Source organism: Trematomus bernacchii, unplaced genomic scaffold, assembly GCF_902827165.1.
Source record: "Trematomus bernacchii unplaced genomic scaffold, fTreBer1.1, whole genome shotgun sequence".
Taxonomy (NCBI): domain Eukaryota; kingdom Metazoa; phylum Chordata; class Actinopteri; order Perciformes; family Nototheniidae; genus Trematomus; species Trematomus bernacchii.
In genome coordinates this window covers 983074-1043141 of record NW_022987513.1, presented here as the reverse complement: position 1 = coordinate 1043141, position 60068 = coordinate 983074, and the positions used below count along the sequence as shown (strand labels likewise).

The following is a 60068-nucleotide window of genomic DNA, read 5'->3' as shown; positions in this document are numbered from 1 at the left end:
TTTTAGATGAGACTTTAATTGTGATTTGGAACCGTCATACAGCTGGCTAACCCTAACGATAACCCTATTTAAAAAAGTGAAATTTATAATATTTGTTTCCTTTTTTGTCATATATCAATTTATTTGTTTACATAATTGTGTCAAGTGCTGTTTTAATTGCTGTGAGATGTAGCTAATTCCTTCTAAATGTCAGATGCAGCTTCAGGTTTTTTCTGCCCAAGTTCAAACTGAGTGGAACATCAGAGCGCAGAGGAGTTCAATTTGGCGTGTTCGTTGTAAATAGCCTTCGGCCCCGCAGCAGAGTTCACATCCCAAACTGGTCTCAGCCAGACTGGTTGACACAGAACTGCCCTTCCTCGCTCTACCGGGGATTTCAGAACTGTTTACGTGGAAAGTTCATGACCCTGCACATCAACCAGTCTCGGTTTGTGATGCAACACACAGGAAATGAGAGTTAATGTATTTCCTCATGAGATTAGATTGTTTTGGATACTTTGTTTTGGTGAAATCTTTGCTTTCTCTAGGTCTAAATAAGGTGTCATCAGAGCAAAACCACAGACCTCTGAACGGAGTGGCTTCTATCTTCAGGAATCAAAAGATGTGATGTGATGCAGTGGTGAAAGTAACTAAGTGCATTTACTTAAGTACTGTATCATTTTGAGAGACTTGTACCTAAATATAATCAACCCTTAAATAAGATGGGCCGAGTATCTTTACTTTTGGTACTCAGAGGTGGAAGAAGTACTCAGATCTTGTACTTGAGTAAAAGTAGAAGTACCAGAGTGTAGGAATACTCTGTTACAAGTAAACGTCCTGCATTCAAAATGTTACTCAAGTAAAAATAGAAAAGTATTATCATCAAAATATAGTTAAAGGTAGGGTAGGTAAGTTTGAGAAACCAGCTCGAGTGCGCTAGAATTTGAAAATACACAACCGGAGAAAATCTGCCACTTCCTTATAGAGCCCCTCCTCCAACACACACGAACGCGCACATGACCAATGAGGGCACGAGATAAGTTTGTGCACAGATGGAAGGCTGACAGGCAGGTAGGCCATCCAGTTATTTTAGCCGGGCCGGCTAAAATGATTGGTCGTACTTTTTACAGTACTACGGCTTCCACAGATGACATTTCTTTATGGATTTTTTGTCAAAGCACTTAAGATATTCATTGCTATCGGGATGTTAAGAGCATTCCATGGAATATAACAAAAAGTGTATCTCGAGCCGGTTTCTCAAACTTACCTACCCTACCTTTAAAGTATAGCAAAAGTAAAAGTAGTCTGATTTGTCCATTTCAGAATAATATATATGATATGTTTTATAATGATTGATCATTAAAGTGTTCTCAAAGCTGGTAAAGGTGCAGCTAGTTTGAATGACTTTGTATACTGCAGGGTAGCTTGTGAATTTACTCCAGGTGGAACTAAAGTCTGATTTAACACTTGATTATATTTCACATCATTATTCAAATCTGTAAAGTAACTAAAGGTATTCAATACATGTAGTGGAGTCAAAGTACACGATTTACCTCTGAATTGTAGTGGAGTAAAAGTACAACGTAGCATAAAATGTAGTATCTCAAAGTTATACTAAGTTACAGTACTTGACTAAATTAGTTACTTCTCACCTCTGTTGGTAATTTAATTTAATTTTGATGCCAATACTTATATACTTTTTAAGTAACATTTGTATTGAAGTACTTTCACTTATAACAGAGTATTCCTGCTCTCTGGTACTTTAGTACAAGATGTGAGTATTTTCCACCTCTGGTAGGATGTCATTGAAAAGGCTCAACAAGAGCGAGCTTCCTCTGAAGAGGAGGCAGAAGAAGACATTGGCAGGTGGGGACTGACATTGCTAGTTCTCCCCAGCCAGTTTGTAAAACATTTACCCTTGTGCTTATCTGACAAGGCAATATCATCCATGTTCTTCCAGTGTCAGCCAACATCCCTCCAGCTGACAGGCTGCGTGGGGCACAGCGCTCCCACTCTTCATGAATATTACATTGGCTCTGTTTGCCGCACATGGCCACCAATAAGCTTTACAAAACAGCTATCAATAATCAGATCACAACCTACACTGAACAAAGTGAAACTTTAATTCAATGTATTATGTCAACAGATTTCACATCACTGTATTATGTTAGTTGAACGCAATGATACAAATAATAACAAAACATTAGGTTCAACTTAATATTATTGCTTTCAACTAACCTAATACAGTTATGTGACATGTTGAAATAATTAATTTAATTTAATTCATCATTTCAGTTTTCAGTGAATGATTTCTTGCATTCTACTCTTTTGTCTTAATTCCAACAGGCACTTGTGAAGCAGTCTTTTCACTTCTCCCCCCCCCTTCTGTAGACTCCCTGCACATCAGGCTTTTTAGCATGACTAATCTCTGCTTCATGTATGTGGATAAGGAGGCCATGGGAAGCAGTGTGTGGGGGGGGGGGGGGGCTAGAAGATATCAGGCAGGCATTAAGGGAAAGAAAGGACTTGCTGCCACTTGTCATATTTACACAAAATGTCAGAAGAATGGGCTGGAGAGGGGGGGTTGTATGCTGTGGTGTGTGGTGGAGGAGGAGGAGGAGGAGGAGGAGGAGGAGGAAGGGGAGGAGGGGGGGGGGTGGTGGGGTGGGGGGGTGCCACAGCTGCAGGCCAACAGTTGATCCTGCCCCGGGAAACAGGATCATCCAGGTCAGGGCGGAGAGGGAGGCAAAAGGTTGCGACCCCTGGGGGTTAAGGAACCGACTTCACAAAGAGGTACATCTTCAAACGCAAAGGCCCCACTGGGGGAACCAGGAGAAGGTTAGGAAAATAAACCAACGTGACCCCCCCTCTCAGAGCACCAGCTTCACAAGGTGTTCTTCACTGACTCTGCTCTCATGAAGGAGCAGGAGTGTTACTTCAAGTCAAAGCACAGAAGGACTTTTACTAGTATCTTTATTGGAGGAAACGTATGTTATTTTACAATTTGTATTACTATATTCTGCCTTCAAGGTACTCCAAATCGGGTCATGAGACTCATAAAATGCTAATTTACATTGTGTGTTTGTGTGTGTGAGTGTGTGTTTACATAAGTGAGGTCAAACCATGTGCTCAGAGTTCACTGACTTGTATGAGGTGATTGAACATCTGTCAGCATATTTATCACACCAATCACCATGACAACTAGTGACAAGTGTGAGCTCTGTATGGCCTCCATGTGAATAAACAAAGCACCTAACAAGAAAGTGTCTCATTACCACTCACATGTCTGCACAATAGTAGTTCATGTGTTCCCATGTAGATAAGCCCCTTGATGTCAAAGCAATTAAATTGTTAGTCAGAAATCGAGTTTCTGTAAATAGTTTTTTGGGGCTAATTCTATGAAGTGCCTGTTGTGGGACTGGCCGGTCCTCGGGTGCCTGATGTGCCGCGCTCACTTCCTGTCAGCCTCATGCTGAGGTCAGGAAATCAAAGCGAGCAGCCTCAGACAAACAGCCGATTGTCAAGTCTTACACCTTGACCTCAGTTTAAACTTGTGACTCCCTCCTTTATGTTCGCCGCTGCTTTGGCAATCGGAGGAAATCAAGGGGTTACTGGCGGTTCAGCCTTGATAAGGATCTTGAAACGGAGAAGTTCACGGAGGGGAAAGGTTACTTGGAGTTTAAAGAGAGTGCAGCCAGTCATGGGGAGTATTAAATAAAAGGGAAGTCAGTGCCGAGGAACTGCGCTGCGTTTTTTAAAAGTGCACTGCAGACAAAAAGCCGTCTGTTCCCTCACTGGACTTCATATTCAAACACAGGGCAGGGGAAGTTTAGCCTGAACTCATCTTCACCTTTGGGGAGTCTCACGCTACAGGCTGCCTCGCTCAACTCAAGGAGAAATGGACAACTTTCTACAGAGAAAACAAGAAATAAGGTTTGTGTTTATACCATGGGGTTCTAAATAGAAGATACACTGTTCCACTCTGTAAGGCACATTCTTGGGCATTCAGTGCCCATGTGGTGACCTCTATGAGTCCCCCCCCCCCCTTTCAAGGTCTTTCCTGCCTTTGTTGCACTGTAGTGAACAGCAGCCCTCTCAGAAGCAGTGGTTTTAGGCCAGATGCAGGACATCCTCTCACTCAGACCAGCCTTTGATTATACAAAGTGCAGTTTGGCTTTGATGTCAATTTCAAATATTCTTTACTGAAGGCAAATCAGATATCTACTGTAGATATATGGGGCCAAAATGTCCTTACAAGTGACTTTATAATAGGGTTCCTGAAGCCCTTCTCCACATGACACCAAAAGTCCTTACAGCATGGCTAGACACCTTGAAAGATGATGTCACAATAGAGTTTAATCACTAAACAAGCTTCACATTTCTTACCCTTAGTCGTAATAAGTGACTACTCACAGGAATACAACTAGGCTGCATATGACCCTTTTACAAGAGAATATGAGAAAACACATGTACTGTTTGAGATAATATACACACATGTATTCCCTGAAAGACTATTGCTGTCCCCAGATAACATGTCATAATGTATAATAAACTTGCCCACATCCTCAATTTGTCCGTAGAAAAACACACTTCTAAATGGCAAACTAGAAAAAGAGGAACACGTTGATACTAGGTCATGCATTTTAGTACTTTATTTTTGAGATATCAGTGCAAATGAACACCAAAAATGAAAACATAAAAAAATGAAATAATGTTTCAAGTCTTCACATGAAAAAAATGAAACATCTTTTTTTTATATTCGCTGCTACAAATGTATTTCTCAGATGCACAATGCAGATCTATGATTGTACGTCAATCCCCCGCTATAGCCCCGAGCTCTCTCCCAGAGCTTTGTTAACCAGTAACAGAAAAAGAAAATCACAAAAATATTCAATGCACGTTTATTTTTCACACAATTTAATCATCTTGCTCAACAGTCTGTGGTTATTTAGGGACTGTTCATATTCTAAACGAACCTCTCTGTGATAAAAAAGACCTATTTTAAGACTTGACATTTTCCCCCTTCACCAGTAGGGATACACAGGTAGTTCCCATGCGTCTGCATGCAACAGGCAGCAGTGAGGAGAGTCAGACATTATTACACAACACAGCGCAGGATAGATTATCATAACCACATAGAGACACATGCAAAGAACAAACCAACCAAAAAAGATGGGCATAGCATCCTCTGCCTTTGTATGTACACTTGTACGCATATAATTCATATTTACATATCAGGGCATTAAAAACTAGGGTATTATCTTTTCTTAAACATTACAAAATAGTCATCTTTCATACTGAAAGTACTATTTACACAAATATATTTAACCATTGTGAAAATGTATTGATAATTGAAGAGGCGTACTTCATAGGTATATGTAATAAAAGGATCACAAGACTAAATGAATCAAGCCGTGTCTGACGTTAACTGAAAAGAATACAGTACAAGATACCAGATATCCCTCCAGACAGCCAAATGCTGCAGTGATGATCGGGGCCAGGTACACATATCCAGCTGTTTAGAAAACAAAGATGTACCTGTGGTCTTCTCTTAGTTATCATGCAATTCTTTTGTGAGTTGAGAGACTGCCACGAAAAGAAAAAAGAAAACCACAACAGTTAAAAAATGATGAAAAAAAATCACAAACTGTCAAATTCTCAACAGATCACAATACTGACTTTTTTTTTTAATTACATGCCATTAAATTATTCTTAAAGAACACGGGGACTTCGATAGTGCAAACTTGAGGTGGTGCTTTGTATGAAGAGAAAAGAAAAAGCCATGTGCTTTACACTTGTTGTGTGCATGAAGGAAACTGGTGTAGGTTTACCCAGGAAGGTGAGATGTGTTTCTCAGACACTGCAGCCTGTTAACTGTTGCTCTAGAAACCTATTTTACACAGTTGCTCAACCGTAAGCACTACACACACTTCAACCCATCTGCTCAAATCTGCAAACACAATCTTCACACCCTGAGTTTGCACTGTCGAATATTGCCCTTAAAAGTTCCATTCAAATGAAAGCATAACTCACTGAATTGTGACTATCAAACCTCCATTAACATATTCCCCCTTTATTGGTAATCATGCCACACTGAATCTTGAGAAAAACCAAGACAAAGCATCCATCATGGTAGGATCCTCACTACTGCAGTGTGTTTCAAGGTCCTCCTCTGGATGAATTGATCATGTACATTGTTGTAATAGACCGCTGTGTCTGCCCTAGAATGACTTTATTTGGAATCTTATCTAAAATGGATGGGTCTCTGTCTATCTGAAAATGTTCTGATGGAGTAAATAAATACATGTCCACTGTGCTGAGCGCTAACATTTCCGGTGTCATCAATAATAAATGTTGCTTGAAATGTTCTTTCTAAATGTGTTGCAGTGTATGTCAGGCAACAAAGGGGACATGGAACATTGATATGTTTACAATTCAGATACAAATGAAAAGTCAAACAGGGCCAAATTGTAAAGGAGTACTTGTTCATTGACTAAATGAAATATGTGGTGCATGATAATCACTGATGGGAAAGGTTGTGAGTTAGACAGTAGTTTTGGTTGAATCAATTCTACATGTTGCTAAGATAGACCTGTTTTGTACCATTCCATGACCTCAGTATTTAAAATTGAGAAACCAATGCAAGTATATGAATTCAAACTTGTTCTGTTACACCTTATAAAAAAACAGTTTTTGTATTCTTCGTTATTTGTTCCATCAAACTAATTTGGCAAGTCATTCAAAAGAAAAAAAAGGGAGGGGGGGGGGAGTAAAGTCAGTGAATTTGATTCCGCTTTGTATTTTTTTGTAGTTGATACAACTTCTACTCATATGATTGGCTCAGCCCCTGGCTCTCATGGCTGTGCTTGTCATTGTGGTTGGCTGATTGCGGAATAGAGCTCATACTGTGTTCATATGCATGCAAGTCACTGATTGGCTCTTCTTTGACTCGGACCACAGACGGGGTTCCCTCCGCCTGATCCTGCAGCTCCTTCCTCAGCTGGATGCTGCCCTTCTGCAGCATGTAGTACAGGATGGGGTTAGACCGTGAGAGCCGGGGAGAGTCCAGGTTTGAGTCACATCTCTCCTCCTCCTCCTCCTCCTCATTCTCCTGACTGCTCCATCGTGCAAGGCTCTCGGGCTCCTGCTTGACTAGAGTAGGGTGGTCCCGCATTTGAGTGACTGGCCATGGAGCTGGGTGGTGGCTCCAGGGGGTGTGGACAGGGCTGTCGCCTGCAGGGGGGGTGGGCAGTGGTCTCAGATTACTCGGAAGCCCTGAGTTGAGGGAACCATGGGGGGGCCAGCCGGGCAGGTGGAGGAAGCTGTGATTGTGGGCAGGCTGACTGAGAATGCCGCCGTTAGCCTTGCTGTTGCCCTGCAGGACAGAAGGGCTGGGGGTCCCCCGGGGCTGCTGGGACAGCTCCTTCAGGCAGTTGTCTGAGAGCAGCAGCTGTTTGAGCACGTTGAAGCCCCGACTCTCCCTGGTGAAGGTTTCGCTCGGTGGAGCCTCCTCTTCCTTCACACTCCTCTGATGGTCAAGCTCTTCCTGAACAGCATAAGATGCAAACATGTTTCTGTCGCCACTGTCCACTGCTCTTGGAGAGATGGTATTATTCAAACTGTCAGTCCGGTCAGAGCAGAGGCGTCTCTTCTTAGGACTGGGGCTCGGGTACTCCCTCTGTTCCTCTTTGACCTGCCTGGGCTCGGCCTGCACAGCAGAGCTGGTGTAGTAGGTAGCAGTCTGTTGTTTTAGCAGCTGGCTGAGCAGGCCGTACTTTGCAATGACCTCTGCAGGCCGTGGTTCTATTTTTAAGTCCTGCTGAGAATTTGAGAGGGGGCTATTCTTCTCAGAGCCGCTATGTCTCTTTCGGCCACTTGAGTCCTCAGACCTGGCCGAGGACGGTCTCACATCCTCCATGAACTCAGTCTTGACCTTTACGTCCAAAGGGGTTCCATTGGAGCTGTCGTAGGTGAGGGGGGCTCCAGGGCTCTTCTCGTAGCACCCCCCTGAAACCTCGACACTCCTCCGGCCACTGCCACCAGACCTATCTTTGCGGCTGACTGTAGCAGTACTGGAGCCTGTTCCCAGAAGGAGCTGCAGCACAGTGCGCCTCTCTAGAAGGTTCTCGATCTGTGACGAAGGAGGAGAGGCTTCCTTCTGACTGTAAGGTGTGCCGCTGCCTGAGGGTCCGTCAGAGAATGGAGTGGTGGCGGTCCTGTTGATTGGAGCATTGAGCCTTTCTAATAAGGCGAGGGGTCTGCTGGCATCATGCTCCTGAACCAGCCCTTTGCTGGAGGGGATGGGTGGGGAGGAAGACGCTGTGCCACACTGAGCCAGATTTTGTAACAGTTTACTGGCACTGAAGGCAGGCTCTGAAGTCTTCTCAGCAGGGAAGGGTTTAGACTTACACAAATCCAATGGGCTAGACTGGACATGGGGGGAGGGGTAAGAGTAAGGGGACAGTGCACCACTAGGGTCACGGTTAAGTGAGTAGAGGGGCTGGGCTGGGGCTTCAGATCTATCTAGGGGGCTCTTTGTCCTGGTCTCCTCCCAGGCCACGAGCCCCGTTGGTTGGCCTCGAGACATGGTGGCCATAGTGATATCAAGTGGCAACTCCGGGTGACCTTTGTTTATTTTCCCCATCTCATTGTTTCTGCGCTCAAGAAGAAGCTGCATGAGTGTGACCTTAGAGTGTGACTTTAGGTCTGGGCTCATCTCAGGCTCCTTGTTCTTGCACACATTTGGGCCTGATGGGTCTGGCTTCCACTTGTTTAATAAAGATTCTGTTAGTTTGTCTAGGGAGGAGGTAGAGATACAGGAGGAGGAAGAGGAAGAATTAGCCATGGAAACAGAGGACACAGCAGTAGAGGATGGTGAGAAGGTGGCGGAAGGTTGAGCGGAAGTTTGAGGAGAAAATGCCACTGGGGGGGAGGAGAATACTGTCCTGGAAGAAGAGAGGGCAGAGGAGAAAGAGGAAAGGGAGGAAGAGGGGACAGAGGTGTTGGGCCCTGGGTAATGTGTTTTGGCCCGGCTTCTCATGGAGAGGTCAATGGGAGAGCAGCTGGAGTAGGAACTCTCTGCATCGCTGCTATCTTTCGTCAGACTCCTCTCCTGGATGGAGCACTCGCTGTCCGATGTGACTGAAGAGGAGCCGCTCGCTGGCAGCATGCCGCAGCTGTCCTCAAGGTGACCGTTCTTGGTCAGCTGTTTCTGGTTGTTGTGGTTGTTGAGCAGCAGCAGGAGCAAGCTGCTGCATGTCTGGGGGGGGCGACTTGGACGGGAGTCAAAGCCACGCTTCTCCCTAGGTGTTTGGCTGTGAGTTGGGGTTGGAGCCTTTGGGGGAGTGGGTGGGGAGCTTTGGCCACGCAGCAAAGAGGGGCCCTGAGGACTGGACAGGGCCGTCCGTGGGAGTGTTGTTGTCATTGTGGTTGTTGCCGTCATTCCATTTTGCGTTGTAATGGGTTTTAGTGTATCTGGGGTACTGGGCAGACTTCCCCCCACACTAGGTGGTCTGTTGTCTGGGCCTAGCTGCTGGTTTGCCATGGCAGCTAGTCTCTCGCTGGCAGATCTCCCTGAGAGCTGGGCTTTAAGTGCGTGCTCTCTGGAGTACTGCTGCAGATGGGCCTCACTGGACAGCAGCAGGGCCAGCTGACTACAGGCCACACTGGGCTTGGGTGAAGGTGCTGGACTAGAACGGATTTTCACCATGTTGGCTACCGCCTTCAGACGGTCGGCACAGGACACTGACTCTGCAGTTGTAGGAGCAGAGGGGGGCGTGGCACTGTGCACTGACCGAGGGGATTCTGGTGGGCGGTCCTGGCTGTGTCCCCGGCGACTGTAGGGTGTGATGCTGTGGTTTTGAAGTTTACTCTTCCGCATTAGGCCCTTTAAGCGGCTCGAGGCAGTCCCATACACAGGACGGGGCTCTTTGTCTGCAGGTGGGGCCTTGGAGGGAGAGGAACACTCACTGGGGGGTTTAGTGGAGTGCTGAGACATTGCCACACTCTGAAGCCGTGAGCTGAACGACTGAAGCAGTGAAGCCAACAGGGTGCTCTCCCCAGCATGAGGAGATCCCTCTAGCCCTCCATTCTGCAAGACTCCCCCTTGGCCATTCAGCTCCATTGGGGGTGAGCTCATCCGCTGGGTCCCTGGATCATTCCAGGCTGCAGAGCGCAGTAGGCGGGCCTTTTTCAGGTTCTGCGAAGAACCTAGCGTAGGCCCATTGGTTCCAGCCTTAGGGGCGGTGGGGCCATGGTTGGGCAGTTGGAAAGGCCCGCCTACCTTGTCGCCCTGCTCCTGGTTGCTGTGGGCAGCCTCCGATCTCCCGCTCGCCGTGGCCCCAGGCCCGGCTACCACTGGATGCATCAGTAAACCTTCCAGATAAGTTAGAACAGCTGAATCCTTGTGTGTCTCAGGGCCAGGCTCCTCCCCATGAGTCATGTTCAATACTATGATCCACTCGTATGGTTCAGCACTGCTACTGGGAAACTAGTGTCCACTAGGTCATCTGGCTGACGGTGTAATGGACTTCCTAAGTACCAAAAAGAAGGCAATGGAAAGTGAGTCTGCAGGGAAGGGGGGGGGGGGGGATGCACTGACCAGATGTGACCCCTTTCTGTAGTGGGCAAAGTCAGCACTGTGGTGTAACAGCATCCATGTTTGCAGGCAATCTGGGGCAGGTGGGCCCCCCAGGCATTGTTGTATGCCTTTAAACACTGTAGGATCCCAGAAGGCCGAGCTCCCGGCTTATATGAGGAGCAAGCGAGGAGTCAGCGGGATTTCACCGCAAATATGTTGACACATTCTGTGGCTGTGGATGTTTGGGATGTCTGTCCTAAGGCCTGGCTGAGGTTCCGTCAGTGGCGCCTCGCAGCTTGGCAGATCTCACATGGGGGACCTATGGGAGAGAGAGAGAGAGAGAGAGAGAGAGAGAGAGAAAAGGGGGGAAACTGTGTGAGAAGCAGGGATTTACACGGCACTATATCACATTCATTTCACCACCTTGTCTGCCATCGATGTTACTTTTCAGATTGACTGCACACGGCTCCTTCTCTCTGCACTCTCCCCTCGCAGCCACAGAACAGACGACAAATGTAGATTAGGCCTGAGAATTCTAGCCCACTACCTTGAAAACATTTAGGTCTTGAGCTGTAAGCCCCTCACAGCAATGTCTTTCAAAAGTGAAGGGCCTTGTAAGAGCTGTGAATAATTTCATATACAGCTTGTCATTTCAGTGGATTATCCTCCCCTGCCACCTCCTGCTCCTTATGCACTTGAGCAGCATCTCACATGAAGCATCCCCCGGTCCACACAAAGCCGCAGCCACCCACCTATATGCCCACAAGAGTAAACACAAGCATGAATATGCACATGAAGACCTGCTTACATGTGCATGCATACTCTTACACAGATTAAGTGAAAGCCGCTGTGGTGGCAGCTTACTCTCACCCCACCATTGTGTTTATTAACACCTGGCCACCTGTGAATTGTTGAATAGCTCAGTGCTTTTGAGCCTGAACTGTTTTCAAATGAGAAACAAGATAAAAGCAGTACACTGAAAAAGCTAAAACGTTGACTTTAATTCAATGTATTATATCAACATAACTGTATTAGATTTCACATAACTGTATAAGCAATACTATTACGTTTAAATAAGAAATAATAGGTTCAATTTAATATTATTGCTTCCAACTATCCCAATACAGTTATGTGAAATGTGTTTATATTAAACACTCAATTAAAGTCAATGTTTCATTTAGTTCTGTGTAACTGACTTGATGTGATGTGACTCGTGGTTACGGCTACAGTACAAAGGCGGTGGAGAATCAAAGCAAGGATATAGCTTGTGTGTGTGTGTGTGTGTGTGTGTGTGTGTGTGTGTGTGTGTGTGTGTGTGTGTGTGTGTGTGTGTGTGTGTGTGTGTGTGTGTGTGTATTGAGGGCTCGGGGGTGGTTTAAGGATCAGGTGCACCTGTCACACCACACCACTGTCAGTAGGGCAAGCCAGTGACACTGGGGTGAGCTCTCTGCCAGTTGCCATGACAGTGTCAGCGGCGCTGCCCTGGGAGACCTCTGCTCTGAACCCTGTCAAAGTGGTTTCCGTGGATACAGGACACCTCCGACAGTCCTGGCCGCATCCCATAAAGGTTAATTAATACAGAGTTTCCACCTCGCCTCAGCTGCTGTCTGTGTCCTTCCCCGATGCCGCCCTCACCTTTAGTGTCCGCTGAGTGGACCGACACAGAGGGTCACACACCAGGACAGACACTGATTATGACGAAAGGCCACGGCAACCCAAACGGCCACTAGCCTAAATACTTCACAGAGTTCAGCAGCGAGGGCCAAAAACAACAAGGTAGCAGGCTTCTAATCAGGCTGAAATCCATCTATGAGGCCAAGGTCCACAGGTTGTCATGACAGTGAGGGCGACAAGGTGGCTCTTTAAATGCCACCTTGAAAATTAGCTGGGATTAGACGATGGATTTAGGTGGATCAGTGCGCAATTAAGTCTGAGTAGCAGTAGGAAAACAATCAGGTTGGAAACTTTAAGACCATAAAGCATTGTATCAAATAAAACAATTTTACCGAAATTGGCCCTTAAGCGTCAATTACAGTCCAAGGCCATTTCTAAGCGCATGACCTAAATCTGACAACAACAAAAGCCGACCTGGTCATACTGGGCCATCTGACGTCTGATGTCATGCTAATGTTAGATTGTCAGGATTAGAGCTATTTTCCCGCCAGTAAGCTTAGCGCAATTATAATAGAATGCCCTGTAACACTGCGTTTGATCAGCACAGTAAACAGTACACATGTTTACCTTCAATACAGCTTGGCAAAGTAACTAATATGCCGGTAAACAGCCCCACCCCCCCAGTTATTGAGAGGAAAAATGTAAATGAAAATGAAAAACTGACACGGTTTCAACATGGGAAATGACATTAATCTCTCTGCTGCTGGCAGTGAACCTTTGGAATTACAGTTGACCTTGTCTATGTTTTTGCCCAGAGAAACTTCAGAGCAGAGCAGACATTATGACACTGCACTATGTATAATAATAATAATAACTTACATCTATATTGCACCTTTCAAAACCCACGGATGCTTATTGTATGTATGACAGTGTCCAAAATGTTAAGAGTGTGTTGAAAAACGTTTTAATAAAGTATATAGTAAGAGCTTGTTTAAGATTACCCTACAGTATGTTTGTCCTCCTAAGTCCTACGTTTTATGGTATTTTATATTTTTTTGTTTTATTTTATCTAGTTTTATTTGTATCTATTTGATTTATCATATCTTTTGTAATGTTCTTGTAATTTGAATTATCTATTGTTAATCTGTAAATCCACTGAGACAAACATGTTTTATGATAATAGGCTGTATAAATAAACTTTGATTTGATTATATACAGAGCTGCTGCATTCACTATCTACTGTAAAGAACAAATAACTCTTTAAACAAAGTGCTCTTGAGAGACACATGATGACTGAGTCGGTGTCACACAGCAAGGGCAAGAAGAAATCAGTTGTCCTCAGTGACGGAGCTCTGCGAACAGATAAATGACCTTAATATAGGGAAAGCTGTCCTCTGCGCTGAGCCCTAAAGCACACTCCTCCCTGCTCTCCTCACAATGTGTGATGTGTGCATTACTATTGCATTATCACCCCTGGTCTATACATTGAAAATGACCTTACACATCTGTTAACATGTCATCTCATTCATGGTGGCACCCAAAAAGCCTGACCTCCACCGCCCCACCCCCCTCCTCCACCGTGGGACACCAGAGCACCAATGAGCCGTTTCTGTGGTGATTATCCATTATCCTTGACAATGTCAGCCAATGACAGAGCAAGCACCATTCTAAAGTGATTTTTACCCCTACAGTTGGCCACGTACATGTGGGAGGGAGGGCAATTGATGGGGGGGGGGGGTCCACTCTGCGTCTATTCCTCTCTGTGTTCCGCTCCTCTTGTAGTTAAAAGACACCAGAAACAGTAAAGGTCACTACACTCAGCCGCTGTCTAAGTTACATAGAATTGCCAGAAGGCCAACGTAAAAATGTGCGGATGCAGGTGTCGGGAATTTAATCTCAATGTGACCTTCATTTCATTCCTTCATTGACCTCCAGATTACACCCACTCCACAGTCCACACACACACACAGGAAGGAACACACTTGCTTGTAATACAGCCTCCTTTTTTTTTATCTTAAAAATAAGTGGCTTTCTGAATGACCTTCGTTGCCTGGAATGGTAATCCACTTAGGCCATTTAAAATGTATGAGACCAAACAAAAGAATTAAAAAGGGGAAGAGCCAAAGGAGCGGCAGTTAAAGTCAAGGTCATTCATTCCGCCAAGGCTTTTTCCACTTGACGCAACAGCTGGTGTCCATGCAAAGCTCTGGGCGTTAATAAAAAGTGACAATGCTGCCCAAGCGGTGTGTATTACTAATGTCTGACACCAGCCTGGCAGATGTGTTCTCCCTACATTTAAGGGGAGTCAAGGTTAAAGGAATTTAAAAGGAGAGGCGATGCCTAAACAATATTATTTCATGTAATCTGCAGCCCAGCCCTGCTGCACACTCTCATCGGGGTAGCTCACTTACACATGCTGCGTGACCGCTATTTGTAAATTCAATATGGCCTGACATGATTAAATAAGACAAAACATAAGCTACCTGACCAAACGTGGTTGTCCCGAGCCTCCACAAGTGACCGAGGAGGAAAGTTGAATTAAAAGCTCTTGTTCACCTTGAGAGGGGTAAACAAGAGAATAACACGGTTCTGAACAGCGGGAGAGCTACAGCAAAGGAAATGTTTTTGCAGATAAGTCAATCAGGACAAAATACACAGACCTATGCACACCCACACAATGAGAACTAGGGCACTGTGACCCACTTCTAAGAATGCATTGAGCAAACAAGCCATGCATAGCAGACATGCCTCCGCGTGGGTGTACCACACATAAAGGAAATGTGATACATGAATGCTGAAGACTGCGACCTGTTGTGTTAAGTAGCACAGGCCATCCATTGGGAGGAATCATCCCATTCTTGAATGTGAGGAACAGTGTGTGAATGCTAATATCTCAGACAAAATGGGATAGAGTGCTCAAGGCTCGGCCTGCGAATGGCCTTGGATGAGGGGGCGGATTTTAACTCGATCTGTACTCATCAGTACAAAGAGTTCTTGGGGTTAGGAGAGAGCATGCATGAATGCATGCACACTGATGAGTCATCTAGCCAGTTCATAGCCCAGCTGATGGGGGGGGGAACCCAGCCAAAGTAGCCAGTGGAAGTGATATCATGGCGCGGATCAGAGCCCAGGACAGTCGCTCCCCTCTCCTTACATGTCCAGGCTCGCATGGAAATGTTTGTGTCCATAGTAAATATTTGTGTGCCATTTGGAAGACCCACCCAAGGGCCATTTCCTGAGCGGCTGAGAATTAGTGCATCAATTAAACACACACACACATCCCTTCTTAATGAGCCGTGGCCACTATTAATCTATACCTCATTCATTTCTATTGGGCTCCGAGGTAATCTTCTGCTTACATCGTCCGTCCAAAATGGGGCTCATTTCCCTCTCGAAACAACACACATTTTCCATTTGTAAACACTGGTGCTGGAAATAGGAACAGATGATTGCCCCACGGCCGGCACGCCAGCAGGCAGAGCGGGGCTCTTGAAGCAGACTGCAGTGGTGATGTCTGAGGGAAATGGGCCACTTTGCAATTGAGATCAAATGCTCCACTGTCAGGCTGCCCTGAAAGCTGGAGAGGAAAGCAGCTTTTCCATAATATCCTTGGCATCCGCCCTAAGAAGGCTTTTGCCGTGAGTCAGCAAGATGTCTATCTTTATTGGGTTAAAAGAGTACTGCTTTTTTCTTTTCACTGCGAGTAATTCGGGATGCGTTGGAGATATATGGCGTGTGACAGAGGTCTGAGGGACAGACAAATACAAGGGAACATCTCTGCTTTCATTATGCCTTTCATAACGCTCCCATTGACCTACTTTCTGTTTTTTTAAATCATCCTAATGCTTGAGGGACTTGGAAAAGGATATTAAAGAGCAGGATGGGCTGTGAGGGGGACATTCCATTAGAATCATTAATAACGTGGTTTGTATTTTATTTAGAATATAATCATATTTAATTCGGTAAGAATCCAGTCCTATTCAATGAAGCAGTGTGGTGACACAGATATGTCTATATATATGTAAGCCTAACTGGTAAACTACCTTAATGTTCCCCTGCACCTGAACACATCCCCCAATCTCAGTGCTATAAAAAGACAGAGTAAACCCCCCGTCGGTATAAATAAGTAGGCAGGTTTTGTTATTTTTTGATCTAGCTTAGTAAAAATAACCTCTTTTATGCCTCCTCCCCAGTCAACACGTGTTGCCCCAGTCCAGAGTGCTTCTGACAGGTAGTTTCCCTAATTACCGGTCTGATTTCACTAGCCGGGTGAAGTTTCTGTCATTATTTAGTGAGTTGTAAGCTATTGACTGAGTTACCTCCTAATGAAATGCTCTCTGGTAGGAAGTGATGCAGTGTTTATGTCTAGGGCTCTCATTATGAAAATGAAATAGGGAATTTAGTCAAATTACGCTTTTGCATGCTCAGTGCGTCCGGCCATCACGTGCAGCGCACAGTCCTCTGAGCACAAGGATAACATGCTTTTTAAGGCTTTGATTACATAAGTGGAGTGAATATATCTGATCGTTTTTTTATGATATTTCAATGAACCAGCAGACAGTAGCCAAAAGCAACGTTTATAACTTGTTATCACCATCTGTTGGTTTTTGTTAGCTTCCTGTTGCCATGTTGAATGTAGCTTGATGTTGCATGCTAATTTAGTCGTTTTTTTTCCCATATACTTTTCATTGTAAAACATATCTTTTTTAAATTAGGATGAGTTTGCACATACCCCACTTTGTCGGCTTATTACTCAAAGCACCTTTCCCAATTATTTATATTGCTCGCTCCTAACACACTTAGCTATTTTATCTACCTCTGGAACAAGCTAAACTAGTTATAAATATATTTATTCTTCACTGTCGGCCTCACACATTACTGGATCAGTGAGCTGCATGAGATACTGACAGGCTGTCAGGAGGGAGAGAGAGAGAGAGAGAGAGAGAGAGAGAGAGATTGAGAGTAGCAGACCGAGACGAGAGGAGAGAGAGCATGGATGAGGAGACGAGGAGAGAGGATAGGAGAGATGGAGAGAGACGAGGAGAGACGGAGAGAGAGAGACGGGGGAGGTTGGGAGAGAGGAAAAGAGAGCGCTTCCCCGCTCATTTCTCCCGTGTGTATTATCCAAAGTTAATGTAAACTTGAATAAGTACACTCATTTGAATGTAATAATTAAGTTGGTTGTTGTTTGTGGAAGCTCCAGTGAATGAGCCCCATTAACTGAGTTTTAAACATCACTTTAAATGGAAGATTTAAAGTGATGTTTAAATCTTCCATTTAGGCCCCGCCCGCTCGATCGGATTGGCGATCGGTATCGGCCGATACTGATTCCGGCGATCGGCCCCAAAATTGGCGATCGGAGCATCCCTAAATAACATGCATTAAACACTGAAAAAGTCTCAGCCGAATCCAAACAATAAAGTTGGTTACAAAGAGTCTGAAACAGAGCAGAAAAGCATCTGTTGCTAAGTTTGCCGTTCCCACTAATGGGCATTTTGGACTGCAGGCTGTCCATGGTAATGAGCCAGGCTTTGTCTTCCTTACTTTAAACACAACACAGAAAGGCCTAAACCCACTGTTTGGTTTGTCTATATAATTGTACTACTTTTGCTCTGATTTACAGCATTAGCAACTAGTCCCTTTATATCTTTTTTAGTCCTGTTTTCCAACTTGAATATTCCTGGGCATTTTTGCAACCATAGTTCTAGACAACTTGAAATGCTCCTTGGGGAAAAAACCTTCTTTAACCCTTAGATGCATAAGTGGGTATTTTCTGACCCGGTGAGGTGGTTTTCTTAGAGTATCTTTGTAATTACATTTTTTTATCATTTCATATTCCAGCTATTCCTCAAAAAACATGTTTTGGATATCATGCCATTCACATTTTTAATTTACATTTTAAGACATTGTAGTTTTTGTATTTCTACCCCAAGCTTCCATAAGTGGGTCAAAAATGACCCGCATGCATTTTCTATGGAATTTCGTTTTTTTTTTTCAAAATGTAAAAGAAATGTCTAAAATTATAAATAGTGAAAAATTAATATAAAATATTTCTAGTGTGAACCAAAATATAATACTAAATATTATACAAGTGATTTTTCTTAACCAAAATGGAAAGAATGGCATAAAAACACATATTATTCTAATACGGGTCCTTTTTGACCCACTTATGGAAGAGTGTAGGGTCCAGTCACTCGGGCATCTAAGGGTTAAGTTGTGAATATTTTATATTCTGAAAAAATACCTATTTTGGAATGGGGATAAGAAATGACAAAAAAAGCTTTGGCCGGTGTTACACAAGCGTGGTGACGCTACGTTGTAATTCAGTTTCAAACCTGGGCCAACACTTGACTAAAGCAGCTAGTAAAGTGGACTAATACAATGGAAACCAGGGGAGGGTCCCTGTTACACTAGTTCATGAATCAACTCTACTTCTGACTAATGAATTGAATTAAAAAAGTGATTCTAAATGAAAACAGATTGCAATACAGAACTCTATAATTTGACATTTGAAAAACTCAATTCAAATCGACATCACAAGAAACTCTTTGGAAGTTTCCAACTCTACAAGATAAAAGGATGACTGACCCCAATGACTTGTTGGGGATCTAAAGAGGATTTAAAATAATATCTTTGTATCAAAAGAAAGATTGTATGCAAACACACTTGACAAAATAAAAATACAGTTTTCTCTGAGGATTAAATAGAGCAGGAAGTAAGGCCAGTAACCATAACCTCTAAAAAACTCTCTTTTTGACTTAAAGTCCTTTTCCTGATGATCCCCAATTGAGTTGGAAATAAATCCATATCTTATAGACATGAGGGCAGAACCCTCTCGATCTAGCTTGACCTCCTCCTTATATTTAAGCCTTCCCTTCACAAGTGTATTTCAAGCTAACACACACTCTCCTTTACTTGTGCTGCTCTGTCTTTCCAGTATTTGTGGACGGGCTCTGGCCAGGAACTCTAATACTTAGAACTGCATCCTTTTAAAACAGGTGGACTAGATAAGACTGGGCATAATCTACTTTCAATAGTCACATTCTTTCAGATAATAGAGGGGTCATGATTCTGTTCAAGCAGTGAATACAAATCCAACAGTCAAGTTGAAGTGATCAGGGCTCTGAATACAGATATCACAGTGAGACAGAGAATAGAATCATTTAGAAGTACAGTAACTAAGAGAAAAACGTCTTTCTTTACAAATTGGTCCAGTGAACAAGTAGAGGGACAGAATGAAGTGAACAGAAGCACTGTATCTCAGTCTGTGGGTGTCAGTGTGCTGTCATTACTCAAACTACTGCTGGTGATCTATCCAAGCAGAGGTTCATTCACCTGTGAGACCAGGTGTCATTAGTCCCTGTTTGAGTATCTACAAAAAACAGCATTGCTAAAAAGCCTAACAACTCAAAGTGAACCAAAATAAGGAATAGGTTGTCGTTGCAACGTTTAATCGACAAAAGTCATGTATTGCATTTTGCAATATTTGTGCTTCGTTAGAATTGATCAGGTTCTCTTTACTGTAATCAAGAGATACACACTAGCTGTCAGCCTGGTGCACTCCAGAGATTGTATTCAGAAGTATTCAGGTCTTTGACTAAAGGAAAAGCAGCAAAACTACATTTTAAAAAGACTCTATTACAAGTAAAGTTCTGCATTCAAAAGTATCGGCATCAAAATGTAAAACAACAAAGGTAAAAGTACTAGCTGAGCCTTAGGCCCATGTCAGAATTATACATATTAATGACTGGATTATGATTATTGAGATATTAATGTGTTCATCAAAGCTGGTCAAAGTGGTGCCAACTTGGTATTTGATAACATGTATAAACTGCTGCTGGATATTTGAACCTATAATAATATGTCTATTATATGTATTTTTTATTAGCTAATAATCCGAGCATGTACAGTAACTATTGCTGTCAGATAAATGTATTGCTTTAGAATGTACAATATCTGCTAGAGGTTTAAAGTAGCACATTAACAACATACTGGGATAAAATACATGTTACTACTTGAAATGATACTTTGTGGTACAGTACTTTGTGGTACAGTACTTTGTGGTACAGTACTTTGTGGTACAGTACTTGAGTAAATGTACTTGCAGCTAACTGAAGCAGGTCCCTTTGGTGAAGGAGATGGAGAGGACACAGAGAACGAGCCGGTAGTAAATGGAATAAAAAAGTTCCCAACAAAAAATCCACTACAAGCCGAACGCTAACAGGGTAGGGGGGGCAGACACACATCACGCTCCGTAGCTTGTCATCCTTAGCTGTGGAGGCTGATACAGGTAAAGTGCAGTAATCAATTTGCTCTCCTGGCAGGAGCGCTCCGTTGGAATACTAATCAGCCTCCCCCCCCCCCCCCCCCCCCCCCCCCCTCTTTCTCTCCATCCCTCCTCCACCGCCCCCTCTGCTTTTCTCCTTCCTTGTTCACCTTTCTCATGACTTGACACCCCCCCAGTGCCCCAGACCTGACCAAATGCTAAAGGGGGGAGAAGGTGGGGGCGCTCTTCTGCACAGATAACTGCTGCCACTAATCAAGCCTACGTGCACCGGGGCGTGGGATTAAAAGAGCTTGCACAGCTTGACTCAGGCACTGAATGGTGTTAGCGTGCGCGGGCAAACACACACCGGGTCAAAATAAAAACCTTTAGGGGAAGCTGCTCGTCCCACAAACACACGCGCCTCCACAAGAGCAAACAACACAACAAGGTCAACTTAAAAGCTGATGTTAGGTGAACATTCTCGGGCTGTAAAAGAACACTCACAAGAAGATTAGATCTAAATTTACTCCGCAGTCAAAACGGGACAGTGGTGAGCTATCTCTCTGAACACATGTCACGCAGAGAGCTGCAGTGTTGTGCGCATCGAGAGCGGAAAGAGGAACAAACTCAGGCGTGAAGCGACAGGGCCGCGATGCCTGTTCATTTCTCATCGGGAGGCTTACAAGAGGGGGGGGGTCACAACACCACCATATCAAACATACCAGAGTTGCCTGGAGGCTGTAACAAAGCGTCATCAATGTTACACTGCGTTCACACAGACACTCATGCGCGCGCAGGCGGAATAAGTGTGTGTGTGTGTGTGTGTGTGTGTGTGTGTGTGTGTGTGTGTGTGTGACAGGGGCAGAGAGAGAGACCACGCCACCCTATGCATCAGCAGGGATATTTCATTATGTACATAACGAGTGCCATTAATCGCTCTTAACAAGAGGACACAACCTCACCTTGGCAGTCTCACACACACAGCAGGAAGGTAGGGGGGTGTTGGGGGGGGCACTGGATAAAAATCCACAGTGCACACAGAAATTAAAATTCACCACACTCGAGGATCCGCCGCCTACTTTTGACCGAACGCGGCGGCCCCGGGGTGAGGTGGAGGGGAGCCAGCAGGCGTATAGGAGCTCATCTGAGAGACACATAAAACACATAAAAGAGTGAAAAAAAGACGAGAGGGGGGGGGGGGGGGGGAGAGGGGGTAAATATATAAATAAAAAGCGGAGGGGAAAATGCCGCAGTGGCGGTTGCCAGCGGGGGCTCGTGCCCTTGACATACTGACACGGGAGGAGGGGGTGGGCGGGGGGTGCTGTCATGTGACACTCTTGTCATTCGCCTGATCACCCGCCTGGCCACCTGGCACACTCCCCCCCCCCCCCCTCACCCAAACATCTCGCCCACCTTCGTGCGACCTCATCCTCCCCTGACCTGTCGCTGCATGCCAGTTGCGCCCCCCCTCCCTCCCTCCTCCACCTATGCCCACCGCCCCCACTCTGCCCCTCTGCAGTCCTATAGCACCCGTCTACCCCACCCCTAGCACTCCGTCTCTCTCCCCCCCCCTCTCCCCCGCGGCTGTGCAGCAAGGTCAGGCAGGTCACTGTGTCCTCATCTGTAATCCGCTGCCATTCGTCAGCAGAGAGAGGGGAGAGGAGAGCGAGGGAGAGAGGAGAGGAGGGAGGGAGGGAGGGGAGGAGAGATAGAAGGAGCGAGAGGCGCTCGGACGAGGGGAGAATGCCCAATTAGGAACACACACACACACAGAGAGAGAGAGAGAGAGAGCAGGAGAGGGAGGGAGGCAGCAGACAGAGGAGGGACGTACATGCATCCTCAGCTGTGAGTGTCTGTGTACTGGTGTGTGTGTGTGTGTGTGTGTGTGTGTGTGTGTGTGTGTGTGTGTGTGTGGCTGCTACCTGAGGCATGTGAACAGGAGGGGAGCAGGGTGTGCAGACTTTGAGGATACAGTAGTTAAATACAGTGTTACAGCATGTCTTCTCTGTTAGCACTAAAGTGGGCCGGGTCAACACGTACTGCCACACTGAAAAAACTTAAACGTGGACTTTAATTAAATGTATTATGGCAACAGATTTCACATAACTGTATTAGGTTAGTTGAAAGCAATAATATCAAGTTTAAATACAAAATATTAAGTTCAACTTAATATTATTGCTTTCCCCTGACCTACTACAGTAATGTGAAATCTGTTGATATAATACATTTAATTAAAGTCAACGTTTCAGTTTTTTCATTGTGGATTTGAAAGGTAGCACGGCACTGACATTCTTTACAGTAGCAGACTAGCAGCAGATATCAAATGGGTGACAAATATCCAATAATTGGGTCGTTCATCACCACAGAACACATCTGTTTTGAGTAATGGGAAAACTAATCAGTAGAAATGATACAGAGACGACTCCACGCCAGGCACCCGCAAGATTTATGCTCCAGCGATTCCGGACTCAAGCCTGTACCTATTGATTGTTTAGTCTAAATGCTTTTTCATTTAATCAAAAGAAAGAGTCAAAATGGTCCAGTGCCAGCCGGGTGACGAGCGGAGTGAAACTCTCTTCACACTCTTGTCTCCCTCAGCTCCTCTCTGAATGTCAAAGTTCATTAAGGTTCAGCGCAGCTTCAAATCCAGCTTTGAGTGGTCAGTGTGCAAACGGATTGCATCACCAGCGCAGGGGACACTCATCCAGTAAATCCTGTCTGAGTAGAAAGTACAGTTCATAGAGACTTACTCTACATGTGATGCAGCGGGATACATATGTTGCTCCACCTGCTGGGACCACATATTCTCTCAGCAGCAGTGTGTGTGTGTGTGTGTGTGTGTGTGTGTGTGTGTGTGTGTGTGTGTGTGTGTGTGTGTGTGTGTGTGTGTGTGTGTGTGTGTGTGTGTGGTGTGTGTGTGTGTGTGTGTGTGTGTGTGTGTGTGTGTGTGTGTGTGTGTGTGTGTGTGTGTGTGTGTGTGTGAGAGCCTGTCCTATGCCAGGCACAGGTGAGCAGGTTTGCAGTTAATTAAAGGCACCATGCATAGAGCTGGGCTGTAACAAAGGCAACATGATGAGCAGTGGTGGAAAGTAACTAAGTAAATTTACTCAAGTATTTTGCTAAAGCTACTTTTTGCTACTTCATACTTCTATCCCACACTATTTGGAAGAAAAAAAAGAACTTTTAAACTCCACTACAATTGTTTTACTTGATTACAACATGCTGCAGGACATTTCAGCATCAACTGCATTTTCTGAAATCAATGTAAATGATATCTGCAAATAAATCTGACTTTATAATGTGAAATATGACCATACAGGTCCCCTATATAAGAAACTCAATCTGTTACAATGTGTTGACACAGTTGAGCTGAAAACAGCACTGCTATAGGACTGCAGAGCGCTTCCAAATGAAAGTCAGCAAGAACCCAACTAGGCAAAACAAACTTTATGTAGAAAGCTCTACAAAACGACCACGTTTATCAATAAAATATGGAATAAAAGGAACCCAAATCTCCTAAGTATTATTTCTCAACAACACAAATCAAAGTTTAGGAATATTTGACTAACAGACAGAAACGTATCTTTATCACAGATTCTCATATTGACTTCCGCAGTTCCGTAAACCAACATTTTATGTATTTGAAGAAGAAAGCACTAACTATTGTTGTTTTTGGTTCATCTTTAAAAATGATTGAATATGGTTATAATTTCAAATATATATTTTAGCCTGTGTACATGACTTCATTAAATTGTTACCCTAAGCCTTGAATTTATTTTAATGAATTAAGTTTAAAACAAAATAAATAGTTACAAAGTTTGGAGTTATTTCAGCATGGTTCTTTTGAACCAAAAACAAAGTATTAGACAGGAGGCCTTTTTAGTTGTAATCCATGCTTCCTGCGTAATAAATAAAAAACGTATACATTAGGAAAAGAAGTACTGTGATACTAATAATTGATATCACGATTATTAAATACGATTATTCATTGACTTTGAAAAAATCCATTTATTGAACTTTAAAACAAATACAAATAATAATTTGAACAGTATCTTTTTAACTGTTGATTTCCCTGAACGTATAATTCAACTGAAAAACCAATACAAAAATAAATAAAATAAATGATACATTTAAATAAATAATATCAAAAATAATAAATACCAATAAACAAGATCAACAAATATTTTGGAGCGCACTTCCACAAGCTACTAAACATATATAAATATGATAAATACAAATAAATGAGACCAAAATAAATGAGATCCAATATGTTGCAGTGCACTGTCACAACCTAGCAAAGCTAAATAATCGTTTTTTTCGATTATGTTGTTTTCGTAATTGTGGCAGGCCAAAATTGTCATTGCGATTAAAATACGATTAATTGCACAGCCCTACTGTGTATCACTGCGCCTCCACCCATCTCTCAGATTGTTATTATAATGACTCAGTGTTTTGTTGGCCAGTTTCTTGCTCTGCTCTTCCAGCACTGAAAGTACCTAAAGTGCTCCCAAAGTCTTAAGATTGTTATCTGTGATGTCATATTGATGCATAGCCAGAAGCGGCTCCATTAGCGGCCTGGGAGACTGACTTTGTGGACTCATACAATGTCTGCCTGTACTTTTACACCTGCGCGGAAATGTAGATGATAGTAGGGCTATTAGTTCTGTTCCAGAAAACATAGCCTTATCTTCATCCAAAAATCACCCCTATACTCCAGGCTTTTGGTGTGAAATCAGAGGTCAGGAGGCATTTCTCCTTTCTGACTATGGATGATAAAACTGTATTAGTCCAGGGGAATCACACACTCTCAAGGCCACACTAGCTGTATAAAGTGAGCAAAAGATAGTACGAGACAGTGATAGTACAACGAGGCAAGTGATTCCTTTCACTTGAATTATAGTGAAAGGAATCCCAGACAGAGTGATCTGGACTTTGAATCAAGGTTTCAAGGTTTTGAATCACCCTGAATGGGTAAAAATGATCATATTGCTTCCACTAACTAAAAATAGCCCGTTTTATAGCGTACCATGGGTGGAGCTGCAGCGATAGCAACAGAAACTTTACATGACGTCAGAACAGATCTAGGTTTTTAGCCTTGTAACTGAACAAGTCTCATCCCATTTTCCATGAAGCTTTAAACACCGAAAGATCCTGTGTTCCTTTAGTGCTGTACTCTGTAGTCCAGATCTCTGTCCTTTTTCCTTCTCTTGCTCTGTGTTCTTTTGTCCTTTTATTTACTGGGGTCACTACAGTTAATGTGAACATTCTGTGCTCTCCGTATTGAATACTGAATATTCAAAAAGTATTCCACTGTGTTTTCTGAAGAAGGTGTTTTTTTGGCAACAGCTGATGTTGAATTGACTGGACTTCGCTCTGCGGATTGGTATGACAGCACATAGTCCTTTGATCAGAGGTCTGCTATCGAGAAAGACAAGATCATTGAATGTCCCGTTGACCAATTAGAATTCTTATTCAACTAAGCCGTGTAATAATAATAATAATAAATAATGGGATACTTTGAGACAAATCCCATCTGAGGTCATTAACATAGCTGCTCCTGTTGACTGGGAAGGGGGAGATAGTGTTGTTTCTATCTGTGAATGGTCTTTGTGTTTTTGTGAATCGCTTTTAGTTATCACTGTGTATGAAAGGTGCTATATAAATAAAGCTTGATTTGATATGCAGTGACGCACACTTTTGTCACTATTAAAACAAAAGCATTACTGCTATATATAATGTGCATTAAAAATAGCTATTGATTAACATTCAAGTTGACTTGCAATACCTATAGAAAAATAGCCTTTTTTCTTACTCTCACTATCAGCAATGTCCCGGGTAAATGAACAGAGTATTATTCTGAAACCCCCTCTTACTTTACTCGAAGTATTTTTCCGACTCGTGGGAAACACTGAAGTTTAACCTGTTAAGCCCTGAGCCTGTTTTTCAGGTCTCAGGCTCGAAAATAACATTCCCAGAACAAATGACTGTATCGTCACTTCTAAAAGGGGTAAATTCATAATTTATTTTCTCAAAGCAATGATAAACCTGTGAGTTGGATGTAGAAAAGTCAGAATTCAATATAGATTTGTTTTATTTTAAAGTTAATTCAGATTGAACATAGTAAAAAAATGTAAATTATAGTGTCCGTCCAAAAGAAAACATTACTTATAGTGAAAACTACCCTTGAATGTTGGGATAGTAGACTAAAAGCTTTAGGAATCCAAACTATAACATAAGTACCCTGTATCAAGATTGATGCAAAACAAGTGACATTTGACGTTTTTAGAGAGGTTTAGCAAAAAGAAAAACACTTCTGTGGTCCTTTGGGTGCATTTTCCATATCTATGGCCCCCTTCGGTCGATTTTGATGATTAACACCTCTTTTGAACCGTCAGAGCCAATCGAATCGAGGGGAAGTTCCTAAATCCATCCAAACATTACCATTGAGGAGTGAGAGTGTACGCCGTTTGCTCAAAACCGGAAGCTGGGTTGTAGCTCTAATAGCAGCTCTAATGGCAGCTAATAGCAGCTAATATGAAATCTCCGTTGTTGACAAAAATGGAATCATTTAAAAATGACACAGACACATTGGATTAACCTTCAGCAGCGTTTTTCTCGTTTGAATTGCCATTGAACACAACATTTGCCGTTTTGGCTCCGTAAAGCTACGTTGTGTGTTGTCTGGGTTTGCCTGAGCTGCCGCGAGTTTTGGTCGCACAGTGATAATACTGATACCGCTAGAATCTGTGGAATCTCAGCTTTCATATGATATCTTGTTTGTGCAGATCCGATAAGTAATAAAGTATTTCTACCGTGAGTTCTGTGCTAAGTGAGTTAGCATTTTTTCGCTCAGGGCTAATTCAGAGGCTCGGCGTTAGAGTTGTGTTTTGTTTCCGTAAAAATGGTTCATATCGTCAGTTAGCTGAGTTTCTTCCCGTTAAGTGGGTATGACACATTAATAGGTTGTTAAATGTTAAGAAGCCCTCAGACGCTGTTTCTTGCAGATGTTGCGTTTTTTTTGCCCCCGCCCGCGGGGCCGTGGGGCTCAACAGGTTAAATGAGCACTTCAGGAACCCACTGAGAGAGAGGGTTAACCTAGTTTTGTAGGCTTGACATAATAATAGTTCAACAAATGTTTGCACATAACATGTCATTCAGCTGAGCCTGCTAATCTCTGCGACTTACTATAATGGCGCAGTTCCACTGCAGCGCGGAGCTCGCTTTAAGCGTGCCGTGTCGTGCCGTCCCCTTTTTTGGTTGTGCTTCCACTAGGCCAATTACCGGCGCGGCACGGCGCGGGGCCACTTTTTCACCTCTTTTCTGGCCCTAGAAAATTGTGGTTCTATCGGGGCCAACAAACAGGGCTGAGTCGGGCTGAGTATGCTAAACTAGAGAGAGGAGCGCTGGCAAGAGGGCTAGAACTACAACAAGATGGACATATTTGACCGTGATTTAATTGTAATACACGTTTCAAAAATGATGCCGAAGTAACAACATACTGATACCGGTTAGTAAAAACCATGAATTAATGCTTTGTCAAGTCTGCAGACAGACGGCAGGCGAAAAACCTTTTAAAATTCGTGTTTTTCTAGATGGAGATTGGCTAAGCTAACGCAGTAGTATATGCCCCGACCGTCCACACTCACAACAACGGCCTATACAGACATAAATACAGCAGCGACTGTATTCACCATGACACAGGCAGTCTGTGGTGTGTACTTGTTTAACTTTTGTCGAGTTTCTGAACATATATAAGGAGCTGTGAGCTCTGAGTGCTAACAGCTAACGGCTGTGTTGTGTTTCTGGATTTCTCATTGAAGATGACGTCACGGCTCCGCCTACACTGCGTTACTATAGTAACTACCCCAGTTCCTAAACTGTAATGGAAGCGCAGCATGAAGTGAGTCGGCCCTGTTAAGGCCCAACGCGGCCAAGCCGTACCGAGCCGTACCGAGTGTGGCCGAGGCCGACCGTGTAGTGGAAATGCGCCATAAGTAACTACGGTTACATACGTTAAACCCTGGACATGTGTCCACAACTCCACTGCCCATTGAAACCAACTGCTGGTTTACTACGGTTCGACTGGACAGCACAGTGTTAGAGGGGCTGGGCCAAATGACGGAGTATATGGTAAAGAGCGTATATACAGTATATACAGTATGAACACACTGAAATGTGATGTCACATCACCGTTTAAACAGCAGTAGCTATTCTCACTAGACCCTGTAATTCTCATGTGTTCTTGCAAATTTCACAAATGCAGCTTCCTCACAAGGTAAGGTGATTTATCCAGACATGAAGGAGGGGGGGTGACGGATAGCTCAACTGGTGGAGCTGGCAGCCCATAACCTGGGGATCAATCCCTGCTGCAGCAAACCCCGGTTCAATTCCAATCTGTGGACCATTTACACAAGTCATCCCCTCTGTCTCTGCTTTTCAGATCTGTTTCTATAATAAAGGCACTGATGGCCCAAACATTTTTTCTTTAGAAAAAAAGGAGGCTCGAAGGAAGAGAGTAAGGTATGAATACAGAGGAGGAAGAGAATGAGGAAGGACTGTCACATGATCACCAGACTGTAAGTACTTTAGTATATTAATATGTAGCTTCCTACTCATTTGTTAAATGTATTTGTGTGTGCTGTGCAATGTGTGACAATACAGAGTAGATTTGATTCCATACCTCAAATTCCATTAAAAATGTTTTACAAATATATTTTATATTGCACTTGATGAAGTCAAGCTGGTGTTTTAATAGCAGATGTTAACTGAAAAAAGTACCACTTTATTTGAAAATATGGTTCCAAGGATTCATAAAGCTTTTATTTTAAAAGACATTTAGTGTTACTGTTTTCAGAGTTCCAAATAAAATAAGCAACATAATGAAATGTGAAGTACCGTAACACACACACACACACACACACACACACACACACACACACACACACACACATCACACACACACACACACACACACCACACCAATACACACACACAACACACATCACACAACACACACACACACACACACACACACACACACACACACACACACACACACACACACACACACACACACACACACACACACACACACACACCACACACACACCACTACACACCACACAACACACACACACACACACACACACACACACACAACACACACAACACACCACACACACACCACACACACACACACCACACACACACAACACACACACACACACACACACACACACACAGTGTGGCTGATGGTTGCTGCCCCCCCCCCCCCCTAAAGTCCCCTCTTTCTGTTCCTCTTTAATGTCACAGGGCTGCTCAGATGACCTTCAGCATTGGCACAGCAGAGCGAGAGCCTGCGGGCGCCCTTGAACTGGATCTACAAGACAAAAAAAAAAACCTTCACGCGGCCTGATAGACATCTCAGCCCTCCCTCCTACACCCCCCCACCTATCCTCCCCCTTTCTCCTCAGCTCTTTTATTCAATCTATGCCACTCCTTATCTGTTCCCCCTGGTGGGAAGAGATTTATCAGAATGCTGTATCTTTAACCTCTCTGTCAGACTGAGATAGAAACAGAATTTCAAAATGTCTGACCGGCCTGCACAGATTTATTTTTAAAACCACCTCCTCCTCCTTCATGCACAAGGCCCGGGCCATTTCAGGAAAGAGGTGGGGGGTTGGGGGGTATGAAATACACCTGTGTGAGGAGATGGCCCTCCACCCCAGAGGTGTTTTGTATGCACATGACTGTCCCAACTCTGAGCCATTTCCACACACTGACCTGTAGCTTCAAAACCAATTTGCTTCAGAATATTGGCCAATCACGGCTCTCCACCTATAAGAGGGAGATGTTGCCTTGGCGCCAGTGTTTTGACAGGTTGATGATGACCTGCCGGGTCCTAATGAAGAACACTCTGGTGTTCCAAAGTAAACACCATGGTCCACGGTCCAAAGTCTGGCTCTGAACTGTCAACTGAGAGCAGCTGAGTGTAGTCTACTGTAAAAGCACAAAGAAGGGATTTATCAGCGTGCAAATATTGCGGCACCCGACTCAGGCCACCAAGGTTCAAGTGATACAATAAATATTTGCATTCCCTGTTAGAAGCAGTGTGTTCAAAACTGGGTGTTTGAAAACCCCTAGTAGGACTTTGAACAGAACACACTAACACTGCACAGAAGTGTGTGCAGTAGGGTGGGAGGTTTCATCACCTCCACCAGTGTCGCGTCCTGCCATGACATGGATGTTGCAATACCTTCATCACGTGACACGCACACACATGTTTTGGTTTTAGCACACACGAGGGGAGAACTTCTTAGCACAAAACCTGATGAACTGTGTTACACCCACACAGGTTATACTGTCTGTGATTCAAACAGACTGCCTCCCTTCACCTGAGTGTGACCTGTAACGGCTGGCTCTCCTGAGGTGTGTACTCCTCTAGAGATCACTGCTGCACGCTGCTTTAACAGTCTGTATTTGCAGAGAAACATGTCATGGGCAATGTGTTTATTTTCTTTGTTTAGACAGCAGCCGTTTGTCTTTGTTTGTATATCATTTTGACCTGTGGGTTAGATTATAGACTGTGTATAGACTTTGGTTAAAATGTATTGGAGTTGGAGTCCGGCCTGTGTTCCAACATGTGTCATGGTTAATGGTTTAGCCCAATTAAACAATACACACTAATAACAGAGAACAAATGATAAACAGTGCAGGAAGAGGCAAACAACCCATTGGACTTAATTAAAGCCTCTAAATAATGTTCAAAATCACAATTTCAGATAAAACACAAGATCAATATACAATCAAACACTTACAGTCATCCCCTCTGTCTTCCGCTTTCAATTCAATCGCTTTAATAAATGCAGAAAACAAAATGATATTGAAATGTTGAGTTTAAGTCTGCTTTTGTTTTTCTTTAAGATGTAAATGTAGTGTAATGTAATTTCCCACTTTGAATGGTTTTGTCAGATCTGTCACATCTGTTTGGTTGAATTGTTTTATCCTTAAGATATTCCCTTACATTGCCAAAAGAGTGAAAACACGTAGGATCCTGTGTTCAGTGGAGTGTCCTTATACATTTTGGAACACAGAGATATAATACGGCTATATGCTAATGTGAATTTCAGCTTATTATACCCTCCCTCAGTGTGTAAAGTACTATATTGGATGTTCGGACACTGTGAGCCTGGCAGAGCCCTCCTCCTGGTTCTCTTCATGCCTGACCTTTGAAAACTGTAATGTTATCACATGTCACACGCAGGCCTGCTGGAAACCATCTGCTTAAGGCACTGCGATGGCTCCCGACCACCAAAAAAAGGGAGAGAAAAAGCCCAACACAACACTGGAGAGGCCAAGAGCTGGTTCTGCCCGCTTTACTGCCCAGCATGCCTCACCTTCACACATATACACTCAGAGGAAGGCAGACGGCGTACACCCCCTCAGAGGCTGTTGTTGAGCGACATGAGCCATGAGCAGTCTCCTCAATTAGCGTTAAGGGGCTTTTGCACAGAGACATGAAGTTCTGGGGCTAAGAATAACATGGGACAGGTCTGCTCCTCCTGGCGAGGGCCGGGTGTGTACGAACCGGAGTCTGGCTGCTAATCTGATCCCCCGCCACGTTTAGCCCAACCTTGGAATATTATGTTATGTATGTTAGTGTGACACATTTACGGCTAATAAGGCCTTATATGGAGCAAGAACCATATCTTCAGTCCGGACTGAAATTGGGAAAAGACTCATGAACCGTGTGTTTATTTGCAGTGAAATCCCTCTCATTGTCTCGTTTTATCACGATCGCAACACGGAGTAGGGCAATAATCAAATCGCAGGAAGCACAATATGTGTTGAAGGCAAAATATGTGTTAAAATACAATTTTGAATGAAGTTTTGAAGCTGCAGGGATATTCCAGCCTACGAAAAGTGTTCTAATAACTTAATATACATGTTTGTTTGGTACACACACACTCTTAAAAAAAAATCAATCTATGATCTATCTAACAATGAGAATACATGTGAAAAGGATCAATCCTTTCAATAACTTGAATCATTTCACAATCGCAATATCAGTCAAATAATAGCAATTAGAGATGTTTTGTCAAATTGTGCGGCCCTACCTCCTACCTAGTTTTCATAGCAGGGAGATTGGTGTGTTGACATTTAGCAAAAGGCCCACAATAGATCCCCCCCGCTCGGCTGTGGAGCCTACCAGATTCATTACAGGCAGATGTGTTCCTCATAGTGAAATATGAGTGAGCTCTACCTCCTGGACATTGCATGGCTCCATAAGCAGACCCCTGTGCAACAATAATGACGCTCAATCTGAGGTCTTTCTCTACTTAAGCTCAATACAAACAGACACAGCAGTTATATGCGAGGTGGAGGTCCCGAAACTGAGAAAAAACGAGATGGCACAAATGGCTGTAAAATTGATTAATATTAATTAATAATATTTTATATCGAAACTGAAATCGGGACTATTGCAATATCCAAAGTAGTTGATGAGTTGCATAGATTGTCAGGCCTACAAAGTGTATTATACAGAATGAACCTGGCAGTAAATATCAGCACCGTGATCATTTGAATGTATTCTTCAATGATGAGAATAATGATGGGAAAATGCTCAATCCCTCCTATATTGTAATTGCAAAAAGTGATTTTTTTCCAAATTGTTAAGGCCTGATGGCACGGACCCATTTAAAATCAATATCAAAAATATATGGTGACTGTGGATAATGTCTCCCCTATGGCTGGAGGGCAACATGAACACAATGTACCCAGGACTCAGTCTCTCATAAGATTTGTGATGGGGTAGTTCAGCCAGCACTGCAGGCACTGGGCTTCCTTTGAAGAGTTCACCAGAATGACAAACAAAAAGCTTCTTTTAAGTCAGAAATATATCTCCCATTGGCGCAGATGATACGCAAAGAGGTCAGTGCAGCTGAATAAGCATCTGTATTTCTAAACCACAGTTGAACTTGGTACAGTAAATAACCTGACCTGAATAGAGTCAAGCAAATCTGGGAGAAAGGGGGCTATTTTTAGCAGACAGCCACCCGTGTGTCAGAGAAAGAGAAATGTGAACAGATCCTGTAAGTGTGTGTGGCTCGGAGCTTTGAGCAGTAATCAAACGTTATTACTGAGAGGGGAAGAGAACTTATAGGAGGGGCAGTGCTTCAGAGACTCCGGCTTCTGTGAGGCTTATATGTGCGTGTGTTTTCAGAAGTGCTGGGCTGGGGAGAGACCTCAGTGCTCAGCTCGGGGTGTATAATCTATGGTTCATTTGCAGCTTTTCTCCCCAGTATGACAAGCCGTTTACAAGACGTAGCCTCTGCCGCTGACCCAGTTCTGAGTGGCTGCGTCTCGCGACAAGGCCCTGCCTCCCCATCAGGCCCCTGCTCCTCGTCTAACTGACGATAACACCGCCACCCTCTGCCTCTGTGAACTGTGGGGAAGAAAATAGGTCGCCCTGACCCACTTTTCTTCTATTTTTTTCTCTCTCCTGCCTAACATCGTGCAAGGAGTTGTGCAGAGCATGATCGAGGGAGACAGCAGGAGGCAGAGAGGGAGGGGAACAAAGGAAGAAAAGAGGTTCAAAAAGACACTCAGAGACTCCTCTGTGACGAGTCCATGTATGTGGTGATACTTCATGTGGCCCTTTATATGTGGCTCTGCTGTGTGTCTGACATGCCTCAGTACAATGGGGTCACACCAGCCACAGGCTTCATCAGTGCTCCACCGCCTGACACCCCGACATTATGTCTTTGTTATAGACAATACTTTTAGAACCAGTGCAATTATTTAACTGCAATACTCATACCACATAGAAAATATTAGATTGTACGTTTCAAATACTAATCTGGTTTTCATCATTGATGTCTTTATAAATACTGTGGTTGTTGGTATGTTTTAAAATAGTGAATGTGTAATATACACATTTTAATATATGAATCATTGTGATGTTGTAGGACAAAGTGCACATTTTTTATTTAACTTCTTATGTTCCCATAAATATTAGTTTTCTATATTATTCAATTTTTGACTTTCACTATATAAAATATATGTTATTATTATAAAGAGGATAAGGACATCCATTTTACTGCACATTATTGATTAACTTCTTATGTTTACATACATATTGTTATTATATTCCATATTTAATTTTACCTTACACATGTGTATCAATTCTTTTATTTTTTTATAGCACAATTTAATTTAATTTTTTTCATAAATATTTGTATTCTGTGTTATGTTATTCTACAATGACCTAATTTCCCATTGGGATCAATCAAATATTCTGATTCTGATGATCCTGATGATTCAAAACGCTGAATGGAATCCTCTACCTTACCGAGACGTACACACTGCTCTTTGACTCATTTGACACCTATTATAGTTTGGCATCGCTTCTTGAAAAGTCATGATGTCTTTGCTATATTCCGGGGCTGGCTGATCAGGGATCTGTCCTTATGCCTGGTAGCATGACACTGGCCCATGCCTGTGTGTTAGCTCATGATATATCTGATCACGCAGCGGTAGGGCTGCTCAATTAATCGTATTTTAATCGCAATTACGATTTTAGCTTGCAACGATTATGAAAACAACATAATCGAAATAAAACGATTATTTATTTTTTTATTTTATTGGTTTTTCAGTTGAATTATACTTAAAGTTCAGGGTACTCAACTGTTAAAAACATACTGTTCCATTAATTTTTTTCAATAAATTGATGTTTTCAAAGTAAATGGATAATCGTTTTTAATAATCGTGATATCAATTATTGACCCAAATAATCGAGATTATGATTTTTGCCATAATCGAGCAGCCCTACGCAGCGGGCTCTCATGCAAGCCCTGGCCCATGAAGCGGCGCTCACTCATGCATTGCTCCTGTAATCGTCCATACATTAAGCATGGCTCCTGGACACACGTTCCCCTGACAGCAGCTGACACTTTCATCCCTTTACAAAACACATTCTGCTGCCCTTTGTATCACTGTTTGAAAGCCATTGTGAAATACCTAATCAACGCACACCTTTGACTGCTAATTTTAATATTAATGTGCCGGAAGAAAATCATCACTCACTGGTGCCTTGGTGTCGCCTAGCAACCATTGTTTAGCTTCTGTTCAAGAGCTATATCTGGAGGAGTGAGAGTGACATTTAATTATCATGCTTTACCTGCACAGAGGCTCGCTGAACTGAATAAGTCCACAGACTAGTGTGATTCATCCTTTTATAGCAGTCGTAAGACTTTTGTCTAAAAAAAAAAAACTTCATATTTTGAACGATATTGCAATTTCGATAAGATCTACAATATTGGCCTTATTGATGATCTTTGAATAATAATGAAAAAAATAAACAGTATTTTATTTCTGTACAGTTTAAACAATGTTTTATTAAATCTGTAGATATGTAGGCCAGGATATTTCTGCAGCTCCACAATTATTCATCCAAAATGCATTTGAACACAATTAGTGCTTCCTGCGGTTTGAGTATTGCACTAGTCCAAACTGCGATAAAATGTATTTCTATTGTATTAGTGTATTAGTGATTTTACACATAGCCCTTCTGAAGCCACATCATTGTAAACACAGATTTTTTAAATTTGGTTACACAAACCTCTGACCAATAGACTGTAAAATAGCTCTGTGAACATTAGTGGGCCTTATGTAAGCACTCTGCCGCACAGTTTCCCTGCGCAAGAACATTAGTCCCACCAGATGCTAGCCACTACATGTGTTAGAGTGTGTGTGTGTGTGTGTGTGTGTGTCCTCATTTGCATCAGCCACAGTTTGACACTCCACTTTAAAAACCAGAGGAGGGTTGACCTGCCGCTAAACTCTCACCAGCCCGGTGCTAAGCCTCTGCGTGCTAATGGTGACCCAGTGCACACAGCCATGTTGGTGCCACGGAGACGAGTCATGGAGCCCTCTGCTCCACTTTCTCTGCTGCCAGGGCCAAAACACGGGAGCTGTGCTGTATCTTCATTTTATTTGTCGCAAAAAAGACCAGAGACAGAGAGGAAACGGCCTTTAAAGAAAGAAGAAAAAGGTGTGTCCGGTGTGTTTATTCGGTGGTGGAGTTCCAGTTAAGGAGGTGGATGTGGGTCAAGCCCTGCCTCCTCATAAGCACCAAGGTCAACTGCAAAAGGAAGGGAAGGTGGCTTAGAGAGAAAGAGGCCCTGGATAAAGCACGCATTCTGGCTCTTGTGCCAGCAACAGCCCCAGACATGTAAACACAGCTCACAGCAGAGTGAGTGTGTGTGTATGTATGTGTGTGTGTGTGTGTGTGTGTGTGTGTGTGTGTGTGTGTGAGCTCACACGTCGTACACACTTTACTGTAGCCCCCATAACCCTTATAACCAAACAAGGCTCAACTTAAAATAACATACGAGTTAGCGACACTTGTGTTTTGCTGCTCTATTTGGACATAACAGTTAACGGGGGGGGCACCCCTGCTGAGGCTGAGATCAACATCCAAAGCTACAGGTTCCTCTAGACTCCTCTGTGTGTGTGTGTGTGTGTGTGTGTGTGTGTGTGTGTGTGTGTGTGTCAGGCAGCAAATTATGTCTGATTTTAAATGTGAAATCCTAGCAAGGGATCACTTTCATTTTAGCTGTAAAAACTCTCTGCACAAAATCAAGTGGAGGCAACACTGAGCTAACAATGTCAGGATTTAAAGTGTGATTCCCAGTGGGGCCATCATTAAAAAACAGAGTTTAATAAGCACCATTTTTTTTTTTAGGACGTGCGATATTAAGTAGGCAAATGAACTCAAACACGTCACAATTATTTTTGCTGCTTGCTACAAAAGGAAAACTCGCGTGGCTCTCATGTCAGGGGTAATTGAGTGAGTGACATGCAGGCACTGCATGCACAGCAAACCACCAATCACAACCATTCTTGATCAGATCACAGCAGGATAACCGAGCTAGCTCAGCTTGTTGCTCTGATAACTTAAGATCCAGAAGTCCGTGACTAAAATCCTTCATCCGGTTAAATATTGTTAAAACAATTCCAATCGTATAGCATTAAAGTTCAAGAAAGGATGGTTTGCGGACAAAAAAAACGGTCTTTTCTTCAATTCCTGTATTTTTTTCATATCGCAGGGGAAGAAAATATCGCAATGTCAGTTTTTTCCAATATCGTGCTACTACTACTACTACTACTACTACTACTACTACTACTACTACTACTACTACTACTACTACTACTACTACTACTACTACTACTACTACTACTACTACTACTACTACTACTACTACTACTACTACTACTACTACTACTACTACTACTACTACTACTACTACTACTACTACTACTACTACTACTACTACTACTACTACTACTACTACTACTACACGCTCGTGATGCCGAATTTAACAAACAAATTTAAATAATTGGTTTAAACGGCATAATAATAAGGACGATCGTCCGTTCTGTGATTCTCCAGAACACACAGATGGCCAGTCCGCCCCTTTGTAGCATATTATTTCGATGAGAGATGAGCAGATCGCCACTGGGCTTTAAACTAAAGACACAGCCACGCAAAAATTGCGGCATTTGTACAGCTCCTTATGGGTAGCCTACTGCAATTTGTTAAGTGTGGTGAAACGATCAGCACTGCACCCCTGATCGTTTCACCACGGAGGAAAGCGGCAGAAAGTCGCCTGGAGTTAAAGAGAGCGGGGCTGCATTGCGTGCATGGCTTCCTTCTGCAGGTAACAGGGAGACGCGCCCTGGCGGCGGTCTCGTTCAGGATCCGAAAGTAAAATTTTAATATTTTGCACACTTATTCCACTTATTCCTAGTGTGCCACTGGTTACGGTGCCGCATGCCAGGGGTTGCCGACCCCTGCTGTAAACTATTTGATTGAATTGCCTCTTGGCCAAATGCTCTAAGAGAATATAATAGGGATGTCCCGATCACCTTTTTTTGCTCCCGATCCGATTCCGATCATTTGATTTTGACAATCTGCCGATACCGATTTTTCCCGATCCGATCTTTATGCAATGCATTAAGAGAAAAAAAAGGAAAAAAGTATTCAAGTTGTCCCTTAAACCCCACGTTCTCCACCACAGATAACGGCTGGTCATCCAACGCGATGAATTCAGCTATCTTGGCTGTTATTTTTGGCCTTTTCACTGTTCTGGGGCAGTTTCTCTTTCCTTTTAAAAGTCTCTGAAAGTGTTGGTTGTTTCAGTGCCGTTACCCGAGTGGCCGCTGTGTACTCGTGTTGTTGTTGTTGGTGTTTGTTTCTCAGGTGGCGTATTAGATTGGTCGTGTTGAACGTAGCTCTGTTCTTTCCACCACGCGGAGCCTCCGCTTTCAATTTTTATAATACTTCCAAACTCCTGACATTTTCTCTGTCCCAACTCCCGAGTCACCAGCTGAACGTAGCCTCTCGTTAGCTTACTGCTACTATTAGACACTGCGCCCTGCCCACTCTGTTGCCAGATTTGAGAGAAATAAGCAACCAGGTATATGAAAACAAACCCAAAAGAAGCAACACATACATGATGTTGTGTAATTTTAAACCAAAACTAAGGCCTCAGGATGACTTTAAGACGTGAACATGGTCATTTTTGTTTTGTAACATTAAATAAAATAATAAAAACATTTTATAAAAAAATAAAAATAATAATTTCCCGATCCCCGATTTTTTCTCCCGATTCCGATCTTTTGAAAATCACGTGATCGGCTCCGATCCCCGATCACGTGATCGGATCGGGACATCTCTAGAATATAATGTCCTCCAGGTAGGCAATGATTGAGAACAACAGCTTTTGAGAATGACTTATTATTTATCCACACAGAGTTAGGAAACAGTACATTTCTGCGAAAAGAAAATTAGTTGTGCCATGAAGAGTCCTTGTGTGCAGCCTTTTATGTCAGACACATATTACATTCAGGGAATATCTGTATATATCTATATTATATTTAAGTTGTGGCTTAACACGGTAAGAATTACTCAATTGTAAAATGTTACCCTTCTTTGCACATTTCCAAAATGTGATCCAAAAATAGTTACGTTATAAAACAGGATTCACGTTCACTGACTGTATAAATATTTTTAAATGATGCATGGTCATCACCCCAGACATACAAATGTAAACAATACTGTAAAGACAGCATAACAGAATGGAAACTTTCCATAACAACTGTATTTAAGGAAAAAGTCTTGTTTTCTATAACAATTTAGGTTAAAGGAAAGCTGCAGCTTTGATTTTCCATTTCTACAACAATAATGTGGAGACAAAGCAGTGTAGTAGATTTCCTAAATGTCCCATGTGATTGACTTGTATTTGGCTAGGATGTGTTATAGCTTCATAAATGGATGCATCTTGGAATAAAAATAACCACAAGAATTACAAGTTCATACCTTTGACGATCGATGGGAAAGATGTGTGAGGTACACAACACAAAAACCTACCAATGGCCCTCCTGTTAAATGTGACAATTATAGTACTACGAGAATCAATAATGTATCCATTATCCGTCAACTTAATCCTATTGATTTATTTTCATTTGTTATTGTTGTTTCTTGGCTTTCTGATTTATTTATGCCCTGTGAGTATAATATTTCTTAAATCCCCAACCCCTTAAAAAAAGGATATATTAAAGCATGTTTTCACAAAGTAGGCCGGCCTCCTGATTTACCCAGCCATATGGTAAACATATCTAGGGGGCAGAAATGCTAACGCACTAGCATAAAAATACTCTGGAGCAGAGACAGTGAGCCAGCGTGCTTTAAACAGCGGGGCAGCTGTAGGGAGTGAGACATGAATCACTGTGGACACGGGACGACCTTTCCCTGACATATGCTGGTATCGGTGATTGAGAATTGAGAGGATGACTAAACCCGCTCGTCACCGCGCTCCAACAGGGCGGAAACTTTTGAGCGGCTGTTCCAAAATCCTGCCGCACTGCTCTCTCTGACACGACCTTGAACCTGTTTGACCTTGGACAGATTACCCGATTGAATGACAGCCACATGCATGCCTGTGGCAAGCGTCCCACCCCCTCATGGCCGCAGACATACAAGGTCAGGAGAGAGGATAGGGGGTGAGGCTGGGTGAAGGGTGTCACATGATTGGATCTCCTTCTGGAGAGTTACTTAAAAAGCCTCCTCAGCAATCAGGTCAAGGTCATGCTCTAGCCCTAATGCCACAGGAAAGAGGAGAAGTGTGTGAGTGTGTGTGAGTATGGAAGAGTGCACAAAGACAGAGGAGATGGAGGAGGCCTGACTGCCTGTACATGTTCAGCTGTCCTTGATAACTTCAAAACACAAGCTATGATTCTATTAGCCGCATTAATCTTCCTGCTTAGTGGACACTTTTATTCAAAGTCACTTACACGATTATCACACTCGCACATCTCCTTCCATTTCTACAGCTGGATATTTACTGGAGGAATCCAGGTTAATTGCCTTTGCTCAAGGGCAGAGGGTGAGCAGAGTATGAGCCAGCAGTCTTCTGGTCACCACTCCATTTTCCCAAAGTAATAGGTCATACGGCTGCCTCCAGTCATCAGTGTTCTCCATCTCCTCGCAAATGGCCTCTCTACTACCGCTCGCCTTCAACAGTCATGAGAAAGCTGCACTTGTTTACCCAGCTCTATGAAGACACGCTGAATAACGCCACCTCGCTAATGGATTTACAGGTTTACAAAGGGACAGCATGTTTCAGATATTCAAGAAACCTCTTTCAGGGATAGACGGGGGCTGAGGTTATGCAAAATGTCCTCGCTTTGTGGTGTGGGAGTGCTTTCATTTCTTAATTTAGAGATGTGCCACTTATAAGAAACATCTTGGCATGGTTAAATATGTAATTGATGTATTCTTTGACACCTTCAAAATAGCGTGAAGATATTTGTAATGTAACCCTAACCCTAGAAGACTCTTCCGGACGAACACATCAACTCGCTGGGAATAACATACAAAGTAAAGTATTCAAGGGGATTCAGTGACATTCCTGTACTGGAAGCCATGTACTGTGCTGAGGATCTGTCTGAACTCTCATAGCTCCGACTCCACGGCCACCCGCTCAGGTCTCTTGTTGCCCAGCAACAATCCAGCTCATCACTAGAAGCAAAAACGTTACACAATTACAGTTCACGCCAAAAGGGTTTGAGGTGAGGAGCATGTAACGTTATTCAGCAAGTTATATCCAACTTCTATGATATGTGGGACTGAAGGAATGAGAGATTGGGGAAGCCCCAGCTCTTGCGTCTTCCTCCCACAGAGCTTCACTGAAAATACTCCAAATATTGACGGCAGAATGGCGTCCTATGAACCCTGAAGGGAACAGCTCTCAGGCACAACGTTTATTGCCGAATTTCCTCAAACCACCCCCGTTTCGCAGTGGAAATAAATCTCACAGCATATACTGCATATGCATCGCCCCCCCTTTCCTCCCTCCCTCCCCTGTTCCCCTGTCATCCTATGCAATATATCCATCATTCATTCATACATTCTGAAAACTCCTCTTTAGTTAATTGCCTGGGAAAATGTAATTTCAAACAAAAGCTTTTAAAAGAGAAAGATATAATTAAGTTGCAGGGATCTCTCTGCCCCCTCCTTATCAGGGGGGAGGTGGGGGGGGGACATGTGCTGTGAGCTGTGCAGCTCTGCTCCATGTCAGGGAAGTCATACACCCATGTTTAAAGCAGAGCGTTATGTAAAGCCTCCCCCTCTGCACAGGCTTACTGCACCAGACGCTGTGTCCTTGCCTGGGCCGCTCAAGGTTCCCAAAAGGACAGGCTGCTAAGAAGTTGGGAAGGACGGGCCCTGTGATAGCCTGCAAAGAAGGGGAGGGAGGGGGCGAGGGATGGAGGGAGGGAGGGAATGGGGAGAGAGCTGCTTGCCTGTGACAGCTTTGGACTTTGAATTCAGCGCCAGACAGGCTCATGCATCAATCCCTCAACTTACAAAGACAAGCCACTAACCTTGACGAGGCCAGGGACTCTTCAGGAATGAGTGGCATTTTCACTTAGCCCCAGCCTCTCCCCTGCACTGCCGCCACGTAACACGCATAAAATAAGTCACAGTTGAATAACAGCCGACCTTAGTTTCTGGACTTTGTGACACGTTGTTCTAGCGTTCGACCCTTAAGCTGCCTTCACATGATACGCTCACCGCGATGTTGGGCGCCAAGCGTAACAGGTAGTCAAACAGCTAGTTAGTTTCATTTCTGTGGTTAGCTCCTCTGCTAGGTTGAGCTGCTTCAGACACAGAAAAAACTGAAACGTTGACTTCAAAAGAATTATATCAAATAACTGTTTTTAGGTTAGCTGAAAGCAATAATATGAAGTTCAATCTAATATTTGTTATTTAAACTTAATATTATTGCTTTCAACTAACCTAAAACAGTGATGTGAAATCTGTTGACATATTACATTTAATTAAGGTCAACGTGCACAGCTGTTATCTGATTGGTTGTGCGCCAAAAGGTCAGCGGCAATTAGGTCAAAGTTGAAATTTGACCTTTGAGTGGAGCACTTGGTGACCATTTTTAGCGGTGCACAACAAGGGGGGGTAGTGCTTCCCTCAAATCGGGAAGCACCACTCTTTCTAAAGGAACACAACGTCAGCAGAGAGCCATTTTACTGCTGGTTAGGTCACAGAAGCTTAAGGCTTCTTGGACTGAATGCAATAGCATTTATCACTCAAGGTGCAGTGGCCTTGTCTGGAGGCCGGTCAGAAGCTGCTTTGTTTGAGCGAGGCATGACACAGGCTTGATGTATTACCACAGACTTAATTAAATACAGGCTCTGACTGTTGCAGCTGAACATACAGACAAGCGTTAGAAAACAAGCTCATCACATGACCACACAAGCTGGGTTTTCCTTCTAGCGAGGAGCGTCTGTCCTCATTCCCTCTGCAGAACGCCCACTCTGTGACACTGGCCTGCCTGTGGTGAAGCAGAGACCTTCCCCTCTGTCTGACTGCAGCATCCTGGCTCCCCACAAAGGTAAAGAACCCTTCGTACGGCCCCTCCACAGCCCGGGGGCCGCAGCTCTGCTACAGGACGGGCTCCTCCACTGTGACCAGGAACAGTCAGATTCTCTCACATCAGCCAGGAGGTCTTTTACTCCACACCTAATCTCAGTTACCCAAAACTAGATCAAATATGAAACAGAAAAGAGTCATATCCAGAGCCATGGTCAGCTGGAATTCATTGCCGGTCAATATCATTCAGGAAAATTCCCAATTACATTTCAAAAGTTTGTATCTCTGTATCAAAAAGCATACTTGAACTGTGTCTGTGGGTATGTACACTTATTTGTATTATTTTAGTTTGGCTTAATGATGGTTAAAATAGGATGATCTTTTTGTTTTCCCTTCATGTTGAATTGTGAATTGCATGATGAGCTGTTTTCAGTTTTGTTTTCTGTATGTTTGAGTGTGTGTGAGGACCCGAGGAAGAACAGCCAACGCTCATGCTAGTTCTAATGGGGATCCTAATAAAGAAGAAGTCTTTACTCGATGTACAAGAGGAAGGCTGTTGAGCTGGTAGCCCGAGGAACAGGTTGCTTGATGCAGTCTCCCTGCTCCTCTCCATTGATCGCGACAGTCAGGCTTACACAGCTGTTGTTTTCCAAACAGGCCGATACTTCATGTGGGTAACATGTAATTTATTGAACCGGCGATATCTTCCTCTTATCTCCCCTCTAGTGCGTAATTTCAGCAAAGTCTAAATAATTCACGGCAATTGCAATCAGCAGCGATCAATCGGCGGAGATAATTGAGGGGCCTGTCATTGCGCCAAGGCCAAGGTGACGGGTGCAGGCAGAGGGGTGGAGAGTCGGGGGTGAGGGTGAAGAGGGAGGAGGAGGAGGAGGAGGAGGAGGCGGGAGGGGAGTCATTCAACAGATGAGCGTGGGCTAGTATAGCTCTCAGGGGTTGTAACGGAGGCGTCCATCTTTCTTCCTCACATTTTGTCAATCCAGCCCTCATCCAGGAGGGATGGCTGTAAAGACGCATTTAGCAGTTCCTGCCTTGTCATCAAAATGAGTCCCATTGACTTTGGTTGCCTCCCGTTGACGACAGAAGCACCTACAGGAATGATTGTCTCTGAATGAGATAGTGAACCGAGAGCCCTTACTAAAGCTTTTCTTAAAAGCAGCAAACAGTGGGAATACTTGAAAAGTGCCCACACAGTGTTCAGTGTTTCCCCGAGGTGTACTGCTTTAGGGGGGGGGGGGGGGGGGGGGTGCTAGAGCAGAGAGAGGAGCTGTGGATTATTGTTATTTATTAACGCATCAGTGTTTCTTAGGGTCAAAAACACTAAACTCACAACTTAAAATGAAAGTCAGTCGTTATCCGAGTCAAATCTGAATGTGAAAAGTGACCGTAGATAGATTACTTCAGTTGCAATTTGGTACTATATACATTATATACATATATATATATATATATATATATATATTTTCTTTTTGAAATGTCAGGGGGGGCACGGGGCTCTGTTGGCGGGATAGTGGAGCATTGGTAGTTTTAATGTCTGTGTTTATATGTTCATTTGTTATCCTTTTGTTAGCTTCATCATTCTGTTTACACTTTAATAGCTCAAGCCTTGACACGTGAGCCTCGTCTTCTTCATATCCATTTCAAGACCATTTATTTTTATGTTATGCAACCTAGCCTTATGTGTGGTATGAAAACTGTTGTGTATGATGCCTTAATCTGTTTTTCATGTATATATTGTGTGTGTGATCCCCTTAGTAATAACAGCAGCAGTATTTAGTAGTAGAGAGTGTCTGCTGAATGCACAAACAATCAAATGATTAGGCTTAATGCATGCTGCACACAAAGACTAGAGAAATGAGCTCGTGGCCAAAAGGTCTCTGGTTTGAATCCTCAGTGGGCTGAGAGTCTGTAAGTGGATGAGAAATGCTTCTATTCCTCAACATCTACTGTCAAAATGCCCTTGAACCATTTTCGGTGGCCAACAACACAAGTGCTGGGCAGCTCCCAGGTCTATAATAAATCAGAAACTCTGCAGTAAATGCATGACACTTGTTCTGGTAGATTGCACATTAGTTTTTTTGCCCGAGTCTCTGCTATGAAAAAGTGGGATGCCACCCAAAAGTGTTGTCTGCACTGTGTCTCAAGCTATAGTGACTGACACATTTACAAAGGGGGGGCTTTGAGTTGGCACAGTGGTAGAAGAGATTGATAGTAAAGAAAAGTGCCTGGGCAGGTACTCCTGTGTCTGTAGAAAAATCCTCCAATTGATTAAAAAAGGGAATGGACTGTAACGTTGACAGATTTCACACACTGTATTAGGTTAGCAATAATATTAATTTAAAATAAAAAATATTAGGTTCAACTTAATATTATTGCTTTCAACTAACCTAATAGAGTTGTGTGAAATCTGTTGACATAATACATTTAATTAAAGTCAATGTTTCAGTTTTTTCAGTGCAATGTGATTTCATGCTATAATGACAAATATCCTCCACATGTGGATGAGCACACGTAAACACACTCGTCAAAACATGACCCTTTCATACAGCAGCAGCGGTGTTTTGATGGCAGATAAGATTTGCTGTCATTAAAGCCGGCCGTCACTGGATAAGAGCAGAGTGCAGAGTCCAGTCTTGTGACTGAGTCAGACGCCTCCACATCATTTGCATTTGCCCATTTACATGTCAGGTCTGGTTCTGCTGCAGGTTAGTGCACATCACTCAGCAGCAGATGGCCCGGTCAACAGAGGCTCCTTTGAGTTACAGCGCACTGTGCTCCAACATAAACTTTAAAGTTGGGATATAAATGTGCAGGTTTTAGTTATCTGTGGCAAAAGAGGACACGCTGAACTACCTTGAACATCTTGTGTAAGTTCAGGTCAAATAATTAAGCAGCTTAAATGCTCAACAAAAGAAAGGCTAAAAGGCAGTCCTCCAGACACAGACAGTATTTAAGAAGGCTTTAAAAAGTTTGACTTCTCTCCATGTTGCTATGACTTCTAGTCTTAGTTACAGACAGTGCTTCTGTGAAAGGTAGCACAGTAACTGAACTCTGTGTGTTGTGTTTTCTATCCTCATATTACGACATCCAAACAGGTTGCCGCTGGGAAGCTTTGTAAGTTGCCCTTTTGGAACTTGAACTGGAGTTCTCTGCCCTCGTTCCTGTAACTCGCAGCGAGCCTCAGCCCCTGACCTTTTGCGTCCACGCTCATCCAAAGTCCAATGAAGCAATAGGACATTTGAGAAAAGCCACACCTACGCAAAGGCCACTCAACAAGATTCCTCCCTGGCACTTACTGAAAACATCCAACCATCAAAACATATCGGACATGATGCCACAGTGATCTGACAGAGCGCTGCACACTGGACTGAAACCCTTTTGGTTAAAGGCCAGTGGTATCAGACAAGTGGATACTGTGTGTGGTTTCAGGCAAAACAAAAAGACCATTATTGGGATTCATAAACTAAACCATGGATCCAGATCATGGCTGTTTATGATGCATTAACAGGCCAAATGTTTGGTCTGGTCCACATTAAGTATCCATCCTATGGAGGCCTACCCTGGACAAATTTACATTCTTACACCTCAGAAAACCCATTTATATCTCAAGCTCAACATAGAACAACACCTAAGTCCTTTCCAAGGTCTTGGGGGTAATTTAAAACCCTTCTGGGTCTTTTTTAAGGAGCAGGACCTGCCAAATGTAATTTACAGAATAGTGCAACTGTGGAGTGTTTCCCATTGGTGGTGCTAAAACTACTCCAAAATATGAGGCTGTCTACTGTTTTGACCCAATGTGATTGAGCACATTAACTGAACTAACGTTGCACTCCGGCCCTTTGACATGGACAGACAGGCCTGGTGTATTGTTCGGTAATAATAAGCCATGGGCTGGTATTATTTGCTCAGTGTGACAGTAGCGCTACAGTAGCCTCAGATACACTCGGAGAACTAACAGGGCGCTTTCATTTTGGAACGCTCCGTACATGACGATACATTCACTACAATTGGTATTCATTGCATCAGATTTGGACCCAGATAAATGCCTCTATAGTGGGCCTAATTTACCGGTCATATGGTAGCCAGGAAACACAGACAGTGGCTGTTATTACAGCGTTTATGCAGTGTTTTCAGCGCTGTATCCATATGCGAGCCTTACGACACTCGACAAAACATGTTATAATCTAGAATAATCCTCGACATGGCGTCCCGTATGCGTGTATATTTCACCCCCCGGTGTTTATAATAATTGTACAGATATGACAGTGCGTTTATGTGTGGCACGTAGACCCCTACCTGCGGTGTCCACCCACAGTCAGCCGGAGAGGCGCATCGCTATTATTCGACAGGAGGAGGCAAATCCAATGAAAACGCTCGCATCTGTCTTGACACTTCTGGTAGGAATAAAAAAAATGGCGAATCAGGCTTTGAAAATCAAAATTTAAGTCCGAAAAATGCCTCGTTGTTTTTTTTTCTGTGCTGCGACTGTGCTCTCGCGGAGGTGTAGCGTGCAGTCTGTGGGAACTGTTTATTCTAGGAGTCCCCGGGCTGAGAGCAGAGCAGAGCAGAGACCGCCTCACTCCTCCTCCGCCTCCTCCGCCCAGCGCTGCTGACACCACCCTTAAAGGAACATGCCTCCACTCAGCTGCTGCAATTTGCAAACATAACGGGATGATAACAACAATAATAATAATAATAATAATAATAATAATAATATTAATAATAATAATACCAATAATATTAATAACACTTGTGAAAACAACAGTTATAATAATTATGAAAATAATAATACCAATAAAAATACCAATAACAATAATAATAACACTAATAATGATAATAACACTAATAGGCTAATAATAACAGTAATAATAATAATAATGAAAATAATAATAATAATAATAATAATAATAATAATAATACCAATAATAATAAAAATAATAACAATAAAAATTGTAGTAATATTAACAATAATATAATGATAATAATAATAACAATAATTATAATAATAACAATAATAACAATAATAATAACAATTATAACAATAATAACAATAATAATAACAAAAGTAATAATAATAATGAAAATAATAATAATAATACCAATACTAATGATAATAATAACAATAACAATGGTAGTAATATTAACAATAATATAAATTATAATAATAACAATAATGATAATAATAATAATAATCACCATAATGATCATAATAATTGTTGTTTATGTTAATGTTATTGTTATAAAGTATAACTGTATTTTTAAACTTTTTCATGATGATTGAATAGTATTATTACATGACTTTACATTGTATTTGATCCAAACTGCCTCCACATGATGTTAGGGATTCTACCTGGTCCAGCGGTCCTACTCTTTCCTGAGGCAAACAATGGCAATAAGAGCCCAGGGCCCTTTACCACTGGTCATGTGACAATAATTGCAATCAAGTGAGGATACAAACTCAGTACAGCAAGAAACCTCCAAGTACATTAGCTTCAAATAATCCAGAAGTACTATATATATTTTTTTATTTTAAGGTGCAGTCCTACAGGTGGTTTTATTGCATTGGAAGTGATAGTTCCACCATCAGCAGAAACCAATACGAGGGACAGGGCTGTTGGCATTGCCTGCAGTGAAGAGGGTATTGCTGACTTTAAGAGTAGTGGTGTTGGGCAGTAGTGATGTGCAAAAATGAACAAATGAAACAATTTAAACAAACCATTTAGTGTCCCGCACCAGGTAAAACAATGTATGCCAGCAATAATTCAATAATTAAAATATATAAGCATGCTTTCTCACTGCAGGGCATTCACTGCGAGGCTACACATTCCTTTTTTAATAGCAAACAACCAAAGAAATAAACAAGTAACGTGATTTCTTTACTAATGTAAAAGTATACATGATGACTGGTAATGCATTGAAGAGAAGTTATATGGGGCGAGCGCACTAGCGGTTAAGTGTAAAAGGACTATTGTAGTGTCACGGAGAAACTAATGTTATATTATGCTAAAGATTCAAAACTCGAAAGGTCCGAACCATTCAAATGTAACCAATTATTTAAAAAGAGTCAGTCTGCACATCACACATTCTGTTGCCGTCTGGCAGACGTTACCGCAGCATCCTGGCAAAGACAAGAAGATTCGGAGACAGTTGCTTCCCGCGGGCAGTGAGACTGTTAAACAATTGAACTGCTGAAACAACTTCAAAACATTCATCTGCTACTCAGTAATATGTATCTAATATCTAATATATATCATTCCAATAACTTGTATATAGACTCGTACTGCACTATTCCACATGCTCACTTTATTTTATAACTATTTTTCTTTTTGTATTGCTCTTGCTATCTGTATTGTTATTATGTCGCATTGTTGGAGAAGCCTGTGACATAAGATTTTCAACAACATAATTACTCTGTAGCTATGTTAGTTTGACAATAAAGAACCTTGAACCTTGAACAAAGTAGCAGCAGCTTTCACAGTCATAGCATTGTATTGTATTAAGCACTTTTGTTAAACATTGTCCAAAACTCCTTTATAGTAAAATCAGGAGAACTTCACCAAATAACTTAAAGGCCCTGACTCTCCAAACTTGACAACAAAGAACTAGTTCCAACTATTCAGACTCTTGTGTCATTATCGGCTCCAAATTGACCGAGGGCGGATAATGGACTTGGCATGTCAGAACCTCAAAGGGGGTCACCAGAGTTTACACCAACAGTTTTATGTAGACATCAGCCTGTCATTACAGGGTTATATCGTCAGTGATTAGATAATGACATTTCAAACAGAAATCCTGAGTTTCAAACTGGGGCAATGTGAGCATTTACCAGGCAGGAGAAGGTCAAAGATGCTAATAAGCAGCATAAGGGGAAAAGTGTGACCCTTAAGAAAAATAAAGATCAGAATATCTCAGCCTCAGCTACAGCTATTTTTCATGGTTTTTATGAATGAGACTTAACTTTGTGGCGGTGCAATACCAAACTAATAAGGCTGCATATTTTTGTGATTTGTTAGTTAGCTACCTTTGTTTAAAGTTCCCACATGATGAAAAGTCAAATACCAATTCTAAAATCAAAAACCTTAATGGAGACTGATAACTCCTTAACCCTGATTGATGAGTGGATGAGAAAAAATAGCCTCCAGTTACACAAAGACTGAGGTAAGAAGTGCTCCGACCGATCTTTTATACACCTTTTCCACCAAAGTGGTTCCAGGGCCAGTTCGGAGCCAATGCCTGATTGCGAACCAATTTTTTCCTGTTTTCGCAGAGAAAATCAGCAACATAAATGTTGATGTCATGATGAGGCATCGCGGTGGAATGCGAAACCAGTTATTCTTTCAAAGAAGCCCCAGCACGAACTAGAACCAAACTGGTTTTCAGTGGAAAAGAGGTATTAGTCAGCATCCATTAATACAGTGTTAGGCCTATCCTTGGATGAGGTCCAAGAGGTGCCTCCTGCTTTCTGCTACAGTAATGTCCATCCCAAATGTAGCTTCATGGCTCATACTGTGCTGCGCTTCTCCGCTTCTCCACTCAAGTAATAATATTCGATTACATTAATCATGTTGTGTGAAACGCCACACCGCAGATGAGTTTTTGCCTATATAAATGATACACCTTTACAGATAGGGACAAGTTGTAATGTTGACCAAGAAATGAACTGACTGATATTTGAAAGTTAAAGGAATGTATCAACTGCCCCAGCACACAGTGACCAAGTAAAGTAAAACCCGTCATTGAGGTGCACCCCCCAGGTGTCAACGCGTGACACCAAAGTGTGAAGTAGGGTGTCATTTATACCGCAGATGTGCCAATACACCATTGTTAAATGACTTGAAGTATAACTCCATGTTTTCAGTCGTCATGAGCAGTTTAAACCCATATGACTGTGCTTCCAAGTACTTTTTATTTCTTTATTTTCTGACATCTTGTGCTAATCTGTGCTATCAGGTCCACAGGCCCACAGGCGCTGTTTTCCACATAGCCTTGAACAAAATGTCTCAAAGGACCTGGAGAACATCAGAGTTCCCATGAATAAGAACACAACAACATAACCTACTTCTACCCCTCCCTGTCCCTGTTTCCCTTTCACATCTAGAATGGGGGGTAGTGGTGTGTGTGTGTGCGTGTGTGTGTGTGTGTGTGTGTGTGTGTGTGTGTGTGTGTGTGTGTGTGTGTGTGTGTGTGTGTGTGTGTGTGTGTGTGTGTGTGTGTGTGTGTGTGTGTGTGTGTGTGTGTGTGTGTGTGTGTGGGTGGTGAGTAGCTCCTCCTCCCTCCCACTGCTCTGCTATCACATCACGCTGTGTTATTGGCCACTTGTATACAGCCAGTTGGATACCCAGCCTTCTAACCTGCTGCAACCCCGCCGAGGTGTTTCAGCAGTAATTCAGTTCATTGTCAGTAGTATAAACAGAGACGGCACTTAACATGTCAGTCAGGTAAATTGGATAGTTTTCTTTTACAAGGCTGTTGTTCACAAAAGGTGTTACCTGCAATTTGCATTTTGAGTACAACAGCAGTTAAAAGTCTGATCAAAGTCCTGGCCAAAGTGCTATTCATAAAAAGTTGATGTTGCCTCGTTTATTGTTGTGTGAGTGCACCACGAGGGCCGCTCAGGACATTATTTTTGTTTGGGCAGTTAACATCATCCTTAACTTAGCTGACTGGCTCAGCACTTTGGATGGTACCTCACCTCGTAACCTCTGAACTGGAGTGACCTCTCATCTTTGAACTCTGACCCAGGAAGCCACATAAATGGAGATACAATATCCTCCCTTTCATTCCTTCCCCCCCAACCAGAACAGGCTGGACATTGCCCCTGAAGCTTTTCACAGAAATGTGGTTCGGTAAACTCTGTCCTTTGACCTGGAGTGTACAGGTCGATTGTGGCTAACACAGAAGTCTGAGGCCTGTTTAAAAACGCTTTGTCAGGATTTCATTTATGCGTGTGATTGAACAGTGAGGAAAAGAAAGCTGTCTCACATGTTAACTGACTGGGTGCATTGTGGCTTAATACAGCTGTGGTCAATCCCAAGAGACGTGAAGAAAAAGGAGAAAGTGTGATGCATTATAAAAAGGGAAGTTAACAAGTATTTAAAAGTCATTAGGAAACAGACTTTGTTGTTTTACAACACAAACTTTTTACAATCTTGTTAACACAGTTAACGGTTGTAGTAAGTAAAACAGAGGGTGAATGAGTCGGATTTGTTGACTTAATTGAATTTTAAAAAACAACCAACAACTGTAAATTGCAATGCAAATTAGAATTGTAATTGACATGGATAAGTGAAAGTCTTAATTTAAGTCAGTAATAAAGGGATCTGTCCCCAGCCCTCTTTACCCTCTCAATATCTCAGGCTCTAGCGAATCAGTTTTAAAGCTATTGTGAGTTACTGGTCCATGTCAAACCAGGTCATGCTAGCTTGTGGGTAAGAAGGGGAAATACTGCTCCAAAGTAAGACCACATTTTGGCAAGGCTTAAACTGGTAATGCCACATCGCAGGGGTCCATTGGACCCAATAAGCCAACATTTGTATCAAGTAGCCATTTCATTTGATGCCCCTTTCACACCAAGGCGGTTCCCGTTCTAGCTCCGTGCTAGAGCTTTTCTGGTTCGGAACCCGTTTTTATTTTCAGCCCCCGTTTTGTTCACACCGCCCAGAGCCCGACTGGTGCTGCCGCTGCTGCGTCATGACGTCACCGTTTACGTCGCTGATTTTCTCCCCAACGGCGTTACGGCGCTCACTACAACAACAATGGGGGACTGCGTCGGGTCGATGATCGTGTTGCTTTTAATCATACGAAGCCAGATTAAATTAAATAACGACTTCTCCAACCTTATACTTTTCTCCAGAGTGCCGTGGTTCATTGTTTATTAATGTGTTTCAGCGGCATTTACCAACCGCTGCAGTGCTGCTCGTCCACCGGAGTTTATTCTCCCGTTAGCTCCGGGTTAGCTCACACGGCAGCGGCTGCTGTAAAGTAGTCACTGTCTGACTGTCACACAAGCAGCTGATACATATCCCCAATTCCCCATAAGCAGAGTTGGGTGTAACGCGTTACTGTAAAAATATTGCTTTTGTCGGTAACGGAGTAGTGTAACGCGTTAATCACACTACAGTTACTAACATTGCCCCGACACGCGTTACTTCGTTACTTTTATAAAATCAGTCATAATCACACTGACAGACAAGAGGGGTTTCCGCCGCAGGTTTATATGTACGTAATCTGCGCGACTTGCGCGTCCACATCTCCACGTGCAGTGCTGCATAAACATGGCGATAACTTTCGAGGGGTGGAGGTATGCCCATTATTTTGAGTTCGTCCGAAGAATAGACAGGAATGTGACGGTGAGGTGCAAACTGTGTCCAGGCCAGAAGCTGTTATCCACTGCTGTAAACACCACGTCAAACCTCAACAAACACCTGCAAAGAACACATGCTAAGCTGTCTTGCAAGCTTGTTGTGGTAGGCTGGTAGCCTATTTTATTAAAGAGCATATAAAAAGAAAGACTTGTGTTATGTCTTCCTTATTGCAATAGTAATTGGGGGTGCAAGTGGAGTCTCGCAGAGGCAAAACTGTGGCGCCCTTACACTGTAGGTGCGCCGCAGTCTGCGTGATCTGCCTGTAGGGAGGGGCGGGCCGGCCCTGCGAGTAAAGTAACAAGTAAAGTAACGAGTAAGTAACAGTAAGTACGAGTAAAGTAACGAGTTACTTTATGTAGAGAGTAACGAAGTAGTGTAATATATTACTTTTTTTTAAAGTAATATGTAATATGTAATATATTACTTTTATTTAGTAACGACCCCATCTCTGCCCATAAGTGAATGTGTTTCAGTCTGAATTGACGCTGTTTGGCATCACAACGCTGTTATGAAAGTTTTTCTGGTATAAAATGGGTGATGTTAGCATAGCAACCGAAGCTAAACTGACTATCTTGACTACTTGTTGTTGCTATCCTATTGTGGCATAAACCGTTTTCTACAGGCACATTTTACTGGCGTATTTTTCATTATGATTCTACTTGTGATAGTCGGACATGACAACCTGTGCAGCCCATGTATTGATTCCATCCGATAGCTGCTATAATACAAAACAAAACGTCTGCCTGCTCTCCACAATGATCAATAACAGCGAACGGATGATCAAAGTAAGATACAAATAAACAGAATCACACGAAGCCTGGTTAGTGTTGCCTGACTTTATAAAGTGTGTTTTTTTTTATAAGTGTGTGGTTGCGTTCTGGTCACTTTGCTCAGCGATACTGCTTGTTTCAACTTTTATTTGCCGTACTCGCCTTAACTGTTAGCTCAGGTTAATCTCGCCCCCCCCGACGTAAGCGTGACGTATGCCGTTCTTGCTTCTAGACCGACAATTTTTTGGAGCTGGAAATGAACCGGATTCCGGAGCTAAGAGGCGGCTCCGCTGCGGTGTGAACAGGAAAAAGCGGTGCTTTTCAGGCTCTAGCTCCGAACCGGCCCTGGAACCGCGTTGGTGTGAAAGGGGCATGAGTGAGACCATCTTCTGGAACTCGACCTCACTCACTTACCCCTTTCACACCAACGCAACTCCGGTTCAAGCTCCGTGCTAGAGCTTTTCAGGTTCAGGACCGGTACTTCGGTTTAGCTCCGGCTCTTTTCACACCGCTCAGAGCCCGACTGGTGCTGCCGCTGCTGCGTCATGACGTCACAGTTTACGTCGCTGATTTTCTCCCCAACGCCGGAGCTCACCTCACAACAACAACGGGCCGGGGACTGCGTCGGGTCGATGATCGTGTTGCTTTTAATCATACGAAGCCAGATTAAATTAAATAACGACTTCTCCAACCTTATACTTTTCTCCAGAGTGCCGTGGTTCATTGTTTATTAATGTGTTTCAGCGGCATTTACCGACCGCTGCAGTGCTGGCTGCTCTTCCACGGGAGTGTATTCTCCCGTTAGCTCCGGGTTAGCTTCACACGGCTCTAAAGTATTCACTGTCTGACTGTCACACAAGCAGCTGATACATATCCCCAGTTCCCCTTAAGTGAATGTGTGACAGTCTGAATTGACGCTGTTTGGCATCACAACGCTGTTATGAAAGTTTCTCTGGTATAACATGGGTGATGTTAGCATAGCAACCGAAGCTAAACTGACTACTTGCTAAGCCGTTTTCTACAGGCACTTTTTACCGGCGTATTTTTCATTATGATTCTACTTGTGATAGTCGGACATGACAACCTGTGCAGCCCATGTATTGATTCCATCCGATAGCTGCTATAATAACAAACAAAACGTCTGCCTGCTCTCCACAATGATCAATAACAGCGAACGGATGGTCAAAGTAAGGTACAAATAAACAGAATCACACGAAGCCTGGTTAGTGTTGCCTGACTTTATAAAGCGTGTTTTTTTTTTACAAGTGTGTGGTTGCGTTCTAGTCACTTTGTTCAGCACTACTGCTTGTTACAACTTGTATTTGCCGTACTCACCTTAACTGTTAGCTCAGGTTAATCTCGCCCCCCTCCGACGTAAGCGTGACGTAAGCGGTTCTTGCTTCTACACGGACAACTTTTTGGTGCTCGAAACGAACCGGATTCCGGAGCTTAGAGGCTGCTCCGCTGCGGTGTGAACAGGAAAACCCGGTGCTTTTCAAGCTCCAGCTCCGAACCGGCCCTGAAACACCGTTGGTGTGAATGGGGTAACTGAGCTGTTGTGAACTCATTCAGTAACAATCAGAGCCTCGTTGAAATGTACAATTACCAAGTAGAGACGAGGGGAATCAGAGGATGTGCCTTTGCTATCCACAATAAGGGAGTTTCTGATTAGAACAATTGCAGAAAATCTTCCAGAAATCTCTAAATGTCAAAAGCTTTTAATACCTATAATATCTATAATCAAAGCATACGTTTTTTTCCATGATGTTCCTGAAGTTATTGGTGCTTTGAGGTGGTATTTGAAGAGATTTTGATGACTTTTAGAGTAGTCAAAAATGTAAAAATGTGACACCAAATCTCTGTAACATATGGTATCAACACATAAAAGGATGCAACAATTTATGAGCAGAATAGAGAATGGGAATTGCCATCATATATTTACATATTTAATATTGACAGTTATTTAATTGTGCACATACTATTCTAAGCCCTTATGCACTTTTACAATTTATTTAAAAAAATTAAAATAAATGTATGATTAGAGCGATGACCCTTTCAAGTAAATATACAGGTTCCTAGCTTTCAGATTATATGAATATGCTGCTATAATGCATCTACTGTTCACTTCCTATCTCTCCTTGAGCCTCACCAGTCTCCCACTCTTCTAAAAAATGATTGGAGGTTATACACTTTAACTGTACTGCTCTGCATGTTTCAAGCTAAGCTAAATAGATGGTTCTCCCGCCCGGCAGAGCAAACACAGGAGAGTTGAGATTCAGACGCCTGATTGTCTCACAGGGAGGGAGCTGGAGTGTCAGCAGACATTAACCCTCCAACTTTGACCTCTACTCCCCAATTTCAGCTGCAGCGTCTCCCAAGGTTGGGAGTGAAGGAAGGCCCTCTCGGGGAGGAGGAGACAGGTGCGAGCTGCAGTGGGAGGGCCCACTGGAAGTCACACCATACTGTAACCTTTGAACTGGAATGAGTATGGGATGGTTGTGACATTCCCCACGTATACAGCTGCAGGGAAGGTTCTACTTAAACCATATGATGCAGATAAACCTGCCGTCAGAGAGACACATGAGGCCATAGGTGGCGGTGAAGATCAGGATAGGGAAGGCTAATATCTGAATGTTTTACTTTTTTTAAACACCACAGAAGATTTTACACTGAAAAAAACTGTATTAGGTTAGTTGAAATCAATAATATTAGGTTTAAATAAAATGTCAAAAACTAACCCTAACCCAACTAATATTATTGCTTTCAACTAAACTAATACTCTTATGTGACATTTGTCGACATAATACAATTAATTAAAGCCAATCTTTCAGTTTTCTGAATGTATAAAGAGTATAACAGCAATTATATGCACCTTTTAACCAACAGTAACACACAGCAAAGGAGCTGCAGGGGGCTTGATGTTTATAGCAAGTGATAATTGATTTCAACGCAACAATCAATAACTAATAGCTTACTACGCTACAGAAAAAACAGATTTAATTATGCTAGGCTAACTAGCTAGTTGCACACAATTGAAATGCAGGTTACGTATTGTTTAGCGTTATACAACAATGTAAACACAACAAGTTACGTGAAATGAAATTACCAAATGAAATGCATATACAGCACTGTTTGTTCTGAGAAGCCTATCATTACATTACATGACATGTTACTTGTTGGATGCTTTTATCCAAAGTGACTTACATACTAAATACTGTGGACAATCCCCACAAGAGCAATTTGGGGAGAAGTGTCTTGCCCAGGGACACAACGACATGCTGACCGCAGTGGGGTTTGAACCTGTGACCCCCTGATCCCAACATCAAAGCTCTATCCACTGCGCCACACGCCTCCCTATCAAGTCTCTTTCCGCTGGATTTGACTGAATTTAAAGGTCACCTATTATGCAAAATCCACTTTTCCATGTATTTTATACATGTGTCCCCTCTGTGTAAAGAGATTCTGAAAGTTTCAGGAAAAAAGATTCGCTCATTTTTTTCCCTGATCCATTTATATAAAAACTTGTCTGAAAATGAGCTGATCAGATTTTGGCCACTTTATGATGTCATAACGATTTTTTGGCTTGTATAACTATTAGCCAATAACCAACCAAGGTAACACCCGCTCACCTTATCACCTGAATCTTCTCCTAGAGCACCATTAGGCGCTTTCACACCAAGTACTTTGCCGTACTTAGTTCATCAGAACTCTTTAGTTCCCGGAACTAAAGAGCAGATCGCGTTCACACCGGAATAAGTCCCTGGTGGAGGATTAGGCAAATGAAGCCGCTGACGTCACTTCTTCTTCTTCTGCTTTGGGTTTACTGGCAGGCCGCAAACAACTTCACGGCGTATACTGCGACCCGAAGTCCCCGGCCGGAAGTCCACGGAGTTGGGGACTTTACTCCGTCCGAGTAAATCGCCAGAACGCCGACACCTCCTCATCACTCCACCGCTCCCATGTTTTTTTTTGTGTTGCCATAAGTTAGTCTCTCTCCGTTGGTGCCCTGGGCTAATGCTAATGCTAATAATGCTAATGCCAGCAAATACAATGGCGGCATCACAAAACCTTTCCGGGTTTTACGGGGCGTGGTTTGCAATCCGCCCAGCCAATCAGAAATGGGAAACTTTTTCTCCCATGAAAGTACCTGCTCTCTAGCAGGGACTGAAAAGGGGGTGAAAAGGTTCTCATGAACTAAGTTCTAATTTCCGGATTTTTTTGGTGTGAACGCAAAATTTCAAGAACTATCGGAACTATACTGGGAAAAGTATTCCAGTGTGAAAGCGCCTAATGTGTTCTTTTTAACCAAATATCTCTCAGAGGGGCGTGGGAAGTGGCTCCTTATTTTCATCTAAAGTAACAGACAGAGAATCAGCACTTTTGAAACAGGGCTGAAACAGAGGGGATTATGGGATGCTACAATGCATGATCTGTTTGGTATTTCAGCCAAACACTTCAGAGACATGTTTTGTATATATCTGAGACCGATAATATATTGATGAAAAATAGTATAATAGGTGACCTTTAAAACAAAGTTAGCGCTCTGATAGTGCAGCATTCTTCTGTAAACATCTGATATTTAGAGTTGCAGGACAGAACAATTATTTAAAGCAGCAGGTTTGTATTCCCTTACAGTGACATATTGCAATTAATGTTGCATTTCTAAACGTGAGGGATTACCAGCATGATTACAATGTTACTAAAAACCTAAAAAGATCATATAGTGTTTGTTGTAAAGGATCAGATGTTATCTCTTCTCTTAGAGCTGTACTGTTCTGTAGGCTAATACTTTAAGTGTGAATCTATACGCCTACTGCCTGAATCTGCTTTATGCTTTTTTTTTTTTTTAATTCAGCAGGTGAACTTATGTTCATAACATAGTGTGTGTGAGCTTAACTGTGTGTATTAAACCAAAACAGAGCATTTTCTGTTAGCTTTCTGTAGCTGAGGCCACATTTTTTATTCATCAATAAACAAAGGAAGATGCTTCTAAATCTAAATTCAAAGTATTGTTTTACAAAGGTTGTTGCCACACATTGTCATGAAAAGGACATATTTTTACAGGCTACAATACTGGCTTTGTGATGAGTGGATTATTCATTAACGAGTGAAACTGTCTTTATTGGCGCAACACACTGGAAAGAAAATGCATGACCTCTGTTCAAAATAAACAGACAAGAGTGATTATGACTGGATTATGGCAGATATGCTAAACAGCCATCTCAGTTGTCTCAGTAAATATTCTACTTTTGTCCTTGAAGAGTGTCAGGGAGATGAAACTACGTCTGATAGACGAGACAGATAATTCCTGCACTACGCACTGCGCTCACAGAGGAGATACATGAAAGTCACAGCTGCCACTGTCGTAAAAGGTGTGCCAAACTACTGATTCAGTAAGATGACCCCATCTCCCCCATTTCACATTATTCCCTCATCAGACTCACAATCAGAACGTTCCCTGAGTTATTTAAGTGTGCGCTGCCAGGAAAATGGCTCCGGGAAAGCAACATTATATTTGAATGAGGTCATCATG

At 42.8% G+C, this 60068-nt stretch overlaps 1 protein-coding gene across 1 annotated transcript; it reads right to left on the bottom strand.

Annotated features, from left to right (window-relative positions):
- Positions 1 to 4613: 4613 nt before the first annotated feature.
- Positions 4614 to 47924, bottom strand: nrip1b (nuclear receptor interacting protein 1b). The gene is made up of 2 exons (XM_034112962.1): positions 47698 to 47924; positions 4614 to 10874 (listed from the first exon to the last, which is right to left on the bottom strand). The coding sequence occupies exon 2, from the start codon at positions 10415 to 10417 to the stop codon at positions 6800 to 6802; it is 3618 nt and encodes a 1205-aa protein (XP_033968853.1). The 5' UTR covers positions 10418 to 10874; positions 47698 to 47924; the 3' UTR covers positions 4614 to 6799.
- Positions 47925 to 60068: the final 12144 nt, after the last annotated feature.

Excerpts from the sequence above, each read along its gene's own strand:
- nrip1b (XM_034112962.1), bottom strand. The coding sequence starts at position 10,417 with ATGACTCATGGGGAGGAGCCTGGCCCTGAGACACACAAGGATTCAGCT.